At 39.9% G+C, this 66,320-nt stretch overlaps 1 protein-coding gene across 1 annotated transcript; it reads right to left on the reverse strand.

Moving 5' to 3' along the window:
- Window positions 1–28,857: 28,857 nt before the first annotated feature.
- Window positions 28,858–56,412, reverse strand: GRK1 (G protein-coupled receptor kinase 1). The gene is made up of 7 exons (XM_018573114.1): window positions 55,711–56,412; window positions 49,759–49,886; window positions 47,068–47,225; window positions 41,098–41,181; window positions 35,378–35,502; window positions 33,825–34,026; window positions 28,858–29,135 (listed from the first exon to the last, which is right to left on the reverse strand). Exons 1-7 carry the CDS (start codon window positions 56,410–56,412, stop codon window positions 28,858–28,860), a joined length of 1,677 nt encoding a protein of 558 aa, XP_018428616.1.
- Window positions 56,413–66,320: the final 9,908 nt, after the last annotated feature.

Below are 66,320 nucleotides of genomic sequence, written 5' to 3' on the forward strand. Positions count from 1 at the left end.
AAAATGTTCTGATGAGATTTTCTGTATGACTGTTCATATGAAAATCTACCATTGTATGGCCTCTATATAGCTGACTTGCAGAATATTCAAAAGTGAACATAGCGTGAGTAAGGAATCACTGTCTCAGCAAGAGACTGTTATCAGTTAAACTTATTCCTAGAAAAGGGCATTTTTTTGGCATATATTCGGGCCATATTTGAGACAACTTACACTGTAGCTTTCATCATTACTTGCCCAGGGATACCAAGAAAATACAAAAAACATGTTCAAGGATGGATGTGCTAATTGCAGCAACAATAACAATATTATGTTTTCTCCACTTAATATTTACTTTGTTAAAACCATCATTAAATTATTATACACACCTAGTAAAGCTCCAGTATCCTTCCACCTGGAAGCTTCTCAATCTAACATGAGTATTACACCGAGGATATAACATAATGTTTACACTTCAGAAATATACCTTGCTTTTTTAAATCTTTTTTTATAATACAAATCTGCTAAATATCACAAGCATGTCAGCGCAGCTACCGCATCTTTATATCGGATGACTCTATGTTCTGTTTCTGATGTATAATACATATACATTTCAGGTACTTCTTTAGGTATTTAAAGCATAATATATGTGCTGTCATTCATTGTAAAATTCATATTTCCAAAGCCACCATCAGATACATTATCAACAAGTGTCACGGATGTAGTTATGGCAGCGTCCACTGGTTCCTCAGTCAAACACTGGTTGTCCAAGATCACAGCTGCGTTATCTTTAAGAATTGTTGACACATGATCTCCATCTTGCTCACCCAAGACTGACTCTATTTCTTCAAGCTGGGCATTATTCCTTGGTGCTTTCATCCATTCCTAGATAAACACATATATGCATGTAACTTGATAAACAAAATTACGGAGTATACAAATGATTTACTATACCAAACTTTCATAACTGTGAATATAACAGTGACTCAGTCACTACACAAAAAAAGATCAAAAGGACCCTGCAAAAGAAGATTGGTGCTTCTCAATTTTTCACTCTCTTGCAAAGCTGCTGCTGCTGCTATCCAACACCTCAGTGTGTGTAAGTTGTGGTGCCTCGTGCTGCATCCTTTGGTTTTATCCACCAACCACTATGTCACCACAGGACACAGTGTGACTGTAATGGCTGGTGGGAGAAACCATTGTATGCATGGCAATCCTGAAACGTCTAATTACAGTAGCGGTCATAACTCTGCAGGAGAGTGAACATTGGAGTTGCCGTCTGCCAAATGCATTACTAACCTTATTTTGCTTTGTTTTTTTTGTCAGCTCAACAGAACTAACAGCTTGTGTGAACTTATTAAATAAAACAGTGCTGCACCCATAGGAACCACGCATATTCCATATTGTGCTGCTTCAGTTCTACTAAAGTGAATCATCTTTGTTTTCTGCTTCTTAAAAGAGAACGATGAGGATCATTGTCTGAACAAACCTTAACAAAATTACATCTGAAGGTGGCTCTGAAGGTCAGCTATGAGATTGTATCCAAAGCTGAAAGTCAGGCAGAATTTTTTTTGTTTATGTTTCCAATCATAGGTATAGTGGAAGTGAGAAACCCATAGCTATTTTTCTGAATTACAGGACACAGCCCAACTCACATCCATTTTATAAGACCAGTGGCTGCTATGCCCTCTATACCCCCCAAGCAACCAGTCTTATGACTTCACTGTAGACTTATCAGTAAACATTGACATAACTATGTCCTTGCTTGCTTTAGTGGGCGGATCTGAGAGTCTCAAACTCCTGGTCGGAACTGACCTCTCTAACAGTATTATTTTGTTGACAGGCCAGGAGACTTCTGGTCTTCCCTCCCTCTCATGACCTCAGACTGTAACTTTGAGGATAGGAGTCTCCTGGTCTGTCAAGATCTCATTACATCATTCACTACAGATCCCATAGCATCATGGGAATTGTCATTTCACACAGCTGTGGTGGAAGAAGAGCACATGTGACATATCCATCTCCAATAAACCTCCTCTGAGTGCCTGTCCAAAGTTGTGCTGTGACTAAGGCTTAGTGTTCGGGCTTACACATGTACACTTTTGTACATGCTGTTTCACACCAAGATGCTCATGTGATGGTGATTTTGCATTTCTGTACTGCTATGTTGGACAGTGTCAGGAACCAGATCTGAACCCAGGTGCCTCGTTGGCAGTGGTTCTACCTGCTGAGCCACCTTAGAACCTTGGATAGCCCCTTTCCTGATCTCCTGTGTAATCCTCAGTTAAACCTCGTTTCTGCTGAACTCCTTGCTCCTACCTTGAACCTCCTATTTAAGCCATGCCTCTGCACTTCCTGTTTGCCGGATTATTGTGCTCCTGCCAATATCTTGCTTCCTGTTCCCTCTGTGATACAATCTGCTCATACTGCTACCCGTGTACCGACCTTTGGCTGCGGATTCACTGACTACTCTCATCGTCTTCTGCTTCATACCTGATACCTTTGGCTACTGACCTTGGCTTGTTCGCTGACTACGCTTCTACCTGCTCCTATACTACTACCATCTGCTTGTGTACCAAATCCGGCCTGTTATACCATGAATTTGCCTGCTGTTTCAGCTACTTAACTCTAAACCTGATCCCAGATCATGACAGACAGGAACCTCCAGTGAGCACTGAGGTCCTAAAGGTACAATTATTGGACATCAGGGGATAAACATGGTCCAGATAGTTTGGATTGCCCAGCCAAAGTTGCTTTTTGAATTGCATCACTGATTTTCATTGGAAAATTATCAGCTAAACTATAAGGTTTTTTCAATAACTTAATTAACCGCATTTATATTTACATAGTAGAAGCCACTGGTAGGGGATTTTTACTTGCATCCTGGAGTTCAGCTTTAGAGCTGGTAAGGCTCAGGTTTAACAGATCAATTTGTTTGCATGAGATGTTTCATTTGCAATAGCAGTTCCACATTTTATGCAAGCAGTGGCTACACTAAACTGTATTAATATAAACTTGTACCAAATGTAGGTAATCCAGGCAGAGCACATGATAAAAATTCTACAGCTGGGTTACATATAAAATCTGTATTCCAATATAATTTTTGATTCTACCTAAAGTCATGTTAACAGTCTTACAGTGATAAATAAAGAATAAGGTAAAGGCTGAAATACTAATTGTTCCTTGAAAACATGCTACTGCTGTGCTTTTACATAACCAACAGCTCAGGCATTTGGTCAATTCAGTTGATCCTACCCTTTAGTAACCAGAGATCAAACATCCAAGTTTTCTGTCATGTCCATTTACAGCACTGGATGGAGCCTGGTGCAGCACCTGAATCATCTTTTTTTTAGGAAATGCTATTGTAGCGCCCTCTAAAATGTTGCTATTCAATTTAGAGATACCTGGACTGTAACCAGTCTGGATACTGATTATACAGAGTTCAACAAGGGGACTGGTAGCTGGAACCAACAGGTAGGAGAACCCATTTCAATATTCAGCGGCTCCTTCAGGGGTGAGCGCTACACGATGTTTGACCATTTTCACTACCTTTTTTTTATTCATCATTTTTTATTCATCATTCATTGACATTTGAGTATTGGGCCAATTATGAAGCCATTGCATAAGTGTGAAAGTGCAAATGTTAAAACATTTATGCTACATGTGAAAATGTGAAGATGCGCACATAACAAAAACACCATTACTTGGGGATTAATCTATAATCTGCAACCCACAATCTACACCCCTGGTGTAGAACATTGCTTGTATTATATAGCAGCAAATGTTACCTGTAAGTATCCGTTGTGATTGTCATATAGATCATAAAATGCATTTTTTGGATCAGGTACTATAGGAAACACACATTTCTTCATCCTGTTAAAATGACAGCCAGATAAAAAAATATATGACTTATTATGAAAGACATTTTCGTTTTATCTGTTCCAGACACTTTCCTGATCTTGCAAGCAATAGTTTTACAGCATCCTGTCTGCTTGTGTGCTAAGAGCATCTATATTTAAACACACGTGACAATGTACAGTACATGTATCAGTAGGCTCAGAATATCATAGTTAAAATGTTTGTGACTTAAAGTACACAATGGTTCTTTCTCCAAAAACACACACTGAAACACCAACCAAAAAAAAAGTTAAATAAATAAATAAATATATATATATACACATATATATAACCCCACACCATAACCCCCCATCCACCAAACTTTACACTAGGCACAATGCAGTCAGGCCGTTCTCCTGGCAACTGCCAAACCCAGACACGTCCATCGGATTGCCAGACAGAGAAGCGTGATTCGTCACTCCAGAGAACACGTCTCCACTTCTCTAGAGTCCAGTGGCGGAGTGCTTTACACCACTGCATCCGATGCTTTGCATTGCACTTGGTGATATAAGGCTTGGATGCAGCAGCTCGGCCATGTAAATCCATTCCATGAAGCTCTCTACGCACTGTTGTTGTGCCAGTCTGAAGGCCACACGAAGTTTGGAGGTCTGTAGCTATTGACTCTGCAGACAGTTGGCGACTTCTGCGCACTGTGCGCTTCAGTATGCGCTGACCACGCTCTGTCATTTTACATGGTCTACCTCTTCGTGGCTGAGTTGCTGTTGTTCCCAGTTGCTTCCACTTTGTTATAATACAACTAACAGTTGACCGTGGAATATTTAGTAGCAAGGAAATTTCACGGAACACCTGAATTCAATGATTTGGAGGGGTGTCCCAATATATATATATATTTCTACTTTATTCTCATATGGCTATTGTAGCTTGTGATGTTACAGTGATTTTTCCTAAATAAAGAATAGAGTATTACCCTTAATCCACTTTTTATCCTTCCATCTTTAAGTCTTGGCAGCTCTGAACTAATCCATGGCAAGCAGGGGTTTACTAATATGCACTCCTTTTAAGTATAAACTAGCAAACCCATGCCAGTTTCAGAACAGGAAAGTTTTGGGCAAGTCCATCCCTATAATGAGGCAGCCTGAGGCAGTTGCCTCAGGTGGCATCTCTTTGGGTCACATGGATGCTATGAACCAGGTGGGGAGATGTGTATGGCCCTTACACATCTCCTCTCCCAGCTCTTAGCAAACGGAGATGCTGTGGCTGGTGACCCGCTCTGCTCTTGGCAACCAGTGATATAACTGATTGCCAGGAGCTAAGTGGAATGCTCTGGCCGGTGTCCCGCCCAGCTCCTGGCAACCAGTCACATCAGTGAGCTGGGTAGGATGCCAGCCGAAGCTGAGCGGTGCAACACCAGGACGCCGGCCAGAGCACCATTAGTGTGCACCACCAGCACCCCATCAACATCCCCCTGGAATGTGATCACCAGCATCGCCCCAAACCCTCCGATTAGGCAGAGATTATGCTAGGGACACCCCTGGGTTGGGGGATATAACAAGCAACGCTAAAGAAGTTTCTTAGTGGCTAGTATGTGCAAGAGAGTAGTTTGGAGGTTATGACATCAGGCAGTATGTGCAGGAGAGGAGTGAAGGGGGTATGACATGACAGGGGGTAGGATGTGCAGAAGGTGTGGAGGGTAATATATGGGGCAGTATGTGCAGCAGAAGAGTGTGGAGGGTATGACAGAGAGCAGTATGTGCAGCAGAGGAGTGTTGGTAGGTGTGACAGAGGACTGTATGTGTAGGAGAGGATTGCAGAGGGTGTGACAGGGGTAGTATGTGTAGGAGAGGAATTCATGGGCTGCAACAGGGGGCAGTAAGTGTAGAAGAGGTGTGTGGTAGGTATGACAAAGGGCACTATGTGTAGGAGAGGAGTGCAGAGGGTGTGGCAGGGGGCAGTATGTGTAGGAAAGGAGTGCTGAGGGTGTGACGGGGGAAGTATGTGTAGGAAAAGAGCGCAGAGGGTATGACAGCAGACAGTATGTGCAGTAGAGAAGCACAGAGGGTATGACAGTGGGCATTATGTGCAGAAAAGGATTGGGGATTATATGATGGAAAGCAATATGTGCTGGAGAGCTATGCAGAGAGTATGTCAGGGGCAATATATGCAAGAGGAGAGTGTGCAGTGTATGGAAGCAGGCAGTAGTTGCAAGAGAGGAGTGCAGAGGGCATTATGTGGGAATTATGTGCAGTAGAGGAATACAGAGGGTATGACCATGGGCAGTATGTGCGGGAGTGGGGTGTGGAAGGTATGATAGCAGTCAGTATGTGCAGGAGAGAAGTGTGGAGGGTATGAAAGTGGGAAGTATGTGCAGGAGACAAGTGTGGAAGGTATGACAATGGACAGTAAGTGCAGCAGAGGAGTCTGGAGGGGATTACAGGAGGCAGAATTTGAGGGAGGGAAAGGTAGAATTGGTGGAATTTTGGAAGGTATAAAAGCAGGCATTATGTGTAAGAGAAGAAAGTGGAGGGTGACAGTGGGAACAACAGCTAGTCTTTTGACTCAAAAATGGTGGTTACTGATCTTTTCATAATTAGCAATAGATTCACTAAAAAATATGGTCATAGTCATATATTATGAATGACACGGGTGGACACATGTGCCCTACAATGCATTTGGCAACATATTTTCGGCTGTAGAGTAGCAGCATGGGAACCAAGCTGTTTACACAGAGTATTTTACAGAGGAGTAATAGAAAATTAAATTTAAATAATATCAGTATCCAGGAAACGAGCCAGTAAAAATTGAAGCAGGTTATTCTGGGAAAGAGAAGGTGGCATGAGAGATTGTGTTTGCATAAAGCCCAACTTAAGCCTTGCTGATAAGGGAGTCATACTCTTTTGATAACCAGAGTTACCATTTCTTGGGCAATATAATGTGCTCAGTGTTAATAAAACATTTGCAATATAGCTCTGTGTTCAGGATTTAAAAAGCCATAATTATGCAACATTCCAGAGATGCTTACATAATCTCTTGACCATTATCTGAGATCCAAGTTTTCAGTTAGGTGAAAAACGCCTTTATGTGGTGGGCTAATATACTGTGCATCATTCCCTACAACTGTCGACTTTTCTCGAAATATTTAAATATGAGCCAGGGCATAAATAAGCCAAAAATTCCTTATGAAATAAAATGACATTCAGTCTAACAAATGGAACTATTTTGTTTACCTTTTCATTAAACATCCAATTAATATTATTAAAAGAAATACTGCAGACAAAACAGTTGAGAATAAAATGATGACAAATCTTTGCGTCTCCTTTGTTGTCTGATGCTTGTCAGTTTCATCTTCGGGACAGACATCTAGTAAAAATAGTGTCAATAAGAAACACAGTGATTAAAAAATCAAACACATATATTTATAGTTTTACAGCAGAGATCATTTTTAAAACCTTTCCATAATGAGTCAACCAAATTCAAATAATTCCTACCATACAGACTGTCATTCTTCATGAAGGTAATGTTGCTCCACTGACTTTCATAGGTGGAATAGAAACATTCCTCCTTTGTTCGAAATTTTGCTTGCATTTCAAAGCATTTCTCCTTATCTAGCTCTGGGTTACCAAAATGACACACAATTGAAAAATCATTTGTGTATTTGCATTCCAAAGATGTTTCAGATATCTGTTGAGTAGAACAAAACAAGTTTTAAAATAATTAAAGTAAATATACATTGCAAACTAAATATAATGTAACGCATGCAAATGAGACTTACAGTCTCTCAGGTAGTGTAATACCTTCCAAACCTTGCTCAGTCATGTAAATTCACCACAAACTTTTCAAATTCTAAATATGAAAGTGAACCTATCACATTGCCCATTTATGGGAAAATTGTAGGTTCTCTTGACAGCCCACCACCCTCCCCCCTCCTGTTGATAATTACCTTCCCTAACGTTCCCCTGCCACTCTGCTCATCTACCAGAGCCATGAGTTAAACTCTGTGTAATCTGGGGTCATGCAATGTTTGGGGTTAAAAGGGAATTACGGGCAGAGGGCTTGTGGTCATATTAGTTGGGGAAAACAAGTTACCTCTGAATGGTTCACAGAATACAAGGCGTTTTGTGAAATGACGGGGATGGGTGGGGGGTAAGCGAACAAATGCTGTTGGATTTTTTAATTCATTTTATACGATGGAGATTGCTACTGGAACATTTAAAGATGGGCAAAACACCCAAAGCTCACAGGAGTACAGTAATAAAGTCAGGAAAAATAGGCCAGGGAGATCACACTGTTCTAGTATCCAAAAACATATAAGAAACTTTTGCAGTCAAATTTACAAAGCCCCCACGTAATGTTTGTTATGCATTCCCATTCACAACATACTTAAAAAAATATTTTTTTAAATGTCCTTAATAATATGCATCAATAACTGCCAGCCATGAAAAATAATGCTTACCTGCCATTGATCGGTATTTCTTGTTCTTAACTGCAGATCCATATAAAAGCAAAAATCGGAGACTGTATTACCAAACCCTTCCCAAACACTCTGAATGATCATTTGATTTTCTTCCCATCTTAAAGTCATACGATTTGGAGGACCTATGCAAATGATGCAGTTACTATAGCACTGCTTGAAGAATAGCTGTGAATACATTCATGTGATCATACAGTCAATACAATGCAGACTGTGTTAAATGCAATCCTATGCATACATTGGTAAGTGATATGAATTCAATATGGGTTCTCCTAGGAATTCATGTTTAAAAAAAGAATAACTGCTTGTATGTGTGCTGTGAATGTGCACCTGTATTAGTAAACACCAATGTTTTTGTATGTAGTAAAGGAAGAATCCGGCCGCACTCAGTTCAACGCTGAATCAGTGTATTGAAAATTCGTCAGTAACACTGAGTCCTGCCCAAGGTTCGCCCCTCTGACATGTTTCACCCAATCCTGGGCTTAGTCATAGAGATGAGGGGGCAGACCTCAGGGTAAAAACAGTCCTTGGTGAGCAATATTGAGTTACATTCTTGTGATAAACCATTACCTATTTTAAATATTGGGAGTAAAGCCTGTGTGACCTCTAGGTCCAGGCCTTCTGGTTTGCTCCTTCCCCAGCCAGTCCCTAAGCATCCCTGGACTAATTTGGCTATGAATTTTATTGTGGATCTTTCTACCTCAAACGTGCACATAGTTATCTGAGTCACCATAGTTCACTTTAGCAAAATGGCCCACTTCATTCCACTGCCTAAACATCCCTCCTCCAAGTTACTGATTTCCTTTTTTTGTTTGTTTGAGAGATATTTTGGGGTCTATTCACGAAGCTGCCGAGGGCAGCCGAGTGAATGACCGATCTGAAGTGAAGTGAGCCGAACACTGTTCGGCTATTCACTTCAGGCTGGTACATCAACTTCTCGATATACCCCAAAGCATTGTCTCACACCGGGGCACATGGTTTGTATCTGCATTTTGGAAATCTCAAAATTGTGTCAAATTTTGTCAAATCTCAAAATTGTGTGCTTCTGTCAAGCTGCAAAAAACGTTGGTACCCCAAATTGTCCAGTGTCCAAGGTAATGCTTTAAAAGCCAGTACAGGTCATCAATTTAAAGTCAACCATGAAAAATGGCCCTAGTTATTGCTCTCACTCTGGCATGCAAAGCAATACCCAACATGCGCGGCACAAACATTATTTTCATAAACATTTCCAAAACTGGAATTAGGGATTCCAGTCATGCATGTATTCCCCTTCTGACCCTCCTGCAGAGCCACTTTGGGTCTCCCATTGCATTCTGTGGTAACAATTACAGCTATCTTCTATTCTACACCATCAGGTCCTCATTGCATTAGTCCACTGTTAAATAAAAATGTATATCTAAGGATTTTTTTCACAGATAACTACTGGCTATGGGCCAGTCTTTTGCCAGCCTACATTACAACTTCCTAGCTGGCGAGGCAACTGCTTGCAACATTGCCCATCATTCTTGTTCTATCATTTGGAATGTACTCTATGAAAGAATGATGAAGGAGCCTACCATGGAGGAAGGGTCCTAAATTACACAAATGTTTCTAAAAGGACCTCACTTCCCTAACTACGTTGGGGCCATTGATCTGAAGCACATTAGAGTCATAATGTCTCCAGCCAGCTGCACCAGACTTTTTATTATAAAAAAGTACTTTCCCCTGGTGCTTTTTAGGATTCCAATTATTGATTATGTTATTCCTTTGCTTATTGTCCCAGTAATGTCTGTGGGATGCTTCAAAGAGCTGGTGTCTGTTCCTCACCTCACATATGAGATCATCAATATCCACTGAGGAGCATGGTAGACACATGCTCACTGTGGACACTGAGCTGCAGCCAAACTCTTGCTACAGCACATGGAATTAGGTCACAGAGGGCATGCCTAAATAATATGCAGAACCAATGCACCACAATGCATATGACAACGACAACGTACTGCAAACAGATTCATAGAAATGAATGACAAAATGTGCATTTCAACGCACAAATTTTTGTTGGCCCTCAGCCAGCTTTGTAACAGGCTCAATCCATCCTTGGAGGTCTGCTCAATTTCCAGTGTTCTCGGGTCCAACACATCACCATAAGGTTACCATTTTTCCTTTTTCAATCCCTTTTTTAGGGGTCTAACCTTGGGAAACAAATGCCCTGTACAGGACACCAAGAATGGGTCCTGGATGGACGGTATATTTCCCTGCTATTTAGGACTATGGTTACTTTAAGAGGGATGTTAAAACAGGTTTTCTGAATGGTAAGGGTTAACCCACCTGCTAGGAGTGGTTTAAAGAGCACAGGAAGTCAGCCTGCAGGTGTCTGTGAGGTGTGTTTGAAGCTAGACACATGGCTGTGCTAAGCTAGGGACTGCTGACTGCTGAGACACTGCTGCTGGGCGCATGGGCCTGTGTTTCAACCTCCTGGAGCCAGCTGGGACTCTAACCCTGGTGTTGGGCAAACTTAGTGAACTGGCGAGCCACTGAGTAATTTGTACTGAACAGAAGTGCTATTTGTTTTGTAGTTTTGCTGAAGACAAGCTGTATAATTTGACCAGTTTTGCAAAATAAACACTGTTTTGATTATTAAGTTACGGCTGGCTATTGATCTCAACCGTCCCCAGCAGTGTTTCTGCCAGCAGTGATATGCAGAATGGGAGTGGTGTACTGGATGCTGGAACACTCTCTGCACTAAAAGAAGTTAGAACAGCCAGATGGAGTTATTGCCACCTAACATTTGAAATATAGTCCCATATAATACATTTGTGTGTACTAATAATGAGTTTAGTGTATTTATGTTGAAAATATAATTTTAATAAACATTTGCACAACTATCACGGGACCTACAAAATCTATAGCACCATCTTTTTTTTCCTATTGGTTCTGTGCTTTCAGAAAATGTATGTTGGGGGAGGGGAGTTTGTCTTTTACAGACTATAAAAGCTGTAAGTGAAATATTATTTAAAAAAACTAAAAAATTGCAAAAATGGTCTGCTACCTGAGGGTAAAAGAGGAGCTTAGGGCCTTGCAGCAAAATAGTTAAACCTCCTTCCTTGAAAGTAATAATGTTATATAAAATACACTTCTGTTAAAACTGCTAAGTTCATCTGTCATCAAACCAAGAGCTGTTTGGGGTTGGAAGAGAGCAGATAGGGGTTAAGGGCTCATTCACATGAGCATGCACATCTATGCAGCATGCATTCCCATGCAGAAACTTGCTCCCGGGTGGCACAGGTGAAGCTTGTAATTGCGTGCCGCCACAGACAGTGTGCATTGAAGTGCGGGTACCTGGACCTGCACATATGTGCAGGTTCGGGTAGGCATGTAGCCATGTGCAGCCACATCCTACCATAGGTTGGTGCAGACGGCTGCATTCAATTACATGTATGACCAGTCCATCCAGGGAGCAAGTCTCTGCACAAGTGTACATGCTGTATTGATGTGCACTTCCATGTGAATGTGAGTCCCTAAAGCAAGGGTAGGCAACCTTGGCACGCTGGCTGTTTTGAAACTACTAGTCCTAAGTGCCAAGACTCTGACAGCCACAGGCAAGATGCGCAGAGGCATGATGGGATTTTAAAGTGGTTCTAAAGCCTCCGTTTTTTTTACCTATACAGTATCTACTGCAGCAAGCAGTAGATATAGGCAAAAAGTTTTTTTTTAAAAACGCTTTAACAGTGGTTTAAACTTACCTCGTTATCGCTGCGCGCTCATGAGCCGAGAATCCGGAACTGCTCGTACGGCCGCAAAGGATGTATGGGCGGGCGCAATGCGCAGTACGATTTCTCGGTCGGGAGACGAGCAGAGACGCAAGGTAAGTCTATGGACGCGTGCACCCGTATGCAGACACCGCTGGATCAGAAGTGCCTGCAAGCAGAGAGGAGTCAGCGCTGGATCGGAGAGCCGTCGCACCGCTGGAGGGACAGATGAAAAAATGAGGAAAGAAGAAGAAGATCGGATTAAGAGACATCATTTAAGGTTAGTGCTGACATTAGCATGGGGGGAGGGAAAAACATTTTATCCTTTAATGTCACTTTAAGTTTCAGCACAGCTGGAGTGCTAAGGTTGCCTATCCCTCGTTTAAATTATCTAGCGCTCCACAGAAAACATATTTTTAGGTTGGAGCTCTGCTTGAATGTTTTATAATAAGCTCACAGTTGTGAATTCTTAATGATCATGCTTTGATCCTCACAACATTATTTTGTTCTATTACCATTAGGTTTACTTACAATATTTCTAGACTAGGTATTCTAACACGAGCAATCATCACTAAGTTTGTCCCTATATTTGTGCAACCAAATATTGCCCCTGCTGTCCTGCAACTGATCATAGTTTTTGTAACTAAAGCAGTTCATTTGACTTACTACATAGACAAATAGTTCTCACAAGATGCAAGCCCCTACAACCTGTAGCAATTACGATTTAAGTCTATCACAAATATTCACACTTCACATGGAACAATACGACACATATTAACATTACCCAATCATGTTATGATTTATAGGAAAAATAACCCTTTTCATGGATTTAAAAAACATTTTTGTTAGCTCATAGCCCTGATAGTCTACATACTAAACATATGGCTATTCACAAAAGGGTGATGCGTTTGGAGAAGGCAGGAGAAGTGAACAATCTAGGACAACATAGCTGAACTGGAAAGTGAGCTGAATTGGAGAAGTTTTCCAAAAAAGCTGTTTTGTCCTAGATTGTTCACTTCTCTTTGCCTTCTCCAAACTCTTCACCCTTCACCCACTGCTTATTTCTTTTAAGCAGTGAAATACCAGAATCAAAAGAGTGTTTCACCATGTACATAGATTATAACAAACTATACCAGAAACAAGGTTTTTGAGATATTAGGCATATCAAAACTAGAACTTATATTCATTTTCTATAGAGTAAAAAAAGGTTAAAACCCCCCTTCAGTTTTTTTTGTTTTTGTTTGTTTGATTTTGTGGTGTCCCGTTGGGGAGAATAACTTTCACTTCCTGTCCCATAGACACAACAAAAAGTTGAAAAAAAGAGGAAAGCTCATCAAAATATGAAAAATCCCATTTTAGACAATTGTTACCAGAAGAAGTGTCCTCATTGGAAGATTATCTCTCTATCTGTTTTGGTGTCAATTTAAAATTTGGGATTTTTGTTCACTTTCGCACACAGGGATAATGGTCACCAGGACAAACAGAGAGAGTGAATCTCCCCATTGAGCACACAATACAAATCTGACTGAAGTTCTAACCTTTTACCACGCTATCCAAAGCTAAAAAAGATTAAAATGTTAGCTTGAAATTATATTAAGATGATCTCTTTCACATGCATATTTAAGAGGCATTAAAACAGTAATGCAGTAATACAAACTGTAGCAGAGCAATGAATGACTTTGACAGTTACGATTTTATCTCACTCAGAAAAAAAAACACAAGATCTCAAAACTGTAACAAAATATGATAAAGCAAATATTGCATTGCTGCTGCAGCTGTTAAACTAAAAGCATCATACCCTTAAATGTGTTGATATTCCCCTGCACACCATCAGTTAATAGAGTGTAGAAGAGAAGAAACATTGCCGCCACCAATCTGTCCATGTGAAACATTTTCTGCATCACAAGACACTAAGTTATGACTGCTGTGTCTCATTGTCAGGAAAAAGATCTTCATTGATTTATACCAAGGGAAACAGTTTAAGGAAGTGACAACAGGAAAGAACTACAATACAGAATATCAATATGTACAGCATAAGCATGGCAATGTTATAGCTACAGTCACATTTTATTTATTATTATAGGAGTCTAGAAATGAATACAAAACTTGCTTTTGCAAGGATACCAAAACACCCCAGTCTTTTTACTGCTCTCAGCTCCCCTCTTCACAGTTATGTATTTTAGATTTTAGATTGCTTGATAAAACATTTATATTTTGCTGCTAAGTTGAAAACGAAAACAAATATTTCACACGTTTGCAAAAGTAAAATATTTGATAATTATTGCTAAAATCCAAAGCACACACAAACAGATGGTCCTGGAAGTTTATGGTAGGGATATTTTACTATATAGACCACACCATTTTTCAAGTAGTGTTGCAAGACTCCTATTCCCCCCAAATAAATTATTTGTCAAATAGGCTCTGTCAGCTTCAGTCACATATTTAACTATCCAAAAATTCAGATAGCAGCCTGAAAAGGTATAACAAGGTGAGTTTAGAGGGTCTTGAAGTGAATCAAATGCATATTCATGGATGACAGCCATAGCAACTGCTGATATGTGGCTAGGAGCGTTAGCTTTGTGACAGCATAACCGTCCTCTTAGGGTATTTTACTTTGGCTTTGATTATAATTCTTTAGCAGGCAAGGAACACTTGTTCCAGTGATGGCTTGGCCACATTGCAAGGTAATCCACCATCACACCCCCACCCACCCCCCCACACACACACACACACCTCCCCCATCTGGATCCTAGAATCTGTTGGCACCACATTTCCAGCAAAAGCTAAATACTTTTCCATTTTTGGAGTGTGTAAGCCACCATGATTTCATTATTTTGGCTGTTGTTTTGGTTTTGAGATATATTGGTGTGCTCATGTTTCATCTGCTGTTAAAATGCTGCAGACATTATTCTCTATGGTGTGAAAGAGTGCAAGATTATTTTATTACATGTTCTGTCTAAATTCTGCCTTTCATTATGCAATCTCTCCTTGCCAGATTTTTTTTAATGTGCTAAATTGTTGTTTTTAACTTGTATACTTTGTTATTAATATACCTCAGATTGTCTGCCTACCATGGGGTCATGTTCAACACTTGTTCTCCCGTGCTTGAATTCTGATGAAAACTTTTTATAGTGTTTTGTGACGAGGCATCCTTCCTTTGTCTTACTCCTATATCTTCATGAAGGACCTTTGGCCCAAATCATGTTCTACACAAATAATTATCACAAAGTTATACTCTTGTGTTTCCTTCCTTGGGTCACTCAGCCAATTCCTAGAATTAGCTAAGATTGAACATACTAAGAAGCTGACAATTGGTCTAAGCTGATAAAGATATGGTTTGCTACACTTTAAAAAAATTGCAATTGTCAGACTACTCCCTTATGGTCAGGCTAAGAACCTAAAGGATAGCCATGCATATGTGAGAAGCCATGCTCTGGGTGATGTGTTGGAACTGGTTCAAAATCCTTTTTAGTTTATCTATATCACACCCATATTGCTGTTCTTTTTAACACTTTAATGTGTCTTTTATCAATGCATTTATGTCACCATGGAAAAATGTATACCATCATGGCTGAATATATGGTAATGGGAAAAAGGGTTGAAGAGTACCAACCATTAAACTTGGAGCAAGAGCTCCCTAGATGCTCATTTCACAATTTGCATGTCTAACTTGCAGACCAGATAAATATATACAGTAATATAAAGTAATTCTTAATTCACTCACCTACCACTAAGTTGGCTTCTGAAAGTTGGCTGTGCTGCACCTGCATGATTTTGTCTCCATTCACACTCTTCTAAAGTAATGGCAATTACATGATGTTGGCTTCTATTTGGTCAGCCAGCAATAAGCAATCTGAAGATGATATCATGAAGCTAACATGTTCTGGAAAAGTGAGTATGAGTTACTGTCAAGTATATGGGTATGACACAGCCTTTCACAGTTTCAAAGGCTTAAAGTGTATTTCCACTTTTGCAGTCAAATTTGATACCCCACTATACATATGTTTGTTATGTGTTCCCATTCACACAGCAATCCTAAAAATTAATTTTTAAAAACATTTCTTATATTTTAGATGTCTCTGTTGAGCAGGACATAGGACTGATGGCAAGCTTTTCTGTACAATTTCAAGTGTTAGGAAAGACTGGCTGGACCCACAGAAACATTAGGTACACCCTGAGCTTTCTCTCATTAACATACAATGCTTCTAGATCTTTAATACTTTGTTAGGGCATGTAGTGTTCACATCTATGTTACAACTGATGATGGCATCTGCCAGCACGGCACATACAGGGTTAATTATGGGAACCTTCCAAGCCCCCTTGCATTTCTATTTAGCTTACAGAAAAAAGGTTATATATAAGCAGCAACTTTTAATTTTTTTAAGGTATGTTATGTTAATGGTCGCATGTAACAAATATAAAGTAGGTGTTTTCCCAATCTGACTATAAAAGTGGAAATACACTTTAATGCTGGTGGTGAGTGGGTAATTAGTAAATAATATTTGGTGTGGTATAAGGGTGGAGAAGAAGGGTACACTAGACTCAACAATATTGTTATTTCTGTACACAATCATGTCCTATATGCTACTATAGTCATAAATCTGTCCTGTTGTATTACAGTATGTGGCTCATTTGATTTCTCACAGTATTATTACTTTTGTACACCTCTAATCTGTTCAAGATTCCCTAATACAAAATTGCTTAACTGGAGACATATAACTCATAAGTCTGCCCAAACAGAAAGTTAGAAGCTCACTGGATGTCTTACATATTTTAAAAGTATCCAGCAAAAATGTTTTTGTTACCTTTGGACAGAGTGTAGGAAGGATTAGTGTAGGGAAGTCTCTCTGACCTTCTGTATAGCATTGTTAATGAAACTGTGTGAAGCTCTTTGTATGAGGCAGACGCTAACAGGGGTTTAGGGTAGGGTAGTAGATATAGGTTTTGGGAAATGAGTAAGGTTTTGGGTACATCTCCATTTAAAAGCAGGTTGTCTAGTACGCCTAATTAGCTCCCAGTCCTGCCCTGTCTTCTCCCAGTCAGGGTGCTACTATAAAGGGGATTGCAAGAAGCTCATGTGGCAATGCCACCACTGCCACCAAAATGTGACAGTGGCAGTCTCAGATCCCGCTGCTGCCACCAAAATGTTATGATTGTGCCTCAGCTTCACCCTGTGCAGAGATTTTCGAGCTCCCATGACAACAATTTAAGCACAAACACACTGAGTGAAAATGACTGGGGTCAGATAACTTTGCCGTTAACCCCTTACACACAATCAGTAGTAGTCACCATATATTTTAATGCAAGCATGCACCAATAACAGCATCTGCTGTAGTTTTTCTGACATTTAGGAAATATCTGTGGCACTCTTTGCTACACCAGACAGGAATGTAACAGAGTTTCAAATATGACAGCCTTTCACAAAAGGCAATACGTTCTTTAATTTCTGTTTTCGGATATTCAGCTTAACAAATTTAAAACATTGTTTTAATGGAAAAAAAAAGAAATTCAATGCAAGAAAATATTTACAGAAAAAGTATTACCAAATAAACACTAAGCAACAGTAAAATAAATGTAATTAAAAGGGAAAAGAACTTAGCAAAGTTTTACTGTTCTTTGTTCATGGTCCAGTCCTCTGCAGAGTCCAATCTGATCTAAAGGTCATTGTCTCTCATTAATGATTCTCATAAATGTCTCTTCTAAATTAAGCAATCCTTCATAATTTCAGTAGTAAACGAGAACTAAAGCTGCAATTACAGCAGCAACCAATATTTCCAGAAAACAAGGCTACAATCTGACAACCAACATTATTAGTAGTATTACTTTATAGTAATAGTATTATTGATAAAATAAAACCACAATTTGTTAGACATCAAACATGATATGTATCTTATGCATAGTCTTCTTAGGGGAGGTAATGTGTCCCACCTACCTTCTGCACCTCGTAAGATAGGCGTTTGATATGTAACTGATAGTTATTTTTTCATACATCAGTGTAATCACTTTTTATGAATATCACTCCCTTGGCATACCAATTATGTAAAATAAATCGATTTTGGTTCTGGTAGTTAAAAAACCAAACCAGTATGTGTATTTGCTTTAAACCATTCCTGGGCTGTTTCATGACTATTTAAGATAGTACTGCATTAAATGTCTCTGGCTTTCCAGACTCTGCTAAGTGTTGTTTATGACAGCTATGTAGCCATTTAAGACTGAGCTCATTAACAGGCTTTGCAGATCCCTGGCAAGATGTTTATGCATTCCATTTGCTAACCTGCTTGATTCAACCTGATATGTCCTGACCTGGTTATTTTAGTAGGGGGTTACATGAAATGTCTCAGCTCTCTGCCTAGCCATACAAACAAAAGATAAAAATCTGGTTGTCTTGTCACTGACTTGTAAATTTTGGAGAAATGGGGGTGGCACTTTGTACAACACAACTTCCCTATTCTTCTTACGCAGTTTGGGGTTCATCATGGCATCCGAACAAACAAATAAAGTAGTAGCTAACAGACTAGTATTACAATGCACCAAAATGAATGTACAGTGCATTGTGTTACAATTATGCTGCAAGTCCAGTATTTCTTGGGTTGCAGTGCTTGGATCCCATTCATTGTTAATTTGCTGCTTCAATACAATACTCGTTATAGTAAAGGGGCCCTAAATTATCTATTAGTGAATACAGAGCTGCATTTATTTATTTCTTTATATATCTGCCTGGGGTTCAGATTTTAGTTTTTTTTCTATTTTCCCTAGATAAACTGTGAATATTTATTTTGTATCACTTTTTCTTCACAATGTAATAAAAATGTCTAAAGGCTGATTTGTTTGCATGTGGGGAGAAGGGGTAAGACACCATGTTGCTTCTCTACAGGACTGCACATAATTGAAGGCCATTCCTGGGGTAGAACAATTAATTTGGGATGCAGCAGGAAGAATGTTTAACAAAGAAAATCTGTGTAAAGGTGCAAATATATTCATTAAATGCTGATTGCTAACCATTTCCCCTTCATGTTTCCGCTTAATCACCACATTTCTAGTAAGATAATAGCCCTGTTAGATATCTTTCCGAAAACTATTGTGTGCACAGGAGTCCACTCTCACGCACATTGAAAAGGTTATATAAAATCTCTGTATTGCTGCACAGAAACAAAAGATAAAAATCACTGCTAGCAGCATAAAAACATACCATGTCTCAGCATTGCCTAAGCAAAACAACAAACATCAAAAGGCATCTTAAAGAATAGTTGTGCCCCAATACATTCCCTATATTATGAAGTATTATTATTATACAGGATTTATATAGCGCCAACAGTTTGTGCAGCGCTTTACAATATAAGAAAGACATTACAATCACAATACAATTCAATACAAGATGGTAAGGAGGGTCCTGCCCGTGAGGGCTTACAATCTAAAAGGGAGGGGCAAGTGATACATGAGGAGGTAGCTGTGCGGGGATGATTGTTTGAGAAAGTGATTGTCCAGCGGTTAGGTTGAGGTGGGATAGGCTTCCCTGAAGAGATGAGTCTTAAGGGATCGCCTAAAGGCAGTCAGTGTGGGAGATAGATGGACAGGTTGGGGTAGAGAGTTTCATAGGTTGGGAGAGACTCTAGTGAAGTCCTGGGGGCGAGCATGGGAGGAATTGATGAGGGAGCTGGAAAGCAGGAGGTCTTGTGAAGAGCGGAGGGGACAGTTAGGGAGATACTTTGAGACCAGGTTTGAGATATAGCCAGGGGCAGAGTTGTGGATGGCTTTGTAGGTAGTTGTTAATATTTTGAATTTTATCCTTTGGGCTATTGGAAGCCAGTGTAGTGATTGACAGAGGGGGGTTGCAGGCACTGAGCGGTTGGTAAGGTGAATGAGTCTGGCAGCTGAATTCATGATAGACTGAAGGGGGGGATATCCTGTGTAGTGGAAGGCCAATGAGGAGGGAGTTACAATAGTCAAGACGAGATATAACAAGTGAGTGGATGAGTAATTTTGTGGTTTCCTTGGTGAGGAAGGGGCGTATTTTGGAGATGTTACGAAGGTGAAGGCTGCAGGATTTGGATAGTGATTGGATGTAGGGAAGAAAGGTGAGGTCCGAGTCAAGGATGACACCTAGGACCTTGGCATGGGGGGAGGGCTGGATAGTTGTGTTAAAAATCTCAAGGCAAAAGTTGGGAGAAGGCGCACGAGCGGGAGGAAATAACATGAGCTCAGTTTTTGAAAGGTTGAGTTTTAAGGAGTGTTGCGCCATCCAGACTAATATGTCAGTTAGTAGATTAGTGGCACGCAAGGACACTGAGGGGGTGAGTTGCGGAGTAGAGAGGTAGATTTGAGTGTCATCGGCATAGAGATGGTATTGGAAGCCAATATGAGGTTATTAACTGACCAAGAGAGGAGGTGTAGATAGAGAAAAGAAGGACAGAGCCTTGGAGGACCCCTACAGAAAGAGGAGGGGAGGAATTCGATTTGTAGGTGACACTAAAGGAGCGCATATATACGTAAGAGGAGAACCACGAGTGAGCAGAGTCTTGTAGGCCAAGTGAGTGGAGTTTTTTGAGGAGGAGCAGGTGGTCCATAGTGTCAAAAGCAGCAGAAAGGTTTAATAGCAAGACTAAGGAATCGTGGCCATTGTTTTTAGCTGTTAGTAAGTCATTAGTGAGTTTTAGGAGGGCGGTTTCAGTGGAGAAAGCCAGATTGTAAGGGGTCAAGAAGGTTGTTATCAGCGATGTGGCGACTCAGGCGGCTGTAGATAAGGCGTTCTAGGAATTTTGAGGTGAATGGGAGTAAGGAGATTGGTCTGAGATTGTTAAGGTCAGTAGAGTCCATTGATGGTTTTTTGGGTATTGGGGTGACCAGGGCATGCTTCAGAGGGGAGGTAAAGATGCCAGTAGAGAGTGAGAGATTGAAAATGTGAGTAGGAGAGTGTAGGATAGAGTAAGAGGGTGACCGAAGTAGTGATGAGGTAACAGGGTCCAGGGGGCAAGTGGTAAGGTGGGTGTCCAAAAGAAGCTTTGTGACCTCCTCTGTCGTGACAGGGTCAAAAGAGGAAAGTAACAAGTGTGATGGTGGGTGTCACGTACCTTAGGGGAGTCTGAGTTGAGGAGGGCGGCCTCTCTCACAGCTCCGGTCCCGGAGCACCTGGATTGGTTACAGGGGCGCCGGGGCACAGAGGGGCAAGGGTGCCAAAGGCTGGTTAGCCTGTTGCGTCTGTGAGATGAGATGGAAGTGCGTAGATCCAAGCAGGAAGCAGGATGCGGATGCACCGAAGAGGATCCAGAAGGCTTTAGATCCGATGAGCTGAGGAAGCTGGAAGCAGAACACACAAGGCAGAAGGATCGTCGAGCAGGCCGAGGTCATCAAAGAGCTGGCAACGCAGTACAAGGGTTGAGGCAGAATCCAGGTCAAAAACAAGCCGGGGTCTTCAGGGAGCAAGCAACAACAGAGATAAGTCCAAGTCGGGCAGTAACGGGTTATCAGGATACAGAAAACACAGGAACACAGAACACAGGAAGCTGACGATCTGACAGCATAGGAGGATAGCTGAACACAGCCTTTATAGCCCAGTTGGCGCCAATTGTTCAAATGACACGTCAGCGCGTGCTCGTGCGCACAAACACGCACACGGCGTGCACGAACGTGAGCGTGACGCGCACGTACGTGCGCACATCCTTGCAAAGACGCTGCTCCTATTATGGCTCTATGGTCCACAACAGGCGCATGCGCAGACGGCGACACTCGAACTCTGGCTCTGGCTTTCTGACAGTGGGTCTGGAACATGAGTAGGGGAAGGTGGCTGCAGAGTGGCGATCTGATCTCGAATTGTATCTATTTTGTTTTTTAAATGAATGGCAATGTCCCGGGCAGTGAGTGAGTTAGTGGGTGGTGGCTGTGGGGGACATAGTAGAGAGTTAAAAGTGGAAAAGAGTTGACGAGGTTTAGATGAGAGTGTGTTAATGAGAATGACAAAATAAGTCTATTTGGCAGCACGGAGGAAGGAATTATATTTTAGGAGGGCAGCTTTACACAAGGTGAAGTCTTGCAGAAGCCTAGTTTTTCGCCACAGTCGTTCAAGAGTGAGTCTATGGGGGTGATTTACTAACCTAAACACACGCACGCACCAGGTGCGTGTGATTTTCACACAGCAAAACGTATTTATCAACCAAAAAGTCTCTAAAAGCATATTTCCACTAATGCCATATATGGAAAAATCATGCACATGATGCATATATAATGCTGCTTCACAGTTTAGACAAAAATGGTTAGCTCATGCATTTACATTCCTGCATTCATAAACGCAAGCAACACAACATAGAGCTAATTTACACAACATCACCTTGGAATTCATGCATGGCTTTGCACAACACACCTGCTGGGTGTGTACACACTACAAAGGTGTTTAGATTCCACCCATAGATCATGCTGGGAGGGAACACACTAAAGAGATGTATACATGTTCGTGGTGTGTTTATAAGGTTAGTAAATCAACCCCCATGTCTTTTTAGATGTCTGGTTTCTTTTGTTTGCCACGGTTGTAGTGGACGTGGTCTAAGTCTGCGTGTAGTGAGGGGAGCCAGAGTGTCTAGAGAGGACGAAAGTGAGCTGTTGAAGACAGAAATAGCCAGGTCAGGGCAGGACAGGGATGAGATTTTGTCATAGAGGTAGTCCGTAGCAGAGTAGAGAAGAGAAGGGTCGAGGTGGCGAAAGTTTCTTGAAAAGTGCATTGAGGGGATAGAAGGATTCCCACTCCACCTCCTTTCCGTCCATTGGGTCTGGGTGAGTGCGTCAAATGTAGGCAACCACGGGAGAGGGCAGCAGGGGAGGCAGAGTCGGATTCCTGAAGCCAGGTTTCAGTAACAGCAGGCATGTTAAAGGAATTGGAGATAAGAAGATCATGGACAGCAGTGAGTTTGTTTCAGACAGAGCGGGCATTCCAGAGGGCACCTGAGAAGGAAGGACCGGTTCTAGGAAGCTGGGGAATAGAAATCAGGTAGTACCCATAATATTAAGAATGCCTAAAAATAAACAAGTATGATCAGGAGCTGATTGTACAATTGGATAATAAAAAGTAGTTGGAATCCAAATTGTATTTTTTTTCTTTACTGAAGTGTCACACAAACTTTTTCTCAAATTTTGTCTGCAAAATTTTGTTTGCAACACTGTAATATTCATTTATGGATTTTTGATTGTATATTGCCCAAAACAGCACAGTAATGGACATTTGAAGAGGATCAATTATTTATAACCGCCACCTCTCTGACAGTTCTTCTAATACATATCCAGGGTTATTCACAAAAGGGTGAAGAGTTTGGAGAAGGCAGGAGAAGTGAACAATCATGGACAACATAGCTGAACCAGAAAGTGAGCTGAATTGGAGAATTTTTCCAAATCAGCTATGTTGTCCTAGATTATTCACTTCTCCTGCCTTCTCCAAACTCTTCACCCTTTTGTGAATAACCCTTATAGATGGTAACATATAAATGGTAAAATGCATGATATAAATTACCTTCATTAGACAAGGACTACTCAAGAACAATTATTTCATGATGATTTTTTTTTATTTTCTTTGCACATGATTGGTTATAATTTGCAAAGTTAGGTTTCACCACATTCTTTAAGTAAGGGAAAATCCCCCTGTAAAATGCAAATTTCCTTGTGTGTTTCCAGTGAACACCCTATTTGCCTTTAGTAAATCAACTACCCTATCTCCAGGGGTGTGACCTTCTGTGGGTGCAAAATTTTGGTTGCTGGGAGGAGTGCCACATCTTTGAAGATAGTAATCACTTCAGTTCTTTAATATACAGGTATATATAGACAGGGCCGGCCTTAGGCCTTTAGGCGCCCTGTGCAGATCTGATATTTAATGTGCAAGATGATTTACAAGTAGAACAATTTTTGGAATATCTGAATAGGAATAGATAAAATCTCAATTTCACTTGAAGAGTCTGTGAAGAGAGACCATTTGGTATGTCAATTTAAAAGGCTGTAAAGAGAAAAAGACCATTTTAATGGGGACATTTAGGAAGACTATTTCTAGGAATTCCTTTTTGCATGGAAAAAGTTGCCACCTTGCACATGTTAAACAAGCCTTACAGAGAGGGCAATTTATTAGGGATTGTAGAAATTGATCAGCTTTGTCTATGTATGAAAGAGAAGCTGAAGAATCAGGAGCCAGATATCAGAATAGAGAGTATGATAGAAAAAGTATGGAGTAAGAATATACTGTATACATGCCAACAACAGTAGTAGAGAAGAGCTATTGAAAGGTAAGAGAAAGAACATACAAACAGAAAGAACAGAACCATGTTGTCTTTATCACTAGCTGTAGCATGGAATTTAATAGAATCAAGGGGGTTTTACAAAAGTATTTACTTATGCTGAATAGAGGTTTACGTTCTCAGAGACGTTTGAGTAGAGGAGTACTGTATTTTTTTGGCCAAGTGGGCTCCAACTTTGGAGAATGTTTTATTTTATAGTGTGTTTAGATCTGAGAAGCCGGAGAGTAAAGCTGGCCATATTCTGTTAAAGTTTTTTGTTTCGCCTGCAGGCTGAACATAAAAACTCGTCAGATTCCTCCATCCACCCTAAACAGTGTGGCTATTGTATTCTGATAGCTGTCACACTACCCGAACAATGACTGCAACTGATTGGCTTTAGTCACTGTTCGACTGAAAAGTTTCTCCCCAAATCCTTCAGTTTTCTGCGGCTACTGACAGGGCCACCTATGGAGAAATTTCCGGCCAGTTCATGAAGAACCAGCGGACAATTGCTCAGTGTATGTCAAGCTTAACTTGTAGAAGCAACGTAAAGTGAGAAATGTAAAGTAAATATGAGTTTTTAGGGTGCTCTTGTTGTGTATATGGAAAACAATTCCCAAGAGGTGGTTTCTTGTGTTATGGTTAAACTCTTTTGGATCAAACAGTTAGTGAATGGTAATACCAAACACATCATTTACACATAAATGTGCATGACATGTAATATGTTGGTCAAAGGACCAGAAGACGTTGTGATATGTTTTAGTCTTGATGGATTTGTATGGTGCCCTGCGTTGAAATTCGTTGTAATGATCATGTGTGCATTTAAAAGCCACCACCCACACCCTTTTTTTGCCCTTACTCTACGATGAAATCCAATTATGGTTTAAACACATTAGAGGGAGAAGCTCAGGTAGGTGGATGTGACTTTCATTCTCAACAAATTTGTACACAGAGTTTTTTTTGGCGTTTTTGGACTGTGGTATGAATTTATTTTCTAAGCAATGTACTGGCTGGTAACGACAGACTTGGAATCATAACCATCACACACAGTGAAGAGGGGTTTTTAAGTTGAGATCTAGAGCTGAGCATTTTGCTTTGTGAATTGTTACCCACTGGTGCGTGTCCTGCATGGCCAAAGCACAGGACTACCTACAGAGTTAGGTTTAGAGATCAATGTAGGTTTAGGACTACATTTTTAATTATGGGTTTTGGTTAAATTTAAGGGTTCATTTTAGAGGAAAGTTTAGATTATAATGGGGGTAATATAGTGTAGGCTTAAGGTCAGGGTTAGGCTTCTGGGTTGGGCCAAAGATTATGTTAGGGATTTTGGTGTGATAAATTCATTTTCAGATGTAGTAACATTTTTCCCACCCGAAATAAGCAATACAGTTTGATTTAACTAAAATCTATGGGCCCCCAGAGGATGCTTATCTACCAAAGTGATCCACTCCAGCACTGCGATGTCAGTAGCCCCTCCGGGCTTCCATCTTCACTTGGTCTTTTCCTTAGTTCAGAGTCTTCAGCTGATTGAATGGCCAGGGGCAGATTACGTAACCCCAACACATGTGCATGGGAGTTACATACACACAGAATCTTGCCAAGAGTGTACACTGAGCTGCACAAATAGAAAAAAGTGTGGCCAGATAGGTAGCAACATCTATCATAAAAAAACATGTCTGTCAGCACGTTTAAAAGAGTCTTTACTACCGCTTTAAAGTGTAGTTCCACTTTTGCAATCAAATTTGAGAAACCCCCACTATTTGTTTGTTATGTGTTCCCATTTAAACAATGTAAAAAAATTGTGGAAAAAACATTTCTTACCTTTCTAGTTGTTTTTTTGGAGCTTGCTTATACATAGGACTGCAAGCTATTCTGAACCATTTCAAAGTGGGGAGAGACTGAGGGAAAGTGCATTAACATTCAATGCACCACCCAAGCCTTGTGATATTTAGCCCTTAGTTAGGACAGATAGTTTTCAATCTAGTTTGCAGCTGATAATGAAATCTACCAGCACACTATAGACAGGGTTAATTATGGTAAACATTAACTTCCCAGCCCCCTCCTAATATTAAATGTAAGGGGAAGCTAAGTAAGATATTTATGCAAGTAAAAAGGTAAGCAGCACTTTTTAAATATTGTTTACTTAAGTGAGTGTGAACATGTAACACATATAGGAGGTGTTTTTCCTGTTTGGCTGCAAAAAGGGAAATAGACTTTATGGTCTTCAAGGCACCTGCTCTGTATATTGTACAATTGACAAGGATAAGCAGGTTTTGAAACAAAATTGCATTTTTCAGAGACACACAGGAGTTAACTGTCAATAGCTAATGGTTTTACAAAAGCTTTTTTTCTATTTTTTATTTAAATGTTTAAATTGGTTTCTATTTCACCAGAGTCCTTCTACACATTGTATTGAGCAGTGTACAAAGCATTTATTTTCAGAACACATGTAAAATTTACCAAAATAAGATCTATTAAATTTAAAGCATCTATACATAAAAACCAGCGCAACAGTCACAAACATGCTGGTTATTGTTATAAGAAATAGATTAAGAAAATAAAATATTTCTAACATGTCAATTTCGAAAGAAAAATCAGTAAAATAATATAATCTAGCTATATTCTTTATGTTTTAAAAATAATTTTAATATGTATATACAAATAACATATCTATTTAAAGCTCCCAAGACAAGCATCAGCAATTCATAATCCTATACCTAACAATAGACAATTAGTATCCATATCAGTTTGAATGGTTAGTAAAAGGCAGCCCATCTCATTAAAATGAATGTTGCCATTTTTACTGATGACCAACCTAATATCCATATACAGTTTTACTATTTCAATAGTCTTAGAAGCCATTATTTGTGCTGTTCAAATTCTCAGATAATAGGTGAAGGTCTTAAAGACCTGAAACTGCCATTTCTATTCCCTAGTCAATAAATCTAGTGGTGATCACAGCCTTTTCCAGATGCTAAATCGTTTGTTTACAACAGCGCATTATTTGTGTTACTTTACAGAGTTCATATCTATCATGATTAATAATATGTAACTAATTATTTAGGTGTCCATTTAAAAAATAATCTAAAATTACCATGTAAAGACCAAGTGTTTACACCCCCTTCCTGGCCAGGCCAATTTTCAGTATTCAGCGCTGCTGTACTTTGAGACTGACATTTATTCATTCATGAAACTTTTTTTTTAAATTCACTTTTTTTTACTTTTTTTTTCACTTAACTTTATTGTTATCACATAGGGGTCTAAGAAGTCCCCTATGTGATAACAAAGAGGATGTGACAGGTCCTCTTTATGGAGACATCAGGGGGCTTTAAGACCCCTAATGTCAGTTAGGGACCCCAAAGAAGCTTCTCTCCAGCTTCTGAAGCCGGAGAGTGACAGCAGAATGTGGAAGTGATGTAATATACATCATTTCCTGCATTCTGACATTGGAGAGGAGGGAGATCGTATGCTGATCTCCTTCTGATCCTCTGTCACAGAATCGCCATGCCAGTCCCATGCCCGCACCGGGCACAGCGGAGCTCGGGACCAGTGCTGTGGAAGGGGGGCGCACCAACCTGCACCTCATACAAGCGATCTAGCGGCTCTATAGCCACTGGATCGCTTGTAGGTAAACAGGCATCGTTGCCTTTGTAAAAAATGTGACAGTTTCCCACAGTGCACATGAGTGGGCAGGGATAACAGGTTGTCTTTAGACACCCTGTTACATCCAAGAATCTCCCGCACTGCCATTTAATTACAATGACCAGCTGGGAAGCGGTTAAGAGAGAAATAACCTCCATTGGCCATGAAAAATTTGTTTTGTCTGTAAAATGTCCAAAAAAGCAATTTATTGATGCTTTTTAGCTTTGCATATTCTGAATGAACTTGTTACTTTCTATAATTGTATTATTATAACCTTATGCCTTAGCCAAAGTACCATGTAATTAGGGATTAAAGCAGTATTTGTGGCAACATTTCAGAATATGAATTAAAAATCAGTTAAGATATGGTAATACTTAGGGTTTAGATATATACTTTATGAATGTGTGTTCTTACTACCACTGTAGCTAAGACCAGCCAATATTATGAAGCAGGGCAATGTCAACTTATATTTAAATTGCTAACTAATCAACACATATTTAATTCAACAATGATACCATCCAAGATCTACAAGTCCTTACTAAATTTTGCTGTTGTGATTAATTTAAATAACAAATATATCATTATCAAAAAAAGTGTAAGGTAATTTGTCACGAATTGGAGGAGCACATTCATGCATTCCTATATGATGTCCATATGTATAATTTGCTTGATTAAATGACCGGCAGCTTTTACAGTTGTCAACACCATGATTGTTGACTGTAGTTTTTTCATGAGTCGTTCCATATGCAGAATTCACTTGTGGATGTGTATGTGCGTAGAAAAAGAAAAACACACAACCACTATTAGCTAAAAATCTAATGTCTCCAATTAAGTGCTTTGGAGGTCTGAATCTTCTCACAACAGGATATGAAGTTCACACAAGAGACAGACAAGAATACAAGTTAGTTCATTTCTTTTGTATGTCATTACAAAACTTGCAGGTCGTCTATGCAATTTGGCATACTCCAGACTTAGCCGAGTTGTCATTAGCTGTGGAATATCTTCTGACATCATTTAATTCTGCATTTAGTTCATCATAAATGCCAGTCTCAATCATTTCCTCCTGCCATGGTAAAGGGATATTGCCTGAAGCAAACTCGTCAAATAACTGCTTGTCATTTTCTTCAATGTTGACCCCTTTAACTGTTGAAAATGCCCCAACATCCTGAATATCCTTTGCGTAGACAGTTCTTGAGTCAGGGGTGAAAGGTGGTAGAAGAATACCTTTAAAAGTGAACAAAAATAAAGATTAGATAAAAATAAAACACTGGTATAATATAAAATAACAGCTGTAAATATCTACTTGTCGAAAAATGTAAGGTGACACTGTAAGAAAAAAAAAAACTTGAACTATGCATGCTTACAGTACATGCCTGTTTCTGTCCTACCTTAATGTTTCTTCCCCATTACAGGCTAAATTTTGCACAATCTAATAAACCCTTACCCCACCACACAAGACTTTGCTCATGACTGGCAATGGACCACTCAGCCACCAAGCAGTGCCCTGTGGGTGGCAGGAAGCTTGCATGTGAGCCCCATACTCAGAAGTAGCACGTAATTGCTGGGTAGACATGTGCGATTCGTTTCGTTCCGAATCGAAATTCGGACATTCGGATGTATCCGAATTCCGAATTACAGACATAACGAATGCAAACGAATCCGAATTTCCATTTCCGAAATTCGGTAGCTTTAGTACAAACGTTCGTTTCGTTTTCTGTTCTTATTCGTTTCTTATTCGTTTCGTTCGTTGGAGCAAAGTGACATTAGAGAAGGAGAAAAATATTTTTTCCCCCCTCAAATGTCACTTTTGCTGCAAACGAACGAACGAAACGAATAAGAAACGAATAAGAACAGAAAACGAAATGAACGTTCGTACTAACGCTACCGAATTTCGTCCGAATTGACTTTCACACCCGAATCCTGAAAAACGAAATAACACAAATCCGAATTTAAAACGAAACGAAACTAAACAAATTTTTTGGCAGTGCACATGTCTATTGCTGGGTTATGGTGGTGAGCAAATAGGGTAGAAGTAAGAATAGGGGCCTAATGGTGCCTGATATGCAGAGGAAGGCACAGATTGAACTAGCCATAAAAATAAGTTTAAGGTGTAGCCCATGCATGGTTGCTATATTGATGGAACACATCTTCCTGCCAGGGGTTAATGAGCACAGTCTGTACAGATAGTGTTGAGGCTGAAAAGAGACTTGATTAGTTGCCACTGTCTAAGATCACTGCAGCAGAAAATGAATGAATACTTAAATGCCTGAATACCTAATATGGATTTATTGTATTTATCTTCATTTTAGTTGTTGTTTATCATACCCCTTTATTCATTGAACTTGCCTATCGTACCTATTCAGTAAAGCATTTGAAAAAACCTTGTGCTGGTGTGCTGTGGACCCATAGAAAGTGGTTCATCACAGAGGTGAGACAGAAATGCCGTTATATCCAGCGGCTCAATTGGGGGTGAGTGCTACACATGGGAGCTTGTCCAGTATGCCTTCTGATACCTTCTGATGCCTCTCGCAGACTAATGATTACACCAACGAGCAAAGTAAATACTATGGATCCAAACACAGTAGTAAAATGGTGCAGGAATCAATGTGGCCAAATAGGGCTAAGTATAGTGATGGACATTCCTACTGACATGTGGACGGGGAACTGATCCGTCAGACCATAACAGCACTGACACCTGAACAATGGGGTCTGATAATAGACATAAAAGTGAACTCAGAAATTACCCATACCTATGTTTTACTAGAATGGGAGAAGGGTATTTGTGCCTGCATCTAGGGTACAAGTGTGCAGCTGATTAGTGTTGTAGAAGCCCAAATGATCCAACCAAACAGAGCAACAGGCAACCCAGAGAATACAAGTCAAGCGACACCGATACAGAGTACCTTCTCCTCTAGTCCAGTAGCCACCATAGGACCAGAGTTTATTATGGCAAAAGGAGACCTTATGTCAAAATGTCAGAAGAGTAACCCCCCTATACTGCGTTTGGATACAATCTGCCAGTATCAGCAAATAAGGAGAGTTTTAAAGAATGGATCGAACAAGCAATGCAGGCTCTGCATGAATATGACATCCCAGAGGCACAGAAGAAACAGAGAATCACCGAAAGCTTAAAAGGAACCCGCCTCAGAGGTCATTCAAAATCTTAAACTCCGCCAGCAAGACTGTACCGCCCTTGACTACCTGATAGTGGCTAACTGAGAAGGCTGCCAAACTGACGTACCAATATGAACACACCTATTAACAAAAGGGAGAGAGAGAATGATAGCGACGAGGAAGTCATGTATCTGGATTGGATGTGACCATCCAAACCTATAGACACTAGTCCAACCATTCTCAAGTGGAAACCTCATCCCCTGAAACAACAGTGCTAGAGGATGTTCCTGTTTAGCCAGTTGAAGAGAGAACTGAGACCTCTCAGCCAACACTTCAGTCAGAAGATGAGTCTGCAGATGAAGGACAATCAGAGTTTCAAGAAAAAAGACCTAAACGACTGTGCAACCCCCTCTGAGACTCACTTATGACTCATCCAGTCATAGCACAAAAGAAGCTACGACTACTGTGCATAGATCACCTGAGGTGTCTGTCCAGAACACAGAGGTATCAAAGGGCTTGAGCCCTACACAGGCCATCAGCACACCTTGGTGGGGGTTCTCTCTACCCACTTTATTTGCTAGGCAGTGTCATAAACTGAGTCTATCTGCACGCAGTAAATATATTTTGGTGGGTGTTTAATATAAAGTCTTTGTATCTACCATTATTGCTACTGTGGGTAAAATTTGTAAATACAAACTACCATTTGTGAGGACCCAAAGATTTTGGTGGGGGGGAGAGTGTAACCCATGCATAGCTGCTATATTTCTGGAGAACATCTCTCTGCCAGACGGTAATCACCACAGTCTGTACAGACAGTGTTAAGGCTGTGAAGAGACTTGATTGGTTGCCACTGTCTGAGATCACTGCAGCAGAAACTCATGGGAATTGTAGTTCTGAGACAGGGAGAGATAATGCTGGTGTTAGCAGAATAAACTACAGTTCCCAGGTGGCTTATGTAACTAAAGGGAGAGCTGTGTGACTCAGCCATCTTCTGAAGCATGGGGCTGATAGATTGCTGTGAGAAGAGCCACAGAAATCACTGCTATCAGAGAGAGAGAGAGAGAGAGAGAGAGAGAAAGAGCGAGAGCAATCACAGGGAGGTCTGTTTCTTCTTCCAATCCCATAACACCGCTAATTTGAGAGATTTATTTGCTGCATCAGAGACTGACACCACTGCCTCTTCTGGACGTTCGTATGCTGCTGTGCCCATGTGATTGCTGCTGCCAGAGAAAGAGAGACCATTTGCCTTTGCATTGGAGCCTCATCACATAAGTCCAAAGAGCAGCCGGCTTGAGATGGAGACATCCTTCTTGCTGGCCAGCGGGGGAACCATCACTCAAGCCTGCATTCTACAGGAGTGGTGTGAGGCCGATAGCCACCTGTTATTGCTGAATTTAACTTGTGCATGCAACAAAGTTTGGGCCCACAATGCCAGCTAACCTAAAGGTACCACTACTGGCAAGTACCATAGGTAGCTGGGGGCATTCTGGACTGAGTCATTATTAGCCCAGCTTAGCTATAACCATGGGTGTTGTTTCAGTTAGCTCAGTATCATCTATTGCCGCAATTAGATAGATGTGGCTTAGGTGTGCCTGAAAACTTAAGCTGGATTTATTGTATTTATGTTCATTCTAATTGTTATTTATTATACCCCTTCATTCAATAGTCATTGAAACAGCAGAATTTACACATAAGGGGCCCATGGGCTGTGCTGCAGTACTCCTGTGCTAACTTGGAACATACAAATAGGAGATCAGAGAGACAGAAATTAAATCATCTGTCGGCTGCTTTCATTTCACTGTCCAATCACAGGCCGAGGGAGGGACAATAGCTCTAAGTGTTACATATATGCAGCTGAGAACAGGGATGTGCTGTGTGGCAGAACTGTGCACAGTAAATCTCAAGACAGGATGGACAGAATTAAAATGCTTTGACAGATAAAACAGCTGCCATATATGTATTTCACCTGTGTATTCAGTTGTTTAGCTCTAAATTTAGATTAAAAAATAAAAGAACCCCTTGTCTACCAGTGCCGTTTATAAACCACAGCTGGTAGCAATGGCTTTTAAACACACTCCTTGCTGACTGTGACTGTGTTAAACAACTGTTGGCTTTCGGCCGTAAGTGACTCAGGTGGCTGTAAAGCCATACGATCACTTCAACATACTACGGAAGTTGCTGCTCCCCCCTACCCGACTACCCCCATCATGTATCCCAGGTTCTGCTGTCTCTCCTGCAGGCCCAGGGCTGCCATGGCAGATGTTGGTGGGTAGAGCAGAGGGAGGTCAGAGAACATCTATTCGCTGATCTCCGCTACAGTGAATAAACCTGGAAGCAACAAGCATTTTGTTACTTCTGGGTTCATAGCTATCATACTCTGCAGCGCAGGCCAGGGAAGTAGCTGATCAAGCACAATCTGTTTGACATGTTTGATATCTCTTTACTCAGGGCAACCTCGTCTTTTAAATTTGATCAAAATATTGGGTAATGCAATAATATTAAATTTAGTGTATTTTTTAGTGAAAATATGGAATTGATAAACATGCACACTAATATCGTGTTTCTTATTTTGCTAATATATATTTATATAATATCATTGTTTTCCACAGTCTCTGCTTTCAGAAAATATATTATGTTTGGGGGTTTTAACTAATCTACAGGCCTAAAATGTGCATTTTAACCTGTGCATAAAATGCAAAAACAGCTGCAATAGCAAAAGGATTAAGTTGTTATATAACATACAGTATATTGTGAAAGAAACCAAGGTTTTTCCAGTGCATTATTGTGTATCAGACCTACCAGCTTCAAGCTTCCTCCAGTTTATTTCTCTGAAGAAAGGAACTACACGCAGATCATTACAATTTCCATTTCTAAACCCGAGCCTTTTCTTTGCATCTTTCTCCAGTAAGGCTTCACAGAATGATTTACACTCATCACTAAACTTCTCTGTGTATGTTACTGCATCGTTTATGATTCTGCTCTTTAACTCCTTGGGTTCGACCTATTATAACAAATAAACAAAGGCAAACAGTATAACATTACTCTACAAAATTAAATGCAAGATCTATTGTCTGGATTACCATGGGTATGGATCTAGTTGGCTTAAAATTGCTCTTTAGGTTAATGTTTCAGTTTTTGTCTGATTTAAAAAAGGAGATGCTCCCTGCTTATCTGATGATGCCCCTGAGCCTACAAAGAGGAATTACATCTGGCAAAAATCACTAGACAGGTCTGAAATTGTTACTCTGATTTAAATATCTACATAAATGTACATAAATGTCCTGGTGGTCCAGTGAGGTCATTACAGAACTGCTAAGTTTCTATAATGGGAACCAATATTTATATCCAAATATGACCATAATCAAATAATAAGGGCATATGCTGTCATTACTACACTTTCTGATCAACATACAACAAGGATTTGCAAGGATTGGCAATTCCAGTGTACCACACTCACCTTGTCCCCGATTCAGCATGCAGCTGCCATTGATTCTGGATTCCACTCAGAGTGCCATAGCTGCAGCTCTTGGGCGCCATCCTAAAGAGCTAGGCAGTGTGTTACTGAGCATATGAGTAACACATCACTACCCCTAAGCCAAGTCTCCTCGTGCCTCCAGTATCTGCTCCTGTGTTCCCCGTGCTTCCACTTACTGAACTCCTGTGCTTCCAGCGACCTCTGCACTCCTGTGTCTCCAGTGACCTCTGCACTGCGGGGACTTCAGTGACTCTGTGACCCTTGTGCACTCCTGTGATCACAGTGTCCCCAATGACCCTAGCATGCCTGTGCCCTCAGTGACCCCTGTGAACTCCTGTGACCCCCATGCCTTCAGTGAACACTGCAATCCCGTGACTTCAGTGACTCCGTGATCCCTAAAAACTCCTGTGACCCTGTACCTCCAGTGACCCCAGCATGTCCGTTGTATGCTCCAGTAACCCTGTGTTCCAAGAACCCACACACTTCTGTGTCTGCAGTGACCTCTGTGTTTCCAGTGAGCCCAGAGAACCCAGAGCATCCTGTGGCCTCCTATGACTCCAGTCCGCACGGACACCTGCGTCTCCATGTGACCTCAACTGCATTCCTGCATTTCCTGGATTGTCTCTCCACATGTGAATAATGACCCATGTCCATGACACAGTGGCAATTCCAAAAGTCATCATGTGAAATGTACAGGACAGAAATGGAGGAAATGGTGCTATTAAGCATAATCCTGGTCACAGAAAAGGGTCATAAATATTTCTCTTGAACTATTGTAGAAACTGATATTACACAAATTTGCAAAGGAAGCAGTGTGCAATATGCTGTTATCTGTCATGATACTTGCCATTCATTCTTAGAAGAAATTATTTATTACCTTTTCTCCTCGGCACCGAAATGGCCCGCGTGCAGCAATCATCTCATACAGAGTTACACCCAAGGAAAAGTAATCCACTGAGTAATCATATTCTTCTCCATTCAGCAATTCTGGAGCCATAAATCCTGTAAAGAAGATCTATGTAATCGTAGAGTACAGATGTAAATGCTCTACAATGTATTATATTGAGCTGTATTGTTCATACACACTGGGAGCATTGGAGTTACACAAATAAACACACACAAAGGACACAACAAAGAAATGTTTTACAATGCAATGACCCACAAAGCAAGTTTGTAGGAAATCAGAAAACAATACTTTGCAACATTCAACTGATAAACTATCTTGCAATTGATAACAACTCTAGCATTAGCTTTTGTAATATGTAATATGGGGATGCCAAGTAACATTGCAATTATAACCCCTTACCAATTACTGTCATCAGAGGACAGTATACAGGCCATTTGCCTGTAGCCTACACTACATCTGGTTTCTGCGCTATGTACCTGATTTCTGACTGACAGAAGCCATAACTGACAATTTTTATGCTGCAATGCACTCATACTGTATATACAGTGCAGATCAGAAACTGCTAGAAGCAGTCAGCTCTTCCCATCCCCCATATGGGATTGCAGAAATTCAGCTGTAAAACACAGATTGTATACCTGGAGATTACTATGATGCAGTCCTGGTCTGGCGATATATGCATATATTGGGTAAATGTTTGCAGGAACGGTCTGCTTCTAGCTGTTTGAGATGCTTCTCTAATGTATTCTCAGTATATATAAGAAAATCTTTTTAAAGTGAGGAAAACTGCTCTTAAACAGTTGCCTTTGGATCAAATATCCTTATTAGAAGATTTCCCTTTTATAGTTGTTCTGGTGACAAAATGTTGGATTTTCCCTCACTTTCAGTCCCAATGACAATGATCCCCAGGACATATACAGAGAGTGAACCTCCCTAACACCTCCCTGACAGGGACATAGACAGCAATAAAGACATCGGGAAATGGAAGAAATGTGTCTGATGCTGGATCTCTGAACCCCTTGCCCATTGTAAAAATACGAGCGGACGGTGGATCCTTCCCGGCGGGTGGACATGTAGGTGATTTTTTTTTTGCTCGCGCCAGCCGATCGCTTGTATAACCTTGCATGGCGGCACCTCCCCCGCGATAGGCCCCCTCCGTTGCTGCTGCTGGTTGTCCCGGGCACCGCTGTCCCCACTGTGATAGCAATCAAGTTAAATGCAAAAAAAAAAAATTAAAGTCTCATATTAAAAAAAAAAGCACCCAAAAAAGTTTTGAGTCCCTCGCCCCTGCGTGCACGCACTTATACACGCAAATACGTGTCAAAAAAACGATTACGCCACACATGTGATGCGAATGTCACAGTGAGAGCAATAATACTAGGCCCATCAATCACTGATAACACTAAACTGATGAGCGGTAAAAGCTTTTAAAGTGTCACCTATGGCCAATTCTGGGCACGGTAGTTTTTTGCAATTTTGTGGGCGCACGCAATTTGAAAGCTTGACATGTTTTGATGTCTATTTACCCGACGTGACCCCGTTTTTTATATTTTACAAAAAAGTTGGGTAATAATAATAAATGTTTTATAACATAATAAAGGGAAAACATGTTTTTTTTTTAAATGTTGGTTCTTTTTTCATTATATAGTAAAAAGTTTAATCTCAGTGGTGATTAAATACCACCAAAAGAAATTCATTTCAGTACAGCGTTGCATGATGGAATAAATGTCAGTCAAAGTACCGCAGCGCTGAATACTGAAAAATGTCCTGGGCAGGAAGGGGGTTTAATAACCCGGTCAGCAAGTGGTTAAAAGAGAACTATGGGGTAAGTGCTTTCCCCATAGTTCTCTTAATGGTCATGGGAGTACATATACTAGCATCCTCTCGTGACCCGTATACTGAGACCGCCGCAGCCGGGACGGACCCTGAGATTACTGTCGAGATCCACCCAGCTGCATGAGTGACAGCTGGCTCTGCCTATCTAGAGGCGCTGGAGGATCGGAGCGGGAGGAGGGGAATCCCTGCAGGGAGCGGTGACTGACAGTCACTGCTCTCTGAAGAGACATGTTCAAAAAGTGAGCGTGCGACGTTATGCGTTCGCTCACTTCCCTATCTATTGAGCTGATGTGTGACAGTTTCATGGTCACACGTTGGCTCGAACTATGAGGATGAAAGATTTTCACTCACCTCATAGTTCTACTTTAGAGCCGTAGATGTTCTCGGATGTTGAGTAGTGTAGAGGGATTCTCCTTAGGAAGCTATCTCAGAAGTGGTGGCTGAAGGTCTGCACTGTGCCTGAGCAGGGACTGGGTGTGCAAGGAGAAAAGTGCTAAAAAAAAGAGAGGGATCCTGAGGAATAGTTATTATGATTGCTCCAGGTGTCAGTTAAGCTTTAAGGGCCTGTTCACATGACGCCCGTTTTCTGTGCTGACCTGATCCGTACGCTCCTGCACTAAAAATGCATCCCAATGTATCCCTATGTGTTTTATGGGCTACAGTTCACGTGCACAATCCATTCAGGTCAGGAAACTGTCAGGAAACGCAGAACGCATCAAAATGCGTCAAAAACGCACTGCACTGCAGCTAACACACTGACAGCCCCACTCCAGCAAAAAATATATATATATATTTTTTTTTTTACTGGAACGCATCAAAAACGCGGCAAAAACACGGCCAAAACACATAGCACCGCGTCTGCTGATCCGGACCTGATCAGGACCTGAAACTCATATGAACAGGCCCTAAAGGAGAACTATGAGGCGAGTGTAAATCACTCAGCCTCATAGTTCTAGCCAACCTGTGACAATGAAACTGTCACAGGTCGGCTCAATAGATCGGGAAGTGAGCGAACACATAGTGTCACTCGCTCACTTCTCGATCTATCCCTGCAGAGAGCCGTGACTGTCACTCACGGCTCCCTGCAGGGATTCCCTCTCTCCCCTGTCCGATCCTCCAGCGCTGACTGGCGGACCGGACGGGGGAGGGGGCGGATACAGCTGGCTCTACCTCTAGATAGTCAGAGTCAGCTGTCAATCCCGCAGCTGGGTGGATCTCGACAGTAAAGTTGGGATCCATCCCGGCTGCGGCGTCTCAGTATACCGCAAGCTGTAGCTCACTGTATACTGAGCTTTAGGTGATGGGAGGACGCTTGTTTGTGTCCTCCCGTTACCCTTAGGACAACTATGGGGAAAAGCCCTAACCCCATTAGTTCTCCTTTAAGGTTAAGACTTAACTGGCATCTAGAGTGATCACCCTCATTACTTCTCAGGATTTCTCGAAATCTATTGATATAGCACACACTTTGTTCAACAGTGCCAAGTTTTCAGGAAGGGGGACCAATCCTAAAAAATGACTTTTTATGTTTTAAGAATATGAATAAAAATAGAATTGGGCATTATATGTTTTGCTTTTGGCCCTTGTTGCCTTGAACACCCAATAATAAAGACCTGACAGGGAATCAAAGCCATAATTACTCTATCAAAAAACAGAATAAAAATTTGATACACTTTAATGCTGAAGAGCACAACACAATAAATGTCCAGCGTACTGCATCTACCACCAAATGGAACTGTTTTTTTAGTGCAGCTCAATTTATATCAGTACTCCCAACCCTTTGGTACCACTCACAGGATCTGCCACTCCCCAAACAATGTCAATCAGTACAAATGTAAAACCCCCCAACTCATATTCAAAAAGCTCAAAGTAACTTAATTGATTCAGAAGAAATGAGAACACGCCACCCACTTCTCCCTCTGATGAACTTTGCCACCTGCTTGGGCTTAATCATAATGCAAGGAAACATGGGGAAAAATAAGAGTATTTATACATAAAATAAGAACACTCCCTCTTAATTCTTCAAATGATGAGATCTCCCTATTTACAGATAGCTTTCATGAGCCAATATTCCACACAAATTACCTTTTTTTATTAGGGGCCAAAACACGTCAAGGTAACACTGCCTCCTCAAACACATAGACCTACAGCAAGTGAATACTTCTACTTTTACATTCATATGTTCCAAAAAGTTGATGTGCAAAGGCTGTGATTCATATTCACCTTTTGAAAATGCTAGTTGTCTGGTTGTCATGCTGAATCAATAGTTTCAGTATTTTGTGAGTCACTGACCCAAAAGAAGTATGCATATTTAAAGTTCTGACTTTACTGATCTGCACCAGTGAGACAGAAGGTATTAAAGACATTGGATCAGCATGAAAGCCAGAAATCTAGTGTTTTTAGGAGGAGGTTAGCAATAGCAGGGTCCGTATTTTTAAAACAGGTCCCCTATGAGGCCTTGGGCAGCACCAGTCCACTGATTGCAAAACAGCAGCACTGTAATGTGCTCCCACAAGATGCATGGAGCTTGAAATGCTACACAATCACTTAGGCCTGGTTCACACCTGTACGTTTTGTAGCGCGTTCAACGCTCAACGAACGCTCTACAAAACGCTCAAACAGGAAAATCCCATTGTTTTCTATGGGTATGGTTCACACCTTGCCGTATTTCAGCCCGTCTGAATGCGCCACCAAACGGCCTACGCCTGAAAAGGTACATGAGCTTCTTTGCGGCGTTTTTGTCGCGCGTTTCCATTGGGATACAGCCAAGTAGCCCTCGAAAACGCGCGAATCTCGGTAAAAACGTGCGTCATGACACGCGCGACAAACGTGCATATTCGATACGCCTAGGTGTGAACAGAGCCTTAGGCTGGGTTCACACCTGAGCGTTTTTTTTTATGCTCGTTTTTCAGCTAGTTTTTGAGCGTTTTTTCGTTCAGTGAAACGCGCGTTTCACTGGCGGTATGATTTTTTTTCTTTATTTTCCCTATTGAAAATTTTTTTTTGTTAGTTTCACTTTTAAACTTCCCGCCGGCTCCGCCCCCCTGCGACGCGCCCGCTCGCAGGGGGACGGAACCCGGAAGTCGGAAGCCGCCGAAGACACAGCGGGGATCGCGGACAAGGTAAGACCTGTACGCTGTATTCCCGAGTGTGGCATGGGGTTACCGCTTTGTTAACCCCCAATCCACACTCGGGAATACCAATGGCAATGCGCAGCAAAACGCCCCAAAGAAGCTCCTGTACTTCTTTGGGCGTAGGGCGTTTTGTAGCGCATTCATACGGCCTGTAATACGCCCAGGTGTGAACCATACCCATAGGAAATAATGGGATTTCGGTGTTTGAGCGTTTTGCAGAGCGTAGGAACGCGCTACAAAACACCCAGGTGTGAACCAGGCCTAAAGCTGGCCATACACCTTACAATTATCTGCAGATTTTCTGTGGTCAGATGGAAAAGGTGCAACAGATTATTCCTCCATCTAGGCTAAACTGTGTGGATGGAGGAATCTCCACCTGGGCCAATCTGTTGCACTTTTTCCATCTGATCACAGAAAATCTACAGATAATTGTAAGGTGTATGAGCACCTTTACAGTAAGAGAAAGGAGGTGGTCCCATTGTGCCACAAAGGAAAAGTGAAGACACCTGTTCCTACATTAATTGACCACTAAATGACATTACAAATTACAGAGCACTGAATCATTTCAGTTTTTCTTCATCCAACTCTAGTGCAAATTGACATTAAACTATGAACACAAAATCAATGTCACTGTCAATGCTTGTCTGTAATTCATTATAAAATGTTCCACAGTAAAGAGGACGGGAGAACTTATACTTTTTGCACAGTCAAATGCACGCACGTTACCTGGAGTTCCAGCATAGCCCTTGGTTTTGTTTTTCTTTTCCTTCAGTTCCACAGCAAGCCCAAGGTCAGAAATACGGACATTTCCTGAAAAGTAAACACAGACTTTGTTCTACAAGACCACACTTGCTTCTCTGCCAGCCAGGGATATCAGCGTTCTAATTTCAAATAATCATAGTCTTAAAGTAAAAACATTTTAACGGAAACGTATATGGACTTGATCACTGAGATAAGTAAAAATAATGGGAAAAGAGTTGTTTGAATGTTTATGTTATGCACACAGCACAAGTCAAAATACCTCACGTCACATGCCTTGTACTCATGCTAGTATATAATCTGTGTAAAATCTAGTATATTATTTGCATGTTACAAAAGCAAATATGCCATCTGATTACAACCCCCAAAGGAAGACATGTGAAGGTGCAGTTGTGGCAACTTTGGTTTTAGTCCTGATTCAGACTTGAGCATTTGGTACATTGAAGCCCAAAACACTCAACAACCAAAATCCCGTGCTTTTAAATTGTGACTGTTCGATTTGAGTGCTCAGACACCGGTAGCCGGACTCCTGAAGCTCTAAAAGGTGCATGAGCTACTTTTAAAGCACACTTTTGGCTTCATAGACGTCAATGGAAGCACCTGAAAAACACATGAAAATGCCTGAAAATGAGAGTTTTTCAGGGCTAACAAATATCTCCTTCTCCTAGTACTTAGCTTTCCATTGGCTAAAACAAAAACATTCAAGACTGAATACGCCTGAAAAATGAAGCAAAAACACACAAATACAAATGTCCCTAAATCACCTGTAAATGCTCATATTCATGTGTGAATACAGCCTTAAAGTGTTAAAAGTGTCTATATTATAAGGATAATTGGAATAAAGCTGGTTTCAAAAATAATATAAGTTCTATAATTGGAACACACATAGTTCTGAGTTAGGGGCCACACTGTACAGAGAACAGCAGTGTGGCTTTACTGTATTTGCAAATGTTAGCAATATAAAACACTGCTTCTTAAAGCAGTATAAAACACTGCCTGAATAGTTGAAACAGTTTAGTTCCGTTTTAGTATTGTTTGCTGGATAGCATGAAAATGTGCCCGGGAAGTTTTGTATTGCTCTGTGCATTGTTCATCATGTGCACTTTTCCCCTTTTTGCTAGTTTTAAATTGATCTGAGCAGTTGCCATTTCGGCTTTAGCTGGATTTGATGAACACACACACAGGGTGTCTTTAGCTGCCTTTGAGCTGTGCTGGGCTTTTAGTGTGTGGCTGAACCTTTACGGAGGTCAACTTTTGCATTGCTATATATATCCCATAGCTAAAAACTTAGTTTTGCGTTAGGAACCACATTTCACAGAAGTGGCTTGAAGTAGCATTGTGGCTTCACATGTATGTTTTGTTGGAAATACAACAGCATACACACTGATTTGTATTACTGACATTCAGAGATGTAATATTTCTTTTGAGCTGTAGATGGCAGTAAACTGCAATGTTAGTCTCTAGTGCTTACTCATCTATGATATATGCAGGAAGTTTTATCTGTTATGTTTCCTGCACGATGCTGTATACAAACATGTAATGTCCTTATAAGCGAGTAAAACTTAATTCAGCGTTCTACAAGATCTCAGTGTTTCATCTAAATATATAACCAACAGGTTATGGGCCCAGGTACTAAACAGAACAATGCAAGTCAACAAGAGCTGCATCCAAGCTACTGAAAGATGGCAAGCTGTTGAGATATGAAGAACAATAGCAACTACCAGCTATGGAAGTTCAAGCTTGAAAGGGCTGCTAAGCAAAGACGACTTGTGACAAGTACTGAGTACAGACAGACCCAGTAATGGACCCACAGAGGAATGAGACAAGAAGAACAGGCAAGCAAAAGCTCTTATAAGTCTGCTAGTTGATGATGACCAGCTCATCCACTTTAGAAAAGAAAATGCAGCTAAAGGTATGTGGATTGCATTACAGAAAAAACTGCATGAGCGTTCAAACCTAAACAGTAAACTATATCTGCTATGCAAGCTATATAAGATGAGGCTAAAAAAAGGCCAGAAAATGTGTGAACATGTGAATGCTATGCTGGAAATTGTAGAACAGCTACATGTAACTGGAGAGGAAATTAAAGATAACCACGTGGTGGCATTACTGCTATGCAGCCTTCCAGATTTATACTGTGCTCTAATTAACACTCTAGAAACCAGACCTGAGCAGGAACTAACACTAGAATGCACCAAAGGAAAATGAATCGATGAATATGACAGAAGGAAAGAAAATATGCACAATGAAGGAAACGGTAAAGTTCTTAAGGTGCATGAGAGCGCAAAGCCAAATAAAGAGGGCAGAGCGTGTTTTCGCTGTAAAAAGACTGGTCACCTGAAAAAGGCCTGTCACAACCGGCAAAGCAAGCAGAGAAAGCGAAAGGCACCTACAAGAGAAAGGGGTAAGGCAGCCACAAAGGACACTGCAGGCCCATCATGGAACGCTACCTTTAAAGTGACTCAGAACAGTATACCACACGGATAGTGTATTTACTCAGGCACAAGAAGTCACATAACTAGTGATGAGACCTTTTTCACAGAAATTGATTTCAGTGCAAAAGTATTGCTGCAGAAGGTGACGGTCAAGGATTCTTGAACTGCATCACAAATTCAGGGGACAAGCAGACTATCCTCATAAAAAATGTACTGTATGTCCTAGACCTGGAAGGAAGCCTTCTATCAGTGAAAACCCTTGCTAATAATGGTCTCACAGTTTGATTTCAAGGTGATAAATGTACAATTCTAAACAATAAGCAAATCCTCACAAAAGGAAAATTGGATGTACACCTATACAGACTCTGCACCGCAGACAAACAAGTCAAGACAGCCACTCATAATCCACACAATAAATGTAACCATCTATGGCACAGACGATTAGGGCACTGAAACCCAGAAGCCATAAAATACATTATAAAGAGGAACTTATCAGAATCTACAACCGTAATGCCCTGCCAAATGCTCATGACATGCAAATGCTGTATGGAAGCAAAGGCTACTCGTACCCCACTTCCACAGGTCACCCAAAGAAAGACCACCCACCCCTTGGAGCTCATACACATGTTTGGACTAATGAAAACTCCCACATCAGGCGGGAACAGATATCTACTGACTTTCATTGATGATTATTCCAGGTATACAACAACTTATCTGATGAAGCACAAGAATGAAACATCAGAAAATCTTCAAGAGTTTGAAGCTACTCTATGTCCATCAACAAATGCCAACGGAAACCAGGAATTATACGTACCGATAATGAAGGAGAATACATCAGTAAGGATGTATAGTACACCAGACAACAACACCATACACTTCTGAACAAAATGGTATAGCAGAACGGAAAAATCGCACTCTCATAGAAATGGCCAGATGAATGCTGTCAGACCCCAATCTACCGAAATACTGGGGAGAAGCAGTCATGACTGCAACATTCCTACAGAACAGACTACCAGCAAAAGCCATTGAAAGCACCACATTTGAAATATGCCATGGATCGAAGCCTAGCTTAGGGCACATCAGAGTGTTTGGATGTGAATCTTACGCCTATATTCCAAAGAAGAAGCGATCCACATTGGAGTACACAGCCATTGAAGGTATTCTGGTGGGCTATAGTGGACAAAGTAAGGGATATAGAATCCTCCACCCAAAGACTGACAAAGTGACAATAAGTCGCAGTGTTTATTTAGAAGAGAATCCATCACCAGAAACCTTAATCCCAAGAAGTTGTGAAGTAAATTTGCCCAGTGAACCAGCAAAGGAAGCTGAGCAAAGTGAAGCCGCACAGGATTCAAAACAAGAGGTGGAACTCACAATGGATAAGTCAAATTCCATGTTAAATTCTGCAGAACAACCTAAAATTAGAAGATCCTCTCGAGCAACAAAGGGAATACCACCCTGCAAGCTGTCATATACTGCTAAGACACATAGTATACTCAAACCAACATTGTGGGACGACATAGAAAAATTATTAAATTGCAAAAGCCAATAAATGGAGCAAGGCGGCAGAATAAGAAATGGATGCGGATGCACTCGCCAAGTCATTGCCAAAAGATCATCACAGTTTCCTGCGAGAGAAGCTAAACATCATATTGCAACGCATATTTATCTGTTCTGTTTCCTGCACGATGCTGTATCCACACATGTAATGTCCTTATAAGCAAGTAAAACTTAATTCAGCATTCCTCAAGATCTCAGTGCCAGACTACAGTTTCTATTTCTGCACATACAAGAAGGTATGTTCTTGGCTGTTCTTGTTGGGTTCACTCTGCCTCCTGCCCAGTTTGGCATCCAGGACACTTTATTCACTCATACATTAGATTCTTCTATGATGTTGTGAGATTTAGTCTGGGAGCCCCATTGACATAGAGGATATCAGTGATCTCTGATTTTTTTTCCAATATTTTTTTTTTTATGGACTTCTGAAAGTGTCACTGTGGATGAGCTTTCTTCAGTTGCTGGGATCTTTGTTTCCCTATTTTTTTCGGATATCTACACTTTCAACTAATGTATGAAGTCAGATCTACTTATGTGATCCCTGCATTACTAGGATCTTATTGTTAGCCAATAGATGAAGATATATTCACTTTGGGATCCTATTAACTATTAGGATCCTATTTCTATTAGATCTGGGAAGGTGAAGCCCTATATTCATCTATAACAGATATAAGGATCTTTTTTCCTCTATATCTGTTTCATGCCTCCACATTGCCTATGTTATATCCCCTACGACCTGCTCCCAGGACAATTCTTAGCCGGTGACCACAACATCTCTTTTTCTACATATTTGGTCCATTATTTTTAAAATTCCCTTATACCTCCTGAGGAAGCAGATTTCTGTGAAACCTGTTGAGAAATTGATCATGTCCCACTGTGTGATACAGCTGTTCATTAGAACACTTGCTGGATTTCTATTTGGCAAATTGCAAACATGAGTGAACAATGGTGGTTATGGGGCACTTACTTGGGGATGAACTTCCGTTCATCGATCCCCTCCCCGTTCTATGGGACCGGGAGCGATGCAGATTGCATCACTTCCGGTCCCTGGGCTGTCAGTTCTGGGCTCCTGCAGCCCAGCTATAAGCTATTGAAGTGCGATCTGCACTTCAATAGCTTATTTCCAGTGTAAAGGTGACACTGAGGGTCTTTTGGACCCCCAGCATCACCTTAAAGAGGACCTGTCACCACCATCTGCTATTACATGGGGGGGCTTGCAAGCCCCCCCATGTGATAGCAGTCAAAGTAAAGTAAAAAAAAAAAAAAAAACAGTTTTTAAAATTAAAATGAAATAAAATAAATCTAATAATAATAAAAAAAAAATTTTAAAAGTACCCCGCCCCCGCGAGCACGCGCGTCGCCACGTAAACACGCGTCGGGTGCGCCTACGCATGAAAACGACGAACGCGCTACACATGTTGGGTATCGCCGCGCACGCCGGAGTGAGAGCAATAATTCTAGGGCCAGTATTTTGGGGTATCTCTAAATTGATGACCTGTGGGGGCTTTTAAAGTGTATTTTATTGACTTTTTGGGGTACTGCAGTTTTTCGCCGTTTCGCGGTCGCACGCAATCTGTAAACTGGGCATGTTGGGTATCGTTTTACTCGTTGTAACCTCATCTTTTATATTTCATTAAAAAAATGGGTAATTTGTTGTGTTTTGGGGCATTTAATTAAATTTGTCACTAAATTTTGGGGTTTAATAAGGAGTTGCGCTAATATTGCGCAACATAAACATTTTCAACTACCACCATTTTATTCTATAGGGTCTTGGCATTCAGAAAATATATAATGTTGGGGGGTTTTACGTCATTTTCAGGCCTAAAATGTGGAATATAACATGGGTGCAAAAATGGAAAAAAGGGCCTCAGTCATGAAGGGGTTAACCATCTAGCATTATAATTTATAATGTATAAAAAGAATAAAGTATAATAAATAAGCATACCATCATTATCTAATAATACATTTTCTGGTTTCAGATCCCGATAGATGATCCTGTTTTGATGTAAGTGTTCCATGCCACATATGATCTGAGCAGTGTAAAAACAGGCTCGAGGTTCATCAAGACCTGGATTTTCCTCATCAACATTGTAAATGTGGAACCTTAATGCAAATAAATTACAACAGTCAATAATGATATAGCAAGCCAAGTTTCTGAAACAAGCAACTATTTTGTTACCCTAGTTTTTACAAAAAGACAGCAAGAAGAACACAAATAATTTCCAGTAAGAATGTTTTGAATCTAAGCTTAAAGCTCAGATTTTGACACACATGCAGATTCATTTAAACAGAGGAACTACAAAATATCAAGAACTATGTGCTAGATAGTGTCTGGTTGGCCAAACGTTCACATTTAGTATTAGGGGGAGAAGTGGCAGTGTTGACAGACACTGCCAGCACCACTTGTCACATTAAGAAACCACTGCAACAGGGATGGGTTTTCGAACCTTTCCAATTGATTGTCACTCCTAAGAGGGGCTGGCCAGCAGTACTTTATAGGACACACAGAAATGAGTTGCCTTAACTGGCTAAAAACATTCAATGTGTATGAGTATCTTTTTTAAATAACTCCATACAGACGCGGACGAACTAAAAGGTTTCTTTTAGTTTGTATACTAAAAAAGAAAATTACCCCTTAAGGCATGTTTGGCTAAGTTATCATTTTAAGAGCTCATGCACACAGGCTTTTGTGTGAGTCTTAAATCAGCTCAGTGTATCTGATAAGCAGCTTGAAGTCTTAAAGCTGTTGTCCGAGGAAATGTTTTTTTAAACTTTAAATGAAAGCAAATTGAAGCAAGTGCCCCAACTTTATTGATGGTGTGCTGGGTAATTGGTCTTCTCAATGCCCCCCACTAATTCTGCAAGGTGCAAGGTGAAGAAGCACTGCAGACTCTGCCTTCCTGCATTAAGGAAGGGTGGAGAAAGGGATAAGGTTTAAAATCGTACTTGCCCCACAACCACTAATTACATTTAGGTCCTTCTTCTCCAACTGTTTTTTTCAGGTGTACATTAGAATCTGATGTTTGGCTGTAAACATGGAAAGGCTCAATCCAACCTAAGTGCAGATGTAGCAGGAAAATAAACGAAATTTGAGTCATGTATGGTCAGCTTTAGTTAAGAGATGGCTGGCTGATCCGCTGTTTGCACATTATCATTGCTCTTTATACTATCTTATTGAATAATCATTTGAAATGCAGTAAGATTACATAATAGTGTATATAAGAACAATGTATTCATCTATAGAAAATACATTCGATTCTGATTATTGTGCCGAGGAAAAGAACATATCTAGTGGCAATTTTAACTAAAAAAGGGAAACAGTTTCATGTTTTCTAATAAATGTTTTATTATTTGTGTTTGTACAAAAAATGGAAAATGAATGAAGGGACATTGCAAAATATACATGCTTAAACAGGTTGGCAAAGAGAGTACTGTGAAAGTTGCTCATTAGCAGGAGAAGGCTATGATTCCTATTCATATATTAAGGGGTGGTATGATAGCCTGATATCATAAATGAGACTACTGAAAGCTGAATGTCACCAGGGAGAGAGTTATGAGCTTTGCATTACCTCACTGAGCGCTCAAGAGCTGCATATTACTAGAGAGTGAGTTATAAAATCAGAGCTTTGCATGAGAAGTGCACGTACAAGAGCTGCATATGACTCAACAAAGTGCACCTAACTACAAGTTATGCAGAACCATGAGATGTGCATATTACTAAAAAGAGCATCATGAGGTGTGCATGTTACTAGAGATAGTGTCATGAGTTGTGCACATTAAAACAGAAAGGACCATGAGATGTGCATGTCACTAGAAAAAGTACCATGAGACGTGCACATCACTATAGAGAGAGCCATGAGATGTGCATGCTAATAGAGAAAGTACCATGAGATGTGCACACTACTAGAGAGATCACCATGAGATTTGCACACAACTAGAGAGATCACCATGAGATGTGCACACTACTAGAGAGATCACCATGAGACGTGCATGTTACTAGAGAGTGAGCCATGAGATGTGCATGTTACTAGAGAAAGAGCCATGAGATGTGCACGGTACTAGAGTGATCAACATGAGACGTGCGTGTTACTAGAGAGAGAGTCAAGAGATGTGTATACTACTAGAGAGATGGCCATGAGATGTACATACTACTAGAGAGATCGCCATGAGATGTGCATGTTACTAGAGAGAGCCATAAAATGTTCACATTACCAGAGGGAGCATCATGAAGTGCCCATATTACCATGAGAAGTTAAAGTAGGTAATAGTGAAAATAGAGAGATGGGTTTATGTGTTCTAAAAGTTAAAAGTGCAGCGTAGTAGGATATTTTCTGGCCTTTCCTCCTGAGAGTAGGACAGAAATTTACAGCTAATGTTAAATTAGTTAATGTTAAATCTGACTTATAATTATAAGGAAATTGCTTCATTTCTCAGAAGGAACATGATGACTCATCTGGCTCATAGTTTTCAATACCCCAATGGCCATGTGCTTCTCCTTTAAGAATAATCAAGAATATTTATATAATCCTAGGTGATTATGGCAATTTTGTAGACATGAGGATTATATCATCTTAACATTACTAATATGCATTATCAGTTACCATAAAATAACTTCATGGTAATGACAGTGACTTACCGTAGGTCACCTCCATTCATTATGGTCATAATTAAGCAGACTTCATTTTTTGTTTGGTATGCATATGCCAGAGAGACAATAAATCTACTGTGAACTTTAGCAAGAATCCTTTTTTCCACCATGGCACCCTGTAATCAAAAAAGAGAATTATGTGAGTCAAGTTTCATAATTTAAAATAATTAATAACCATGTTAGAAATGCAGGATCTAGATTGATTTATCAGAATAGGTCCAGGATTACGAAAGAAAAAACAATTTGTAGCCAGCAACAGCAACACAATTGCTCTGTGACCTATCACCTCCTCTCCCCCACCAAGAACCTTCAAAAATTATGTCTTCATTCTGTCTCTCCTTTTCAAGATGAGTGCTGCTCTAAAATGTATGGGCATTTTTATCTATTACCCTTTTGTCTCCCACAACCCCTAGACCCTCCTCATCACAATTACAAAACAAAATCCTGGACACCATTTACAGGACATAGCTATGGCCTTCTATCCAGCATATGTTAGTCTGTGTAATCTGAATAGTGAACATGTGCACTGGACGTCAAAAGAAAAAAATCACCTGTATTCAACTAATTCACTGATTTATGTACTGGGACTATTACTTGTTAGTGCAGTTATTTGAAGTTTATTGTACAGGGACTCAAGTACGCTGGAGAGAAGGTCAAACTCGATGATGGGCAGTGTGAGGTAGGATTTTTATATTTAGCAGTAATGAGAAGGAGTGGGAGATGGTTCATAGATTAAAGTGCAGCTGCTTCTGTCGAGGCCGCTGCCTGGCTGTGATGCTGGCATTCTTGCTTCAAAACTTTAAGTCACTGACCTGGAACAAGTACACAGTTAGAGACCTCTGACACTTTCCTGTCTGTCCTGATCTGCACACTTGTTCTAGGTCAGTAACTCAAGGTATTCGATCCAAAGGGAAGGCACATCAGCCAAGCAACTAGCATTTAAGAGCATGGTAAACATTGAATTAAATATACGCCCCAGAGTCTCTTTGAAGGAACTCCTCTGTCTATTCTCAGCTAAAAGATGGCTAATATCCAACTGGAAAAGGCAATCATCTTGCACCCTGAGGGATTGCCAACAGGTGCTACACAAATTATGGTGATTGCTAGAATAGATCCAGTAGTTAAAAATATTTCAAAACCTATTCTTAATACTTAGTCAAAATAATACCTGCCAATCTATTAAAGCTTACAGAAAGGCTACAAAAAAGCTTAACAGAGCTCAAATTAGTAATTGTGAACCTAATTTGATGTGAACCCAACTTAAAGGCCAGAAATGGGCTTAAAAAATCCTAGAAAACAGTTCATGACATGCTGTGATCATGCATTGTAAAACCAGTGTAATCACACTCACACAGTTCAGTCTCTCTTTTCACCATTACACGTTGACAGTGAAAAAAATCCATTACACAGATTAGCCCCCTCTTTGAACATTACACTGAAAAGAGGTAGGGAACAGAGGGAACATCTGACATCACACTGAACTGTGGGAGGGGAGACTGAAGATAAGCCTTGAGCACAGTCACTGGAATGGAGACACTAGGGCACTTTGACAAATGCCTCAGGCTGCATCATTATAGGACCACCCGGTCCCTGATGACCACTAGATGGAGCATTTACTAAAATATATATATGTAATACAACAATCAAATATGGAGTAGCAGACAAGTGGGATGTGAAGGCAACAATAAAAGCTACTTCCAAATAAATGTTACAATAAAATCACAAAATGTGTACTTACTGAATATACACTGTAACTGCGCTGTCAATATTAGCAAGTATATTTTTCAGTAAAAATTATACATTTGTACTTGTCCTAGAAATATTTGAAAGCAGGCCAATATGATATGTTACTGTCCTGTTTTCAATAATCCCACCTTCAGCCTCTTAGCTCAGAGTACATCCTGCATCTGACAAACATGCCCTTGGAAGGTGGATTCCTCATGCAGCTTAATGCAAAGCAAGTCTCCTGTCTCCAAACAGCAACCTCTAGTGGTGGCCAGGAACAGCTCAGACACAGCAAATACAAATACACATGGCTAGGCCATGCTGCTGGAAACACAATTCATCTTCAAATAAAAGTAAACACCTGTAAAAGTAATTTTTTTATTACTAAAGATGAAGTTATACATTAAATTAGTTGTATTGTATATGATGCAAACTGAAGATTTAGTGTGATCTTATTTGATTATTAGAGAAAGTGGGCAAACAGAAAGGGAAAGGCAAACAGGCTGTGCACTTTGGAAGGCAATTTGCAAAGGGAATTTTCCTTTAGTTTAGTTAAGCTGGTAAAATGTAACTTTGCCAAGAATACCCAATCATGTGCAAGAAAACTTTTAAAAAAATAATTTTTGCTTGCACATGATCGGATGATGAAAGTCAGCAGAGCTCCACTTCATTCAAGTTAAGGGGAAAAGTGCAAATTTCCTTTCAAAGTGAACAGCCTATTTGCCTTTAGTAAATCAACCCCAGTATTTTGAAATATAAATCTCACTTGATAATACAGAAGTAACATGGTGAAAGTTTCAGTCACATTCAGTAATATTTCATAGTCTTTATAAGGAAAGATTGATTTAATGTCTTCCCATAAAATGATTCATATCCATGTTGTGAAGTATTCAGTGAGATCTCAGCTGAGCAGTCAATTGTCAAGCATCAATCACATAAGAAGAAAGGGAGTGAGTCATATATTTTCCATACCTAGAAGTACTGCATATTTTTCTTGATTCCCAGTGTCCACAAGGTGCTAACAGGGAGTTAAGGTGACACTAAACTCAGGAGTTAAATCTTAAAAATACATTCAAGTAACCCTAACTATTAACAAAAATGTATCTTATTTGTGTATCACTCGGCTGTGGATCCTCAAATCATCTCTGAATTGGTGCTTCTTTCTGGAAGGTGGCTATTTTTATTCCCCATGGTCCCTCATTCCTATAAAGGACTACAATCTCAATACAAATTAGTAAACTAAACATGAGATTGTAGTCCATCACATGAGTAAACATGTAGTGGTGATTACTTTACAACACACACGGGTACCTTGGGGAACAAAAGTAGCCACCCTCCAGAAGTAAGGACAGTGTCAGCACCAATTCAGAGATGATTGGAGGATCTACAGCTGAGTGATACACAAATAAGATACATTTTTGTTAATAGTTAAGGTACTTGAATGCATTTTTAAGATTTAACACGTTTAGTGTCACTTTACACATAGATTAATTTAAGACACTGGTTGAACAGTAGTGACTCTACAGTAGGTGCTTTTTTTTAAAGATCTGTTTATACCCTTTGTTTGTGGTGATAGCCATCATGTTTTATATGGTTTACAGCATGCATTACATGACTGATGCTTCCCCAGAGACAGTTTAGTGGATTTACCCTTTTTTTTAAATCTGTACCTTGAGTGTTGTTTTATGGTTTGATGGTCAAGGAGGTTTGGGGTCAGATTCATGCTCATCTGTATTATGAGTACTGGGAAGGGCTCATGAGAAGAGGAGACGGGGGAGTACTTCAATGATGGGACCCATTTTCTAGGGAGGACAGGGATAGAGGCAGCTGTTTATTTTAATTTAGACAGGGAAATGCAGCATGGGAGCACTCAGGTAATGAGCTAGGATCAAAATTGGTATAAAGTAGTTGCCAGAGTTAAATTCTGGATGCAACTTTATAAGCAATAAAGTAGCATAAAACAGTAAAAGTGGAAGTTATCACAGTTTATGCATTTTGAAGATTGTTTTTGGAGCTTTCCCCCATTACCCTGCTGCCCTAGACACGGGTCAGTAAGCACTATTATGTTTAACATAGCCGTGATCTCACATATGATTGCCAGTACAAAACATAATGTGGATGTGATAAAACGGACTTGATGAGGCCTGAATAAGTGCCCTGAATTTTGGAGACTACCCTGTCCTTGCTTTAAATATTACTATTATTAAAACATACTATAGCAAAGTTTTGCATATGATGTAACTTTGATCTTTGCAATGATAAATATCTTTTTAATTGTTTACGTCAGCATTAAATGCAAATGATTTCAAAATGTTTTTTCTTAACATTATGCTACGACTGCTTTATTTTGATTTCTCAGAAACAACTTAGGTAACCTGAAATGGCAAATATGATTACAGAAATCACAAAAAAATACATGTATTTCTTAGTAGTTCTATTTGATTCTTTGCAAGCATTATTTCAGTAACATAATATTGCATTGTCAAGGAAATGAAATAAAAACAGTCTAGGTTTCTGCTATCGTTTCAAGAAGAAATCTAGACATTGGGCCAATGAATTATTTAAGCTTCATTCAACTAGCTTTCCATCAAGCCGCATAAGCAAATTATTATCATCAGGAAAGCACCTGAGATCTTTAGTACAGTAAGATAAGCACTAAAAAAGCTGTCAAAGGATGTAGATTTCATGTGTGGTTTTGCATTTTTAGGTTGAGAAGGTAAGATAGTGGGAATGATAAAGTATTGACAAGTCTAATAATAGGAAAGGGAATAGAAAACGTTTTATATAACAAAAAAGGATGCTCGTTAATGTTCTTGTGTGATTCACAAAAATATATTGTTTTAGAAATGGTATTTCTAAATGCTATAACTGACTGCACATTTTAAGGTATTCAAAGGGTCAGTTCACTTCAAATTAAACCTCCCTTGTGCTGAGTCTGCAAAACCTGCTGTGGCAATTCTGAGGGGTTCCTCCTCTACCTGTTGCATTGTTTATTTATTTTATATTATATGGAATGCACCAGGAGGAGCGGTAACACACAAAGGTAGGTGGGAACCCCCAAAACTACCAGGTGGACAGCAACATAGTTGGAATTTATGGCCCAGAGATGTCGCTGTTAGGGTATCTAACACATATAGAAAGCCATGGAGTGACACTACCCATCAGGCTACACCTGCAACTAAAATATCACATTTGGATGAATTGACCCATAAGATCATATTTCTGCTAGCTATCAGTATTCTCTGTAGAGCTAATTATCAGGGATAGTCATAAATAAGGTAAGTCTGGTGAACTAGACAAATGAAATATTTCCTGTGTATTTCTGATCTTTTAATTTTGCAACATATGATATACTATTCTCATCTCTACCAGCTATATAATTTCTAAAGCTGTTAAGCATCCAAAATATAAAAAATAAAGCATGTATTTGTTAAAAAAGAGAAATTCTATTTCTGATATTGTTAGTATTATGCTATGGCTTTATATTAAAAAATAGTACTTTCTTTTATTTGAGTATTTATGCCCTGAGTAGCATCCAGCTTCTTGCAGTCTCGCGTTCCAAGGTTCAATGTAATAACATACAAGCAGAGAGCTTTGCTTGGCACTGTTTTTTTTATCCCTACAATAGTGTTTCCGGTTTCCTGTTGGTTTCCTGTTTTTCACAAACTAAAAGCTGAAAGTTATTTATTTTAAACAACACTAACCTAACCAGCCTTAGTTCCTACCTGGAACGATAGGGAAAATATAGTCCTAGTGTCCCCCCTGACCTACAATTGAGATACACTATTATCATGCATATAGTAGGTATAGGAAGAATTGGGAAATCTTTATATTTACATCCTTTTGGAAAATATATAATGTATGTAAATTCCCAGCAAGTAAGAAAGCCTTTAGAAAACCTATGATGCTCCATACACAAGTTTTGTTTCTTTGTATTGCAAAATTTACATTTACATTTCCTGTATATCTAAGTGAATAAAGTTTAAAGACTGTGACTGTTTAAAGAAAAAAAAAGATTTGAACAGCATCAGAACCAGAGACAAATTCTGTTAAGTGTGATTAACCATGACCTTCAAAAGACTAAGCTTCTACAGAACAGCCTGGTCATGTGACCTTCAGCAAATCACAGAGCTCCCAAACACATACTGGCTAAACCTGGCTCTCTTTCCAAAAAAATCAGTTGACATGTTATGTATGCAAAAATCAAATGCTTACATCAAATCCCTTTCTTTTCTTCAAGCGTTTCTTGTTGAGTTTCTTGCAAGCATACATTTTCCCTGTTGCCCTCATTTGAGAAGCTGAAACCTCCCCAAATCCACCTTTGCCAAGAATTCTAAAGTCCATGAACCAGTCCTCTCCAACGGGCTGAGCTTCTAGCCATTTCCATTGAAGAAATCTGGAAAAGATTTTTCCCTCCTTGTACTGTGAAAATGCATTTTCCTTTAAATAATCCAAAGTAGATTGAAGTAGCTCTTTAAAAAGCCCATCCGGGACCTTGTTGCACTCCTCAACTACTGGTGCAATTATTTTCTCATCTAAATAGATACAAAAATATTTTGAATGTGTTTCAAGATATTTGTTGATGATGCCAACAGCTTTTTGCAACCTGTCCTCATCCTCGGCAACATCGTAATCCTCAATATCACCCCAAATTTCTAGAGCAGGGACGAATTGCTCCACAGTTCCCAGAAACTCCTGAAACAACTTCTTTCCAATGGGTTGCTTGACACAAATATTGTCAAATTCCAGATCAAGCTGATCCTTTAGATGCTCACAATCTGATAGTGGAGGCAGTTTAAGCTTGGCACGAAACTTCTTATTTCTTGTAATTTGAGGGTTGAAGCCTCCATCAAAGCTACCACGAGCTGTTATATACGCTGAATTGGCTACCACTGTTTCCAATGCACCAAAATCCATCTTTGATTGTTTAGTCTCCTGGACCAAACATGAACCACTTGGTAGCTAGAGAAAGCAAATCTTGACTGAAAGGAAGTGTAGCTCACACTGCATTCAGTGCTTCCAGGCTTAGTAAAATCCCCTTGAATTATAGACTAAGGACTTGAATCGGGTACTGCGTGTCTATGATACAGTGCATGAAAAAAGGGCAGGTACACAAGCTCATGACCTAAAATCTTTACAAAAAAGTTTTTAAAAAATACAAAAATAAAAACAAGATGGAAAATCACCCCTGATGTACAGCAGTAATCCAGAGCTTCAGTGATATAATGCAAGAATGCCTTCTTAAAGGAGATAGCGAAATGACAGGTGAGGAACTAATACCCCTGAGTCAACACCTCTATAAACTCTTTATCCACTTAGGTAGATAATGCGACTCTCTTTCCCTCTCTCTCTCCATCATTATCTCTTAAACTTACTTTGTTCTCTCTGCAACATGAACAAAACACAATTTATTATTTCAAATACTTCCTACAGGTCTGCTGTGTTGCTCTGCAAGAAAGAATTTAAAATAATGTACCGTTAAAACAATAAAGTGGCACTATATGCAAATATATATATATATATATATATATTTGACCATTTTAGCTAACCAGATTGTCTTTTAACATTTAACATAAGATTCTTTTCAGCAGAAACACATTCTATTCTATATTACGTATATGTATAAAAAAAGGAAAGAAAATAAACTGCACCAGGTTCTTCTTGCAAAGACAAGCCAGTTCTCTCATTGTAGTGAAAATAGGATTACAGTCTTTGCAGACATATATAATACAAAATCTCTAGCTTAGTGCAGGCCTTCAAGAGTGTGTGTTCCAGTGGCTGCTAGCTATCTACAGACCGCAAATGTTACAGAAGTGTGTGATATAATTCCTGTTATTAACTGTAACCTACAAAAAGAGTGCCAACTGCATCTGAATCTGAAACCACAATCTTTATAAAAAGAAAAAAACATGAAAGTATACATAAAGAAATGATGTGCAGTTGAACCAGGGACATAAAACTTGTAATGATTTTGTAATTTAATAGTTACTACCAGTTTCTCACCTATTCTACAGACATCTTAAGATATTCATAGACTTGAGTTGATCATAGTCTGATCTACATACCTAGGAGCTTTCTAAAGACGGTGAGCCTGAGATTGGGGCATGTTGAGAGGAGAGATAAGGGGAGGGGCTAATAACAGCACACCAGGCTGAAATGGGAGCAATGGTTTAATAGAGGCGCACATGAGGGTCTATTCACGAAGCAGCTGAAGGATCTAGTCGTAGATTCGGCCGATCCTTCGGCTAGCTTCGGCCCCAGGACCCCTTCGGTTCAGTAGAACCGAATAATAAAAAAATTAAAAAATATGAAAAAAATATGAAAAAATTATTTTAAAAAAGTGAAAACTGACCCCCACACACACACACACACACACACACACACAAACGTATTATTAGACAAGTGCGAAGACTAAAAATTCATTTCAGATGAAATGAACGAAAACTAAAAAAGTTTTCATTTGTTTCATCAAACAAAACACATTTATGTGCTATTTTGTATTCAGCCGCTGGCGTGTTCTGGAGGCAGGGCGCATGACGTCATATAAAACCGCACGTGTTGGGCACCGCCATCTTGGTGTATATCTAGGTATACACCAAGATGGTGGGGCCAATATCGGCGTGTGAGGTCACCTGACGCCATGCATGCATGGCGTCATGTAACGTCATGCTCCCTGCCTCCAAGATGGTGGTACGCATTCACAGAACACGCCGGTGGCCAACATAGCCGCCGCACATTCTCAAACAAATTATTATTATGTGTCTGAATAAATTTCTTGTATATTCGGACATATAGTAATTCATTAATTTACATGTTGCAGTCAAACAGTTAGCTAACAGTGGTGTGGTTTTAGAGTGAGAGGCCTGCAAAATGGCTATTTAAACCATGTTTTCAAACTTTTTTCACTTATGGCACCTTTTAAAAGTATAGAAAGTCCTACCCCAGTTTAATATATATATCAACAAAGATTAGATGGGGCTTTCCAGGTGACTACTTGGGAATATATCCACAAAATATGTCAAATGGGTCATATAGATAGTAACATTCACTTTTAATACAATTGATTCATAATCAACATATAAATAAATAAATAAATAAATAAAGAGCAACAGATCCATTGATCTAAGAAAGTAAAAACAATGGTAGATGTATATAACAGTGGTGTGGTTTTAGAGTGAGAGGCCTGCAAAATGGCTATTTAAACCATTTTTTTCAACCTCTTTTCAGTCATGGCACCTTTTAAAAGTATTGAAAGTCTTACCCCAGTTTAAAATGTAAATGTGAAAAATGACGGGTGGTTCCGCCCAAAAACTATACCAGACCCTTACCTAGATAGGAGTCTGACATGGAATTTAATGGGGGGACCCCATGCAACTTGGACCCTGGTTGAGAAAGGCTGCTCTAAACAAACAAGTCCAAAGTGCCAATGATCCAACAGAGCACAAAAGCCTTTCTTTTCATCCTTGTCCAATCTGAGCACTACTTTGCTATTAGTAAGTCACATTTCATTAGATGTGAATGTCATACAGCCAGCAGTTAGGTAAGGTTGGTTTTACACCAGGTATTAAGAAAATAGAAATAAATACCAACTTGTTCATAAGGTGCAGACCAGCTATTTTTATGAACCTTATGCTCTGCCACATTTAAAAACCCGATTTGGTGTTCTATGGCACAATTATGTGAGTAAATGCATTTAGGCAATATTAACTGCTCCAAAAGCTTTATCTAAAAGTAGGGATAAACAATGTTCATGTTGAGCAGGACTAATAAAGCTTAAAGCAGACCGAGCGCCCGACTTTTCAGAGGGGGGGTGACAACAAAATGACTGTGAGTCATTTTGGTGTCACCCCTCCAATGGTGTCACCCGGGTGCGGGCCGCACCCCCCTTGTAACGCCGCTGCTTTACCGCGCTCTCCTGTGCCCTGTACTGCCTCTGTGCTGAGCGGCTTCCCCTCTGCTGTGAAAACACAGTGGCCATTCAGCAAATGCCTAGTATTTTTATCAGTGTTGTCACCATCCCTCATCTAATCAGAGAATGCCTAGTATTCAATGATACAAATACTAGGTGCTCGCTAAATTGTTGCTATGAGCTGCCGACTCAGACTGTCATGGCATGTCTCATGCTGATCGGTGGCTGGGTATAAATTGCTCAAGTTGACATACAAGGCCCTGCATGTTGCATCACTGCACTAAAATTCTATCCTAAATAGAGGGGAGTTTAGGAAATCCCCATGCTCTGCTGGATCATAGTGTACAATGAGGTATTAAAATGGCACTCCAATCTAAACTTTTTTGGGGGGACGAGGGGGTGAATAGAGTGTGGAAATGTAAGACCTTATATCAGCCTTTTGTTGCTGTCTATACCCCCACTGAGCAGGCATGTCCTCGTTTCTTTGGAGTTCACTGGGACAGGAAGTGAGTTGAATTTTGCAATGACATGAGGACAGCCATAAAAGCACTTCTTCTAGTACGGGGAAAGGGGAGAAGTATTGTTGAATTGTTAACAGAGAAATTCCCTTTATTTCTTTGTGTGGTTAGTGAGACAGGAAATTAGGGGAAGTGTAAGCCCTTCCTCATTCTGTCTAAACCTAAAGCTTTGACTGTGATTCCATTTAAAGTAAAAGACTCACTTTATAAGCATTGAACATTTTCCCCATCATTAGTAAACAGTGCTATAATTTTTACACTCCTAAAGTGAGGATTTGTGTTCAGTTTACTTGTTCCTGGTCACTTACTGGTCAGCAATGCTAGCCTACATATTTATTTCAGCATATGTTTGACTTTAAGAAGCCATTCCTGCCCTTCTCTTCACTCTCATTTGGATCCAGAAGACAGGATTTCTTCACTAAATTTCCTATTTCTGTCCATGTACTCCAGGTCTTGTGAAAGGGACTCAGTCTTACTGATGACATTTTCATTAATTGCATGCAAATAAAAAAAAAACAGAAGGAGAAAAATTACACTATAAGAGTCAGAGTTGGAAACTACAGCAGGAAAACCTATGCCCCGGGGACATCTGAAATAGATTTTCTAAAAATAACTACGGTCTGTGGAGTTATCCTTTACAGTAAACCAGTACTTTGTCCAATATAAGAAAAGTAATAGGGTCACTGGATAAAGGCACCCTCCAGTGCTTCAATTAGTTTACCTTCCCATAAATCACTGTTTATTATTCTGATGATGTTAATGGTGATGATGTTCAGGGTCAGCTCTGGATAGGCACTGCATCGTGGAAAGCAAAGAGAAAAATTTATGTGTTCCTCCATATCCAGCAGTACTGAGATTTCTTGGGACTTTGGTAATTGAATAGGGCAATCAATGGAGTGAGTGAGAATATGTGCAAGCACAAGATGGTGCCTGCTATCCAGTGAACCTGTTATTTGCCCTGACTGAGCAAAGTTACAAAGTTAACTACAGTATACTGTATATAAAAGGACGTGTGCGCCTAAAGTTCTGGTCCACTCATTTGGCATTTTGTTTTAAATTTTCACTCTCTATAACATTACTTTATTCATCTGTTTGTTCATTTATTTGTGGATAAGAGAACAATGTTAATACTTCAGATTCTGTTTCTGCATTAAAAAAAAACAGTCAAAATCGAGTGTTGAATTTATTTTACATAAGGCTTAATTCTTCTTTGATATATTCTTAATCAACGGGGACCTGCATAGTTCCAGAGATCCTAATGGCAATTGTCATGAGAAGCACAAGAACTCCAGCTGTCCTCCAACACATGTCATTGTAATTTTTGTAGACAGCTATTGTCAGTCACTTTCAATGGTAGGTGATTTCCAATTATCGCACAAGACATAGGCTCTTAATGAATATAGCTTTTGTTTCATACCATTCAGTTAATTTTATCATTATATCTCTACATTCAATGACAGCAAAATCTAATTGACAGCTAAAGAAATTATATGATGGGATATAATATGACCCCAAGCAGCTTCGTGTAGGCAATGACATTGCTGATCCTTTAAATCCAAGATTACAGTTCTTGACCTCTATCAGATCAAACACAGGATATGTGAATAATTGGAAATCCTAGACTGTAGAACAACTGCATTACAAACTACTTAGGATGTCAAATTAATCTATAGAGTAAACATTACAAACATGTTTACAGTCTGAAAGGATGAAGTACTAATAATAGCATACGCAGTTCTTTTATATTGAATCACATTTAAATGACAGCAATAATTTGGTTAGGCCTGTAAAGCAGGATCTTTACAAGCTCACCTGCAAGCCAATATTATAGGTATTATGTATAAATGGCATATCATGTTTGTTTCGTAGTTATTCCGGAAAATAACTTTGACTGATGCAGTACTAGACAACTCCCCCTTATTTATAATAATGAATGTATTTATTTTAGTTGATTCTTTAGCTCTTGCTCCCAGGAAGAGAAACTCTGTTAAGTTTCAACTTTAGATGTTTTCAATACGTTTATGTAAAGGCAAAACTTTTTTTCTTTGTTTTGGATTGGTGGAGAAGAGGTCTGTGGTGCATCTGCCTTCACCCAGCCTATTGGGACAGTTTTTGAGTGATCGATTGCCAACAGGAGGACATCTACCTAGCATAGGTTCAGTAAGAGGCTTTTAGCCACCCTTTTTGTATTTAACTTGTTTACTGTTACTGGAACCTTGCTGCTGCCAGCAGAGCACTGCCTAAAAGGGACTGTATCTCCCTTTTTTGGACTTTGGAACTTTGGGACACTGTAGGGGGTTCTCTTTAACTGTGGATTACAAATACCCTCACTTTGAGGGGTCCCGTCACCAGCAGACTCTGTGCCTACAATTCTATTGGCCAGTTGTTAGATAGATCTCAGAATAGTAGATAGGCTACTCCAGGCCACACTGATAATTGCATTACTGTGTATTCTCCTTAAGGGGATATTACTATTGTGGGTTTTCTTTGTTTTTAGCAAGGTCATTCCTGTGTTATCCACCATAAACAGGTAATAAAAAGGGAAATAGTGCCATATACCTTGTTGTAAGTTATTTTGTTAACGTGTTTAAGATCATGTTATGACACCCACACATTTTTTCCAAATAAAGCCTATTTTAACATTAGTGGTGTGTCGTTGAGCTGTTGGGTCCAGTTAGGGCAGGTTACCATTGAAAATGCCAGGAGGTCTTAACAATCAAGCAACTCCATAGGTAGTCATCACTACACTGTGAAAATCAGCCATATAGTGAGAAACCAGTAAATTGATTAAAGCAGACCTTCATCCTTATCTTTAAAATAACAACAAACACACCTTTAGAAATGTTTAGTAATGACAATCTACAAACACACACTTCTAGATAATTGCCGTCTTTGTATTCTTTGCATACCTTGTTTCTCTTTTCTTTCCCAGTCTTCTGACAGTGGCCATGTTTACTCCTTTTACTTCATGGATTTCTGGCACATGTGACTAGACATGTGACTAGGACATGTGACCATGCACATCATCTCAGGAGAGGAAAATGCCTTTCCCTGAGATCTTTTGAGATTACAGATGAGATTTCCCACCAATGCTCTGCTGATGACAAGGCAATCCCAGTGTGCATTGCTTTGGCAAACTGAAGTCATTTTACCTTTTCAAAGCAGGAAGTGAATGCTCTGCAAGTGCAAGTATTTCAAACTCACAGCATTTTACACCTGACAGGTCAATGTTATTATTAATCAAGCTGTTATTTTAACAGTTTTAGGCACCAAAACACTTTTCTTCCCGTTATAAACCTTTTGCACCACTATAAATAATGTATAATCCAATTAAAGAATAAAAAATAATTTATATCTTAGGTACATAGTCATGCCACAGAGTTTCCCACCAGTTAAAATGATTTAAATGTTAAAGAGGGAATATATCACAAACAATAAAGAGGCATAGGCTGAGAGCTCCTTAGCCCCATATCACATGACAATATAACAATAGAATTAAGTTTAAAGTAGAATTAAAGTTTCGATTTTTTTGCATATATCTAGTGCTAGCAAGCAGTAGGTGTATGTCACAACATTAACAAAAAAAGTCACCAACTCTGCGCCGCTCACTCCCGGCAGGAGGATAATGGGGCGGGCGCATGCGCAGTGGAGATTACCGGTCGGGAGAAGAGGAGAGACTCAGTGGAAGTCAATGCACGCAGCCATGAGCGTGCACGTCGGACAGACACTGTGGGGCAGGAAGAAAAAGCAGTATGCGCTGAATCAGAGACCAGCACCTGCGCTGGAGGGACTGCTGGAAACCAGTTGAAGGAAAAAGATGATCGGATCAAGAGGCATCACATAAGGTAAGTATTACAAGCAGAAACAGAATGGGCAAAAAAAAAACATGACTTTAATGTCACTTTAAGCATCTTCCAAGTATATTGCAACAAGCCATTTAACATGATACATAAGATAGTTAAAGGAAATCCCTGAACTCAAAGATCTGTGCAACCCTAGTTAATTTCAACTTGAGCTACTGAGCTTTGTAAACAACAGGATTTTTTACACAAAGCAAAGGAGAGACAGGAAATCGTGAAAAAGAGCCCAAAACTCCATCTGCTTTCAGGACAGAAAAATACATAAGTTAGATGCTGAACCTATTAGATAGCTAAAATGTGTGAAATAACTATTTCTTTAGGTTTGCTTAAATTTATTATCTTGGAGAAATTTTTTACTTTTGTCCTAGCTGACACAAAATCAGCCATATAGTGAGAAACCAGTAAATTGATTAAAGCAGACCTTCATCCTTATCTTTAAAATAACAACAAACACACCTTTAGAAATGTTTAGTAATGACAATCTACAAACACACACTTCTAGATAATTGCCGTCTTTGTATTCTTTGCATACCTTGTTTCTCTTTTCTTTCCCAGTCTTCTGACAGTGGCCATGTTTACTCCTTTTACTTCATGGATTTCTGGCACATGTGACTAGACATGTGACTAGGACATGTGACCATGCACATCATCTCAGGAGAGGAAAATGCCTTTCCCTGAGATCTTTTGAGATTACAGATGAGATTTCCCACCAATGCTCTGCTGATGACAAGGCAATCCCAGTGTGCATTGCTTTGGCAAACTGAAGTCATTTTACCTTTTCAAAGCAGGAAGTGAATGCTCTGCAAGTGCAAGTATTTCAAACTCACAGCATTTTACACCTGACAGGTCAATGTTATTATTAATCAAGCTGTTATTTTAACAGTTTTAGGCACCAAAACACTTTTCTTCCCGTTATAAACCTTTTGCACCACTATAAATAATGTATAATCCAATTAAAGAATAAAAAATAATTTATATCTTAGGTACATAGTCATGCCACAGAGTTTCCCACCAGTTAAAATGATTTAAATGTTAAAGAGGGAATATATCACAAACAATAAAGAGGCATAGGCTGAGAGCTCCTTAGCCCCATATCACATGACAATATAACAATAGAATTAAGTTTAAAGTAGAATTAAAGTTTCGATTTTTTTGCATATATCTAGTGCTAGCAAGCAGTAGGTGTATGTCACAACATTAACAAAAAAAGTCACCAACTCTGCGCCGCTCACTCCCGGCAGGAGGATAATGGGGCGGGCGCATGCGCAGTGGAGATTACCGGTCGGGAGAAGAGGAGAGACTCAGTGGAAGTCAATGCACGCAGCCATGAGCGTGCACGTCGGACAGACACTGTGGGGCAGGAAGAAAAAGCAGTATGCGCTGAATCAGAGACCAGCACCTGCGCTGGAGGGACTGCTGGAAACCAGTTGAAGGAAAAAGATGATCGGATCAAGAGGCATCACATAAGGTAAGTATTACAAGCAGAAACAGAATGGGCAAAAAAAAAACATGACTTTAATGTCACTTTAAGCATCTTCCAAGTATATTGCAACAAGCCATTTAACATGATACATAAGATAGTTAAAGGAAATCCCTGAACTCAAAGATCTGTGCAACCCTAGTTAATTTCAACTTGAGCTACTGAGCTTTGTAAACAACAGGATTTTTTACACAAAGCAAAGGAGAGACAGGAAATCGTGAAAAAGAGCCCAAAACTCCATCTGCTTTCAGGACAGAAAAATACATAAGTTAGATGCTGAACCTATTAGATAGCTAAAATGTGTGAAATAACTATTTCTTTAGGTTTGCTTAAATTTATTATCTTGGAGAAATTTTTTACTTTTGTCCTAGCTGACACGTTAAAATAGGAGTAAAGAAAATGAGGAAAAACGAGGGTCTATTGCCAATAAAATCCAGTCACGTATTTATTCAATTGTTGGTTGCTACAACCCCAATTCCAAAAAAGTTGGGACGCTTTGTAAAATCTACATAAAAACAGAATACAATGATTTGTAAATCTCATAAACCCATATTCTATTCACAATAGAAAACAGAAAACATATCAAATGTTTAAACTGAGAAAATGTATCATTTTAAGAATAAAATAAGGTAATTTTGAAATTGATGGCAGCGACATGTCTCAAAAAAGTTGGGACAGAGCCATGTTTACAATGGTGTAGCATCCTCTCGTCTTTTAACAACACTCTGTAAATGTCTGGGAACTGAGACCAGTTGCTGGAGTTTTAGGAAAGGAATATTTCTAGCACTGCCAATTCAACCCCCAGAGTGGCCTCACCACACAGCACAACTCGTTCAGACCCACGAGCACCGATCCACTTACTGGGTCTGACCCTTCAACGTTCGCGACACACGCCGCACTGACACACACTACAGTGCGGTTTCCTTTTGCCGGGCAAGATCTTTTCCCCCTCCTTTCTCCAAGTGCCGCGGCTCGGCCAGGCCAGAATTCGAAAAGGACCAAGGAACTTCGGGGCCTGCTTCTTAGAGGGACAGGAGAGCCGTAAGTTCAGGGTCGAT

Source organism: Nanorana parkeri, unplaced genomic scaffold (genome assembly GCF_000935625.1).
Source record: "Nanorana parkeri isolate BGI_ZX_2015 unplaced genomic scaffold, ASM93562v1 scaffold2241, whole genome shotgun sequence".
NCBI classification, from domain to species: Eukaryota; Metazoa; Chordata; class Amphibia; order Anura; family Dicroglossidae; genus Nanorana; species Nanorana parkeri.

Excerpts from the sequence above, each read along its gene's own strand:
- GRK1 (XM_018573114.1), bottom strand. The coding sequence starts at position 56,412 with ATGGATTTTGGTGCATTGGAAACAGTGGTAGCCAATTCAGCGTATATA. Across the intron at positions 41,182-47,067 it reads TGTATTATTAGATAATGATG|GAAATGTCCGTATTTCTGAC; the intron begins GTATGCTTATTT and ends TTTACTTTTCAG. Across the intron at positions 29,136-33,824 it reads CTGGAGGAAGCTTGAAGCTG|GTATTCTTCTACCACCTTTC; the intron begins GTAGGTCTGATA and ends TCACTTTTAAAG.